At 35.7% G+C, this 72,089-nt stretch overlaps 4 protein-coding genes across 4 annotated transcripts; 3 read left to right on the forward strand and 1 right to left on the reverse strand.

Annotated features, from left to right (window-relative positions):
* Window positions 1–4,654: 4,654 nt before the first annotated feature.
* LOC146133085 (uncharacterized) lies at window positions 4,655–13,481 on the forward strand. Its single transcript, XM_083397304.1, has 11 exons — window positions 4,655–4,789; window positions 4,912–5,019; window positions 5,144–5,262; window positions 5,677–5,697; window positions 5,899–6,067; window positions 8,904–9,083; window positions 9,392–9,531; window positions 9,730–9,913; window positions 10,176–10,385; window positions 11,782–11,996; window positions 12,214–13,481. Exons 1-11 carry the CDS (start codon window positions 4,736–4,738, stop codon window positions 12,536–12,538), a joined length of 1,725 nt encoding a protein of 574 aa, XP_083253430.1. The 5' UTR covers window positions 4,655–4,735; the 3' UTR covers window positions 12,539–13,481.
* A 4,507-nt stretch (window positions 13,482–17,988) lies between these two features.
* LOC146133086 (uncharacterized) lies at window positions 17,989–20,034 on the forward strand. Its single transcript, XM_083396604.1, has one exon. The coding sequence runs from the start codon at window positions 18,128–18,130 to the stop codon at window positions 19,613–19,615; it is 1,488 nt and encodes a 495-aa protein (XP_083252730.1). The 5' UTR covers window positions 17,989–18,127; the 3' UTR covers window positions 19,616–20,034.
* Window positions 20,035–20,044: 10 nt separating this feature from the next.
* On the forward strand, window positions 20,045–21,935 carry LOC146133087 (phosphatidylserine decarboxylase proenzyme, mitochondrial-like). Its single transcript, XM_083396605.1, has one exon. It carries the CDS (start codon window positions 20,045–20,047, stop codon window positions 21,449–21,451), a length of 1,407 nt encoding a protein of 468 aa, XP_083252731.1. The 3' UTR covers window positions 21,452–21,935.
* LOC146133088 (germinal-center associated nuclear protein-like) lies at window positions 21,538–54,550 on the reverse strand. Its single transcript, XM_083396603.1, has 38 exons — window positions 54,122–54,550; window positions 48,670–48,744; window positions 46,706–46,795; window positions 45,236–45,340; window positions 42,384–42,522; window positions 40,818–40,920; window positions 40,588–40,669; window positions 40,029–40,072; window positions 38,435–38,511; window positions 38,057–38,196; window positions 37,564–37,682; window positions 37,315–37,424; window positions 36,967–37,068; window positions 34,938–35,077; window positions 34,801–34,873; window positions 34,460–34,622; window positions 34,236–34,393; window positions 33,990–34,166; window positions 33,079–33,137; window positions 32,708–32,781; window positions 32,548–32,619; window positions 31,838–31,980; window positions 31,562–31,735; window positions 30,576–30,749; window positions 29,481–29,678; window positions 29,147–29,365; window positions 28,804–28,921; window positions 28,620–28,727; window positions 28,461–28,560; window positions 28,044–28,141; window positions 27,636–27,797; window positions 27,241–27,352; window positions 26,998–27,105; window positions 25,077–25,307; window positions 24,893–25,016; window positions 24,633–24,735; window positions 21,789–21,892; window positions 21,538–21,677 (listed from the first exon to the last, which is right to left on the reverse strand). Exons 1-38 carry the CDS (start codon window positions 54,534–54,536, stop codon window positions 21,587–21,589), a joined length of 4,884 nt encoding a protein of 1,627 aa, XP_083252729.1. The 5' UTR covers window positions 54,537–54,550; the 3' UTR covers window positions 21,538–21,586.
* Between the last annotated feature and the right edge of the window lie 17,539 nt (window positions 54,551–72,089).

Consider the following 72,089-nt stretch of genomic DNA (forward strand, 5'->3'; position numbering starts at 1 on the left):
TTTTTCCTGACACTTGAGGGAGTTTAGTGTTGAAATCTGTGTCAGGGCAAAATTTGCTTATATGTCCGGGATTTGACCGTTCTGTATGAAGTGTATCGCCAATACATTCATAATATGGAAAACAGATAATAATTCTAACTACTAAAATTAGTTCATTTTTTTGTTATGTTTAGTAAATAGCTTTGTATTCACAGGACGTAAGTTGTGCGTGCTATGTTATTTATTTTTTCGTCACACACGACTATGTTTAATACCTTTTAAATCATTTTGCTTTCGCTTTAGAAGAGCTTTTGTGGATTGCGTTCTATTATAGTCTTAGTTAAAAACGTTTAACCAGTAGTATGTTTATTCATTTTTATACTGTAAGTTGAATAATGGCAAAAACCTAAACAAATCAAGATTAGGCCTATAGTTTTATTACCAATTATGAAACTGAATATAAATACCACTTGGACTTACGACTACACCTACTGTTGAAACAAACTGGCTTTAAACAAGGTGTCCGAAACTAAATGTCTTAGCCTGTTTTATTGAAATCGGATTAGCCTGATTGCGCCGTGTGTCCCATCGCATTCTCGAAAATGAAATTTCGGTCAACTTTTTTTATCCATTTTTCGCTGCCCACATGACACAAGTGTTTTTCGTCTTTTTAATATAAAAATACGTCACGTCTTGTAACTTTATGACGTAACTTCTGACATCCCCTGATCTGGAGTCAGTCAACGCAACCCCAGTAAATTTGTTCAGGATTTCGTGTTTCAAAATATGGCAACCCTAGCTTACATAAACTGACGATTCCAGTGATAGGCGAAATTTGAATTTATTTCAGAAATGTCTGATATTCTGTGTTTCACTCGGGTTTTTAAACTTTAAGTTTTATTGACTGTTGAATAAGGGTTATGCCATCAAAAACTTTAGATAAGCTGACAAAAGGTTCTTAGAGAGATAAACCGTATGTTTTGTGTGAAACACAATAGTATGATGTCTACGCTGCAATAGCGATAAATAAAAAAAATGCATAAATTTATAGTTTTAGGTTTAATGCAAATGCAACATATATCCCAAACCGGAATTTATAAATCCGTTTTAAAATAAGTATTAAGTCCAACAGTAGTTGAACCGGGACTTGTGAACTGCTGCGAACCGAAACCGAAAAAAAAAAAACACTTTAAGCTCGAACATAAGGTGAACCGAAAAAGTCAACTGTTCCATTTCTGACTTGCGAGGTATAGTTGACGAAAAAATATTTCAGGCGGAACAATATTTCTGATCAACATTACAGCTTTTCGGACACCATTTAAGTTCCATCTCATGTTGTTGAACCTTGTTTGTTTGTAAACATATCGTTATTTTGCACGAATCATCGATCTATTTTTCTTCTATCCGCATAAGTGATTTTCGGATAATTAATTAGCGGTAAAAGTTAGTCGGAATTGTAATTGGCGTTCCAGTAAAATTAATTTTTAAGGTAACTGTAAAACGATATTTTCTTTTTTACCAGGCCATGTTCCTTTTTTACCATGCCATTCCGTTCATCTCTTCATGCGTTCCGAAAAGAATTTTTTTAACGTTTTAGGAAGAATTGTTTTTTACTTTCACCCCCGCCAAAAATGTTAACTATGGGAATATTAAATTTATAAATTAATGGTTTGATTTTTTTTTTAATTTGCCTTTGTGTTTAAATTTAACCGTCTTCTTTAATTCTTCTTCTTACACATACATTGTATGTAGCCTACGTACATCAGGGGTCGGCAACCCCTGGCACGCGTGCCACTTGTGAAAAGTGCAACCATTACATCACTACCACATTATTACCATTACTATTACATCACTAAGACTAGCGCTAACTAAATGGTTGCACACCAGTGTTCCCTCTAAGGTGCGCAACTGCGCAATTGCGCAGCCACACCTGACAAATTGCGCAGTAAAATTTGCTTTTGCGCACTTAAATCATTCTCAAACTAAAACCAAAAATCTACACTTTTTTGCCACAAAGTTTGAGCATTTCGCATTGGCTATTTTTTCATTGATGTTTGTAGCTAAAAGCAAGTAAAATACTCAAATTCGCATTGACCATTGTGACGTAATAAATTACTTTGTCTAATCGGTTTTATCTTCCGTGCTGTGTATGTTTTTTTATCTCACGTAGAATTAAATGTCTACTCAGGAAAATCGAGAGACCGAACATAGCAGTGGAGTGTTTGACAATAATTAGGGATCATGAAACAGAAATTTATTTCCAGGAAGTAAATTTTTAACACAATTTCCAGTTTTTACAGGTGCAGATAGCTGTGGGGTCAATAAGCTGTGGGGTCAATCAGCTGTGGGGTCAATAATGGCGCCTTCACAAAGTGACAAAATCATCTTGATAAATGCAAATGAGCGGATAGTTTGTGATTTTTGATTGTGCGCGAAAAAACCATCAAGCATTATGTTTGTAAAATTAAACATTTTGTCAATTTAACCCAAATATTAGGATTTTTTTTTCGCGCGATCGCATTGTTTTCCATATCCTTGTTTCATGTCGTCACGCTTTGTCACGTCATCTTTAAAAGTTTCACTCCTCGCCCCCAATACAAAAAAACATTGATCTGCCGCGAGCCCCTGCCAACGCAGCCTTAAAATATTCTTGCGCACCACAAAAATATTCTTGCGCACTTCAAGAAATATTTGTGCAGTAGAAAATTTTCTTAGAGGGAACACTGTTGCACACATTTCCAGGTCGTGTCACAAATAAGTGTCTTAACTGTGTTGTACTTAATATTTTTTTTGTGGGCGTTATGCTTGTTGCTTACCATTAACCGTTCGTATTACGTCACAATGCCTTAAATTTGGCGTAACGTTTACAACGTTAAAGCAGGGCATTCTATACATCAGTGGTTCTTAACCGCCGGTCCGCGTCAACTTTCCTGCCGGTCCCCCAAATATTGTACAAATTTATATCTCAATTGCAAAAAGCAAGATGTTGAAGGCTTGTCTATCAAATAAAAACTTTTTTCCAGTTCCGTAATTTGCAGCATTGTGACGTAACATAGAGTTAATGGCCTACTTTGTCGTACGTCACAATGCTGCAAGTGTTGTGCCCAACTGTTTAAAAGTGGGTTACAACTTGTTTAAGTCTTAAACTTTGAGATAATAACATTTTGGGTTCATTTTAACAAAAACGAAACTGATAGTTAACACTTCTAGGTATCGGCTTAAAGTCGGACACGGGACTCGAGTAAGACCAGGTAAAACTACCCGAGTCCGACGTGTGCGGCATGCGCACTACCAAATTTCGAAACTGATTTAGGCAGCAAACTGTAAATTGTTAAGGTGGAATGGCATATGCTCGTGGAATATTTTCCATGACCCTATGAGTGGATTGCGGAATATCCACCTTATTTTAGTTATGTAAATGGGTGAAATACAGAGGCTGAGTCGGACTCGGGACTCGGAACGCGATGAAATATCATATTCGGCCAGAGTCGGACATGGGTTGTTATAACCAACTCCGCAGCCCTGATTGCCAGTGCGAAACCAAACATAGAAAAATGTTGGGCACGCGAGTTGATGATATTTTGACAGTATTCAAAAACTGGCACACTGCGTACGAAAGGTTGCCGGCCCCTGACGTATATCATTACTTTTTACCTGATTTCGCCACCGATGTTGAAATAATGAAAAACGAGTGTGAACGTTACAAATTTATTTTATACACACATTTTGCTGCCCATTTCTTCGCTGCATTTAACGTACATTAGGTTACCGGTTCGTACGCTTTTTGTAATTGTGGCTTCACCCGCGCGGCCAAGGCTCGTGTCAAGAATTCTCAGCTGATAAAAAAACTTTTGTTTGTCATACCATAATTTCGGGATACATATTGAAACGTTAATCATACCGGTGCCAAGAAAGTCAACGTTTAAACGAGATCAAATGAAAACAACCTTTTTGATTTATTGAGTAACTATTCTTCGTTTTGTAGCGTGTGTAATAAAAGCAAAACGTCATGTTAGTTTGCTTCAAAGTATGTACGGTACCTAGGTCACAATAAAAAAGATAAGAACCAATTCCATAATTTATTTTATTTTGTGTATGCATGAATTATTGTAACTATAAATAAATTTATTGAAGCGTGACGTTTTTATAAGTGGTCTGTAAACAGCAAGAAATACCGACTTCGGTGTTAAGTGGCTTGTTATGTTGTTAACAACGACCATACACATCGATGCTAAAGTATAAAGTAGAAATTTCACAAGGAAAAATTTGTATAAAATAGTAGGGCCTACAATTGACTAGAACTAGACTATTGTAACGTATTGTTTAAATGATTGAAAACACACATCACCGTTTTACAAACTCGGTTAAATGTGTTGATACATTTCGGGTCCTTTGTTACATTGTTTGGAATGTAACTCTATGCTCTCCAAATTTAACTTGTTTCTTACATCGCTAATGTTCAAGTAGCCCAGGGTACTCAACTGTGTTAAGCATTTCTATACAAACTATATTTAGTAGTTGACTTTCATTGTTTGCTGTGTTGACTTTCATTGTTTGCATTAATTTTAAGTAAATACTTGTTAGGTAAAACAAAAATAATAATTGTTGAATTCTATGTGTCAAATGGTGTATATTACAGTTTATTTCTTTATTTTCCATAGAATAATGTCTTTAGGTAGAACAAAAATAGTATTTGTTTAATTCTACATGTTAAATGGTGTATATTACAGTTTATTTCTTTATTTTCCATTGAATAATGTCTTCAAAACTGCCTCAAAGACCTCATACTGCCCAAGGAAATTGTACTCTGGTAAATATAATTATTGAACTGTACTCTGTTAAATATAATTATTGGTTCAAATCAAGATTTATTATGTAATAGAAGTATATTGTGTTTGTATTGTTTAAGTAACTTTAGACATTTTGTTCTAGAAATCATCCTGGAAGGGGGCCCAAAATGTTCATTCATTTAATACAAGAACAAGTTACACAAAGTACAAAAAAATGCATTCTCTGCTCTGTCAACCTAAGAAGTTTGAGGTTACTAATTTTTTGTCCTTTAAACTTTTGTTTTGTGACTAGCTATATTGTAGACTCAGGTCTGCCATGCTTTAATATAAAAATTGAGGTTTGGGTTTTACCACAACAAGATATTTTGTTTCAGAATGTGGAAACTTTTAACTTAAATCCAGGATACAGAGTGTCAAGATCCGCAGGAAAAGTTTTTGTTAAAATAAATCCAAACACTTTTTTTGAGCCACCAAAGCCGGAAACATCTCCAATGTATGTATTTTATATTCTATATAGAATTATACATGCTTCTACTATACTGTTATAATTAGTTATATACAGCGAAAATTTATTGGAAAAATACTAGGAGCTTAAGCAGTTTAACATATTTTAGAATATGAAAATTGCATTGTAATCGGCTGTTTCATTGTCAAATACTGTGTTTATTTTGCAACAACAGAGCTTATCATAACAGCGATTCTTTGAAATAATGGATGTTTAACACAAAGCCTTTTCATAACATATCATTTTGAGCCTTTATGACATCATAGTATTTATTTTATATTAGACAAAACCCTTGTCATATGAAGACCTAATTATAAACATATATATAAATGCAATTTATTCAACTTTGTTTTTTTGCTCTCTTTAATTAAGTTTCGGGACTAAAATGTGATTTTTTTGCAGAAAATTAAATGCACTTGAAATGTAAGTATGATTTATTATTGTGATGTTTGTATTGTATGTGTAATACAAAAATAACATAAAATTGTTTTTAGGCAGTAAATTTTTGCTGTCTTCTCTTTATGTAACCGTTAAGTTGAGGTTAAAAACCTTATAAAAAGAGACTTTAAAAATATATGTATTAGTTGAAAGAGACCTTTAAAAATATTTTTTATTGTAACATAGGGAATCTTTGCTCAAAAACTTACAAGATCAAGTTGTAACTTTATCAACATACCACCAAGAAGAGCAGTTACGCCATGATGGTACAAGAAAAAGAGCAAAGCTCGACCTTGAGAATTTAGAGAAAACTCTTACCATCAAACATGATGAAGATATTGCAAAATTGCATGAGGTATGGTGTCTACTTCTAATTTTTTGTTGTATTTTTTTCAGTATTTGTTTAGTATTATATATAGAAATGGAAATATATAATATATCACAAGTGATTAAAACAAAAGTTTGCTTTAAAGTGCAATTAATGTTGTGTAAATGATGAGTTCAGCTTTTACATCAATCAGCAGGTTGTTAACCTTTTATCCATTTTTAACTATAATGTTTGAAACAAGAACTTTAATTGCATGCCAATAACTAGTGCGCCTGCACCATGGAAGGTTGTCAGGTTCACCACAGGCAAAAAAATCTATTTGTTACCTTTTTTACATTCTTGTTCGGCTTAGCTCTTAAAAAAAAAATACAGCACTTATATGTAACTATGATCTCTATTTTGTAAGTACTTGCAAGCAATTCAAGAGAAATATCGGTATATACCTAAAAATGTATACTCATTTCACTCCAAACCACATTTTTAGAGGTCTACAGGTAAGCCCATGACAAAAAAGGTTAAGAATAACTGCATTTGGGTGATTATTTTTTGACCAAAAAAACAGTTTGAGAAAACTTTGACTTATAATAGGACTACTTTGATTTAAGAATGGATTATTGTAAGACTGTATTAATGTCCATTCATCATCCATTACTGTTGTTAAGAAACATTTTTGGTTGTTTACCTGATGACCTACAAATGAAATCATTTTTTACAGGTACAGGTACATGCATTACTCTATTAACAACTTTCCCATATAAATCTGAGTTTTATTGTGGTACTCAGTTAATATATGTTTAGCATAACAAAATGATAACTGATATTAAAATATTGTTTTAATAAAAACAAGGCGCTGGCTATCCTAGAAAATTGCGGAGTAAACAATTGAGTTGAAACAGGGTGGTCCAAATCTAGGACTGCGGGCCACATAGGGACATCATTTTTCGTGGCCCGCGTAAAGCACTGTTGGATTATTGCAAGGCATACCTTTAGGGGTTTGATCAAAAAAATATAAGTGACCGACGAACAGCAAGCATGTTCCAGTTGTTTGGTTATGATTACATTTTCCGGTTACACCATTGAATGAACCAGTTTACTATGGCTCATCAAGTTCGGATCCAGGGGGTGACGGGAACGGCTAAATTTTGGTGTGTGTTAGATCGGTATGAAAGTCGCAGTACGTCCTATATGGAACTTTTTTAAATGGGTGTTTTGTTTTTCTTCTTTTTAATATGAACATAACATAAAAAGTGCGTATATTGCGCTTCTGGAAAGTAGCGTTTTTACACTGTGTCTAAAGACTCTTTCCATAATACAATTTCAGCAAAATTGCTCAACTTAAAAAACATTCTACGCTTATAAAATGCAGTATTCTAAATTAAAAGTTTTGTCAAATACGCAATTTTTTCGCGCTTTGCGTGCACCATTTTGCCAGTCTCTTCATCACTCGATTCCATTTTCGCACAAGTTCAAAGAGAGCAGCAAGTTTCCGGAGCATATATGTTTTTTGACGTTACTTTTAAACAAATTATGTCCCGACCAAACGAAAATCATTTGATCCGTCCCTGGCACGCATGTGGCACATTATGTGGCCCGCGATGCTGTCAACCTTGGACCACAATGAGTTGAAACATAGGGGGTAAAGGAGAGAAATAACATAGTCCAAAATATTATTTGAAATAGGAATTGGACTAATTGCAAATCACCGCCGGTAGACACATATACAACTATTGTCGGATCCAGCCCGCCGATGTAATTCATCCGGCCCGCCGCCTCTTTGACAAATTAGACACGAGTCCATTTCACATACTTTTTGACTATTTTAACTTATTTTAACAAGTGCACAAAATTTTCCGAATTTTTGCGCGAATCATTTTTTGTACGTCCGGTTTGTTTACGTTTTGACTCCGATGCCCTGCTGATTCACTGTTGTTCTAACATTAAAATAACACAATTCTTAGTTATCATTTTGTGCGGTTTATCATTCTTGTGCAACATTAATAAAGAAAACACATGAGTGACAACCTTTATAAGACCAATAAAGGGATTTTTGTAAACATTTTTTTTACTTTGAAGTATTTTTAAAAAGAGTTTAACTAAATTTGCTCTTTTTACTAAGTAAAAAAAATTCGCCTTACTAATCATCATTGACCTGGCTGCTAATATTTAAAAGAGCGGAAACAAAGTATGCTTCTTCATGGGGTTGTAAACTTTTCCAGCTGAAGATTATTGCATGTGTATCGTTTGTTCTACTTTGTTCATTTTTAAATACAGTTCGCCTATAGCCCTAGTAAATTAGGTCTTATTACAGCGATAAAACAAAGAGACCACTAGCACCGGAAAAGCTAAAAAAAATACTATCTTCTACGTAAACATAGGTTTCATTTTTTGAAACACTACTTTCATGTTTGATAACAAGAAATTTGATTCACGCCCTGTCGTAGGAAAAATAATTGTTGTTTTATGACATACTATTGTACTACAACAACTATGAAATCTCCCCCCCCCCCCCCGAATTAATGTTTTTACCATAAACTTGGGGTTACTATATTTTTGGAGCTTAAGACCAGAACGTTTTCAAGCATCACCATATCCAGCATTTGGTTTAGTATTAAAACCTTACACGAACGAAACTGCTAAAAAAAACTGAAACATATCGGTTGACTAAAGGGGACGACGGAACAAAGCCCTGTAAACCGGCAATGTCCCAGTCTATTAATACAGTTTTTGTTACTGAATGTGGCGTGCGACTTCTGGGCTTCACCCACTCGATCAAGGTGTTGCGAATCAACGTCACGAGCAATACTTTAAGGTCTAAAACATGTATTAAACCCGATAATTCCGAACCGATTCTTTTGGGAAACAGAAACACGATCTCGAGAAAGTTGAAATTGTTGATCGACATCATAGTAAGATGGCAGAGTTACACGAAGAGGCGAGACAAAGGTACGACAAACTTACCAGCGAATATCGTCTTCTACAAGCATCATTTAAAAACTACCGATCAACCTTACAAGAAGAACTTAATGGCCAATGGAAGATAAAGGTTAGCATTGCAGTTATATCCTGACCAAAAAGGCAAAAAGTTACTGGGACAATTATACTGGGACGCTTGTTCCTTGGGTGGAGGGGTTTCATAAAAAACAAGCGCTATTATTGTTAGAAAACTGCCGCAGCACACCATACCGATCCCTGATACGAGTTGGGGGTTACTCTTTCACCACCTTCTAATATCTGCACTCGGTACGCTGTATTCATGACGGCTATCAACGCTGAGTTACGACGTTTTAATCTTGCCTAACTGAAGCACACCACTTTAAACATCTAGGTATTTCTTTAATCATGTATCAATAGATGGAAGAGATGGAATGGGAGAAGCGTCGAGCAGTGGAGAACGCGATCGATGAGTGTAAGCAAACAATGGAGGAGAAAGCAGAAAATGAAAGAAAAGAGTTGCGCAAAGAATTTCGCCTGAGTATGAACGATATGCTAAGGTACCTTAGAGATAAAATAAACGCATTAAATAAAGTTTTTATTTTGTCAATTCGACTTTTTATATGGAAGCCTTTTTATATTAATTTTTTTTTTATATTGAAGAATGTATGCTTTAGGTTAGGCGACCCACTCTACAACTAACACTCATCCAAGCCTTTCTGTCTGCAATGCTTAAATTTTATCGTATTTTTATTCAGGGAACATAGACAAGAACTCGATATGGTAACAAAAAAGCTTACCGGTGGAGATATTAACATCGAAGAATTAAAGAAAAGGTCATTTCTTCTAGATGACGTACAGCAAGAGTTGGAAGATGTTAAAGGTCAACTTGAACATGAGAAAACTCTAGTAAAAAAAGTCAAGGTGGAATTAGCTGACTGCGTAAGTTTTTCGTTTAACATTTCGTTTTGTAATTATTTTCCCACATAAGGTCATGTCAGTTACACCTGAACATACGTAACTGTACTAATATATCTGCTTTTACCGATATTTTTTTACCTCTGCTTCAAGATAAAGTTTTTTTTTCCCAAACACCAGCTTAAAGGGATGTCATCAGCGAAACATCCACTTTTTTACAAAGTACAATAATGTAGTATTGTGTGGTGCTTAGTCACTGCTTATGTTCCACAAATTTGTCATGCAGCGTTCCAAGCTTTCCATCTTGGAAGCTCGGTTCGAGGAGCGCGTTTCGTCTGTAGAGGACAAACATCGCGCTAAGATCGAAATGCTGATGCTCGAAAAGGCTGATGCGAAACTAAAGATAGCGCGGAGTTGTGACAATTTGCAGAGTGAGAGGATAGCGCGCGAAATCGCCGAGGAGGAAAGGCGTCAGATGGCTATTCGTGCACTTGGCGTGAGTACTAACGTGTTAATTAAACAGAACAATTCTGCTAATTCTCGAAAACATTGGTTTTAATCTCTGATTCGTAAACTTAAAGTCGGTCACTGAAGAGTTCTTGGGTTATGGCAGTTGTTTTATTTGTTAAGTATTGTAAACACAAAATAACATATTCTGCCATTTTAAAGGTTCGTTAATTAGCTTTTCAAAACCATCTTTATTGAGTTAGTTACTAGCTGTTAATGAATTTACGACCACTTTATATGATGTCTTTATTTTTTTTAATATGACAATGTATGACTTTGTTTTTTGAGCATCGAATCTATGCTAATCTACGCAATTAACAACTCGCGTGTAAATTTTGACATTTATTTTGGATATTCGAACAACAAAATATTGAAACACTTATTTTACTAAAGAATTCAAATGTCGCATCTAATCTAAAAGCATTTTGAAGTACAATTTCATGTTATTTTAAACATGTTCTATGACTATATATATTTGAACAATTTAAAAGATTTGTATGGGCTGACCACATCGTGTGTTGCAAACTTTTGTCCAGATGACGTCACACTCACAATTCATATTGACATCACAGAACGTCCGCTATTACAGAAAAACAATAAAATGTTTTTTAATGATTTGTAAGCATGATAACTTTCACCGTTTCCCTGATCCCAAAATATTATTTTTTTATATTCACTGGAGCTGCTTGAACTACATCTACGAAGATAATAGGATTTAATCCTTGCATATTAAAGTAAAAACAAACTGTCATATTTTGTGACCTAAAACAGAAAACATGGCGTTTTATGACATTATAACTTCTTAAATAGAGCTCCAAACAACTTGTTTTTTTGACTGTTACTGACCCTATAGTAGCAGAGAATTAAAGCGAAAGATTGGGAAACTATTAAATTTAAATTCCAAATTTTGTTAAAAATATAAAGTCCAGAACATTTGACAGTGTGGACCTATTTTCCGTTTTAACGTTTTTGTTTTTAAATCGGTTGAATCCTTTTTTAACTAAATTTAATCTCATAAGTTATAGCTGAAACGTTTGAAAACAGAAAACGGGCCGATTAATATTCTGACTTTTTTTATTTTTAATAAAAATGCTGTCAAACCAGTATATTGTGTTCTAAAATTCAATATTGCTTTGAAGAATAGTTATTTTGCAAGTAGTTTTAATTAAAGTTGTTTAAACAATGAAAACAAAATGATGAATTGAATAAATGCGTAATTGTAACATTACGTATACGCCCAACTTTGTGGACCCCTGGGCTAAACCATGTTAACAGTGTTTACTTTTTCTTCTAAAGAGTTAAAATCCGGTTTACTTCTTTGGGTCGATTTTACGCAAACCGACACGTGATTTATCATTTAGAAAACTGTTTTGTTGTTATATTAGGAACTGATTAAAGAAAGCAAGGAAAGGCTAATCACAAACGGAGAGCAGTCAACCGAAGTTTTACCAGTTTTTGAAAGTTCTAACTTGGAAAGTGGCATCGAACCGGAGTGGCAAGATGAGACTAAAATACCTGATTGTGGCCCAATTGAATTGAAAAAAAATGTAGTATCAAACAAAAACAACGAAAACCATTACATTAAACGAAAACCAGCTAGGTTTGTACAAATTTAATTTCGATTCGATCTATAGTTTCCTTTAAAGAGAGTGTTTTTTTGTATATCACTATGTATTTAGTATTTACAGTTAATTCTATAAAGTAAGAAATGTTGTAGGCCTATAACAATATGCTTCACATTTTTAAAACTTTATTTTAAAATGTCATTATCGTTTTACCTCTATTAAGGATGTAAAACAGTGTGTCACCCTTTCTAGTGTATCAACCTCATATTCCGAAATTCGCCATCCTCACAACTTCTCGGTTCCGCCAACAGGGAAACAAGTTATGTCCAAAGAAAACCAAGAAAATTCACAGGGAAGGGCGATTTCAGCGACAACAACAAAAGTTGCAACTAAACGAAAAAAAATCGTTCTTGCGGAAAATGAGCGAGATCTGCCTTTGGAAACTGATGTGGCTCAGATTATTGCCACGCAGGACAGTGCATCTAGCAATAAATATACAGAAGAGACCACTGTAAACGATATGTACCAGTCCCCGACTGAACCGAAGAGGTCTATGTCGCCTGATGTTATGTATTGACAGATTATTTCGATTGTCTGTCAATAAATTGCTAACCAGAGATTTCACGCTGTAAGTGAATGGCGACCAACACTGTTTATCGATATAACGGATAATCAAGAATAACTTTTACTTCACCGTTACATTAAAGACAAATTCACTTTTCACAAACAATTACCACAATGGAAACCACAATGATTGTTTTAGGACAGCGGTTCTCAACCAGTGGGCCATGGTGGGCCATAAGAAACATTTGAGGTGGGCCACAGACTAATTTAAAAAGCTACATTTAGTTTTATTTGTGCCATTATATTTAATTTTACAGGAATAATGGCTTGGGGAAGAATTAAAAAGGAATGTAACTTTATTGTTCAGTCGCAAGTATCTCACTAATGCACGGTTGAATGAATAATCTGTTTTGAAATATGTTCCGCTGTGTTTTTTTGTAAACCTATTTTACAGTTTTTTTCTTTCAAAAAAAATTATTGGGCCACAGATTTTTTTTGCAACGTAAATGGGCCACGAAAGAAAAAAGGTTGAGAACCACTATTTTAGGATCTATGTGGTTAAATGCTTTTTCCACCACCAAAAAGCCCAAAAATGGGTTTTGTCATAGATTGAACATTATTTGTGTATCAACTTGTCTCTTTACTAACTACGTTATAATTTATTTTAATAGTTTTTTTTACTTCGTTGGTCTTTACTTCGAGCAAGTTAGGCGTATACGAAAAACGTTTATACAATTTAAGTTTTACCTTTCGTTTGCACACAGTCTGTTTTTCGATTTACCTTTAATGCATCGAATGTAAAACGGAAGAAGTATGATCATGTACAAGCGCATTTAGGGTACCTATTATTCAAATTACCTCGACATTTTGTTTATTGTTAAAAAAAATTACTTGAATGTATCTTTCAAAATGTGCAATGAATTTATATATAAGACATGTATATATTGAGCTATAAAGATGACCTTATATGGTTTAATAATTTAAATAAAGTTTGTTCTTATAATAATTTATGCTTCCATAAATTCAAAAAAACAATGAAAGCAATCGGCGTAAAAGTGGAATACACATCGTTTAAAAACGCTTTATAAACGGTACATTTTTTTCATGTTGCATGTTTAATTTTTAACAGCACACGAGAGGCGAAGCGAAAAAAAACTTTCACTGAATTCGAAGTCCTTGACTCCTTGCAGTGGGTAGTAACCATGTTTGCTCACTTGACTAGAATTGTAAGCCGGTTCGTAACTTTATGAGCTGAGCCCCTGGTGCACACTCCTCTTTAGGCTCCCGACGTTTTTAACTAACTGTTTTTTTTTTCTTACCGAAACACACAAAAGAAAAATGCGATTAATGGTTATATTGGTGCAGGGGTGGGCAATCTTTTTAACACAAGGGCCAGTTAGGGAATGCAATGCTCAGGAGGGTCGCACATCAAATTAACACTATTCATATTTTCAGCTTTTAATAGAAAAACACAAGTACATGCGGATATGAAATATCATAGCAGAAACACATGTGCTTGTGAATTCGGAAATAACTTTTCCTGCAATTTTAATGACGCCTTTCTCGTACGGACCGGCTCAGTAAAATTTAACTAACAGCCTTAATTCAACCAGCAGTTAGACATGAAATCTTAGTCAATATGCGTGGCAAAAGTCTGTTACACCTTGACCGTACCAGACAAGTGTAAATGTTGCATAACAATTCTTTATCATAACAATGTGACACAAGTAAATTTTTGTGAATGAGGATTGTTTTGTAATAGATGCTTCCCATTCGAGTTAAACTGCATTAGTGTAGCGGTCTAGCCTATGGGTTACATCGCACTTCAAACAGGAAACTAAACGAGCAAAAGGTCCAACATGGTGCAAACTTAAATAGCGTTTGTAGCAAGTGGGTAGATTAGTGAGTCTCAATTAAATGTCCTCTTGCCCCGATCAATCTCCTACTTCTACAATGGGTGTTGCTGTAGTCTGATTACAAATCCACACAGTTTTTGTTGGCTGGTGTTGAGCAAGCCAGCATGGAAGCCAGCAAGCAACAACCGCTCAGTAAATTGGCTGGACACGAACTGATTATATTGATATAACGCGCTGCTTATACAAGGTGAAAAATGCGACATTTTACAGCGACCTACTTCTCAAAAGGTGCGGATGTTTTACCAGGCGATTACTCATATCGTTTGTTTACAGTATATGTCGAAACAGCACATCTATCGTGTGAACTGTGCGGTGGCTGTTTCAAAGGTGAAAAACGGAAGCTTTGGTAAGCGATGTCGCTAAAAGGTTTTTTTTTATAGATTATTCGTGACAAGGCCAATAGAACGCTAAAAGTTGTGCATGTACAATAAATATTCCACTACACGTGATTATACATTAATGACACTACAGAATACTCGCACGCAAAATGAATTGCCGTCGTGAATATAACACGGCGGCTGCTTTTCGCAATATACCCGAAAGAATGCTAATTTTTTTTTTTAACACAATTGACTTTTGTTAAAAAGTGCTTCATACGATTTGAGCGAAATGAACACGAACAAGGCAATGAGTCACACGAGTTATAGCTTTTAGCAACACGTTCAAGAACAAGATGTTTTCTTCTGTCGATAAGCCAACAAACGACAGGTAATTGCTGGTGTCTCTTTGTTTCGTTCACGTCCTTCCGTCATACATGGTGAAAAACGTGAAACTGTGAAAACAAAAGAAAGGAGGGGCAGTTATTTGTTCGGAATTAAATTCTATTGATTTTTAACATTGAGCAACATCTTCTTATAAATTTGCAAAAAAATTTAGTTTGCACAATTCGTTCAATGTGAGTTTTAAAAACAAACGACGCATCACAAGAAAATACGTTTTGAAATTGCTGCTTACTCACTATTGCTTTCAACAAAAGGCAGGAAATGGGGTGTTCCTAAAGGCGTGATTTCAAAGCTAATGTTTCGCGTGTGGATAAATCATTATGCTTGATACGAGGTATTTATACTCGTCTTGCGAAACGCGGCACAAAATTATTTCGTGCACAACAAAATTGAATCGTGATTCACAAGTTTAACACGTTCATTTAAAACTATTGAGCTCCAAGCACAAAATCAAACTCTTTTAAAATATATGAAAAAGATCCTGCGATCGGCGTTTCAATTTAGAGTTAGACTATAGATATAGACTATACATAATTTGCGAAATTCGACACATAATGGTTTAACAAAAAGTCACATAAAAACAATTTACAGACCTTTCGGTCTTCTACTTATTTATTTTTAAATATTTTCAAAAGTATAATAGCTTTTCACCTGATAAACTAGGCAGAATCAGTTATTGTGAAATCCATACTTCCGACCGGTGGTTTCTTCAGCTTTGCTGATGCTATGCATCGTCTTTTGACGATATCAATTCTTCCAAAAGCTGGGTCCTTGTAGGTTCCAAACACGACAGTTTTCAGGCGGTCGTTTCGTCATCTTTTCTTGTAGATATGCATGAAATTTGAGTTCTTCCTCATCTCGGGTGGCGCCATTTTGTAGCAAGTGGGTAGATTAATGAGTCTCAATTAAATGTCCTCTTGCCCCGATCAATCTCCTACTTCTACAATGGGTGTTGCTGTAGTCTGATTACAAATCCACACAGTTTTTGTTGGCATAGCAAAAAATAGCTGGAAGAATGGTGAAGGGCCGCACAAAAAATGGAAAAGGGCCGCACGTTGCCCACCCCTGGATTAATGGCTTACCCAATTAAGAGTTGTGTCTTGACAATTAACCGGTAAGCCACAGACCCATAAAACTCATGTACTTGTACTTGAGACTTTAGTTGGAGGCGTTTTGCTGTTCCTTTAACACATTTTATATGATATTTTCTATAAACCTAAATTTTAAACTCTTCTTTCGATTACAGCAGTGGTACCGTACTCATACTGTTACATGCAGGCTGGCAGGCAAACATTGAAGATGTGCAGTCGAGCCACCATTAGTTAACTGAAAGTAGTTTACTTTTGGTTTAATAAGGGTGCGATATAATTGTGTTGGATTGTTATGTAGTTATTAGGGTGATTATTTATTTACTTGGCCAAAAAAGTTTGTCAAAATTTACACGTTAGGTCAAAATGCAAAAAAAAAAAAATAATAAGCTTTTTTAAATTGTCGTTCAGTTTAAATTTTTATGAAAATATAGTTTTGAACTAGGTTTAAAATATAGGCTATAGCACATACGTTACCATGCAGAATTAACCACGCAGGCCTGGTTTATTGCATTGGGTTCAGCTCGAACTTTGTTTTTGCTTCCGATAGTTGTGTATTCCAGATTTCGACAAATGTATTGAACATTATTTTCTGTGTCGTTTTCTATTGTGATTCGCATTTATTCCATTTGCTTTTTGATAATATAGGCTACTAGGCCGTTATTGTTGTTTATTGCTATTCTTTTTAAACTGTTTACTCAGCAATAAGAAAACGAGTCTTGTTTTTCTTGGGCGTAGCATAGTGATCCCGTTTCGTATCCTATCTACCGTAAACAGATTATAGGCTATCATTCTTTAACAAACAAATAAATAGGCTACATTGACTTATTTGATTCGTGTAAGAATTTGAGTAAAAATTTGTAAATTCATATTGTTTAGTGGACCGCTTTATAGTTTAGTGCGTCGAAGAAAATAAATTTGACTCGAGACAATGTTTACGACGCTGTAGATTGACAGCAGGGCGGAATACTGCATTGGGTCAACATTTGAATCTTCTTGGGCAAAAGGAATCATGAAAGTGAGATAGGCTCGCCAGCTGTTCAACACCGCGATCATAAAGGCAATAAGCCAAAACTTTTTCTTCGCTAAACACCACTTGGCCGTCTTCAGCATATCAAGCATACCGGCGTTTTTGTCGTTTTCTAATTCATCGCTTTTTAAGTGGATTGGTTTGTACAAAACTGACGCAACAGCGCAGTTGAGAGTAAGACCCCCCAAAAGTAATAAGGCCCCTCTCCAACGGTACAAATCGCTTAAGTATTGTAACAGGGGAGCCAGTGATAAAGTCCCCGGAGATGTTCCGATCTGGGACAGACCAAGGGCGACTATAGTCTCTTTTTGTTGAAGTATCTCACTATGATTACGAAGTGAACCGTTCCAAAGATTGAGAGCACAGCCTAAATTAAAAAAATCAATTTCTTTCACATATTGATGCAAGGTAGTCGAGTTCTACAATTATGATTAAAGGTGGGGGTTTGCACTTTAAACTTCAATTAACATCAGTTAATAGCATTCTACCTACCCGGGATTATTCCGATTAAGATGTAGACCATAATTGGTGTTGGTGAGAAAGCTGCCAGGCTAAAATTTTGAACGGTAAAGCCCAGGTTAATATGTCTAAGTTTTTTTATGTAAGATAAATAAACACTTATTAAAGGCAAAAACATTTCTATAAATGACGTTAAAAAGCATACTTTATGCCAACTACGATAGGGGGCGCTCTTCCTCCAAGAAATGGGTACTTTACCCGCACTTTAGGTGAAATTAAAATAAGGATTACCCAGCGATTTGTATAAAAAAACAATTAACTATAAATTTTTAGGGTTTGTGATTACGTGTAAAATGTAAAAAATATTATATATATATATCCCCTACAATGGCGAAGGCAGTGGTAGTTCCTACACAATATGAGTTGTTTTTGGGACCTACGTCTTCAAAAATCATCAATGCTTTTACAAGTTTTGCATCGCGCCATGAAAATATTTCAACGGCCATATCTACCTTGTTGGAAAGAGAAAAAAATCTTAAAGTAAGGTACATGTTTGAAACAGACCTTGATCAGACAGAATGGACTCTTCCTCTAAGCAAAGATGACTTGTCTGACAACATTGACAGTGTTATACAAACTCTTGATGATTTTGCAATTAGAAGTAGACTAGATTCCAGAGCTGCTGCTATCGAGGAGTTACTGTTTTCAAGGGATCTCCAGAATGCTAACAAATTATCTAAAGAAAAGGTTATTATAAATTGCACCTCTTACAACATGTTACGGAGCAGAAGAAAAATAAATAAAAAATCAGTCAACCACATAGCAAAGAAGACAACCATTGAGGTTGTTGATTCTGCGTGGAGAGAATATGAGACAACAAAACTAAAAATGTATCAATGTGTCAAATGCAATGCCATCTCGGCAACCAAAGAATTATATATGGAACACATAAATCAACATAAGGAAACTTCACCTCCATGTTTTTATTGTGGCAACTACTTTCCTTCTATGAGCAAATATGAACAACATATTGGTAACCTCACAAATGAACCAATATATTCTTGTGTTAAAAGTGATTGTTCTTGCAAATTTGTGTCTTGGTGTAGAATTGCATGTCATGAACGCCTACATGAAGGAAAGCCTGAATTTGTGTGTAATGTGTGTAACGGTGGATTTTCTACTGCTCGTAAATGTTTTATTCATGTAAAACATGAACACCTCCATGATTTTCCTTATAAATGCAACGAGTGCTCAAAAGGGTTCTCAAACAAAAGTTTGTTAGCAGCCCATAACAAAGTTCATGCTGCACCAAAAATATTTAAATGTCCAAAGTGTCCAAGGACCTTTACTTCCAAGCCTGGACTTCGCTATCATAGTATGATGCACACAAAGCTCAGACCTCACAAATGTCAAATATGTGAAAAAAGTTTTAAAAACAAGTCAGATATGAAAAATCATGAGAGAATTCACAGTGGTGAAAGACCATATACTTGTGAAGTGTGTGGAAAAAGTTTTGTGGAAAACCCTGCCCTGCGAAAACACAGGGTTGTGCACACAGGGGAGAAAAACTATATATGTTCAAAGTGTGGCAAGCAGTTTGGCTACAAATCCTCTTTAACTTCACATGCTCAAAAATGTGGCATAGAAACAAGTATAAGAAATGTAGATGTTGTAGAAACTATCAACTCTGTACAGGATTTGTTTGATTATCCCCTTTTAACAAGTAAGGAACCTTCAACGAGTCGTAACTTGTATGTTAACTTTGACCCAATTCAAGTAAGCAATGTGATTGATCAAGATGTTTTGAATTTGTTTGATGATAGATTTGCAAGGGGTGACAAATCTGTGTTTTCTCCTTTGGGTCTGAACCTGTAACTTGTGCTTGTGATTTTACCATATGTTTAAATGTGTTGCTTATCCCAACAAATGTAGAAAAGAACAAGTGAACACAATGTATATATTTTTTATAGATTTTTAGAAAATACTTTTTATATGTTTCTATTGGAAATAATATTAACTCCATATATATAGAAGTATTTTGTATTTGTAAAGTTCATTAATGTAACATTTTTATTGTCTTCTGTACGTATCCATCGTATTACCAGTAAAATTGTGTCACTATGGTATAACGTCTTGGAATATAAGTGTACCCAACCGTCGTCTCACATCAGGTTGGTGCGCATTATATAGGAACACTGATTAAACCTTTCACAAAATGTATTACATTTAAAAATAATTTGGAATTTTTTTGAGTGTCAAACAGTTTCATATGTTGTTTGTTTTCTCCAGTTTAGGGCTAGTTGCATGCATTTTTTTAGCAAGTTTTCAAGGGTGTGTCCTCTGTACGGAATGCCAAATGGCATTTTTTATAGAGGTTCACATGCCAAAACATGGCAACCATTAATCTCTGTTTGTTGGAGACCAAATCCTGTTCCCAATGTTCCCCCAGTAAAAAATCAACAGGTTCGATATCTGATGAGGTCACTTATCCAAATCCCAGGAACTGGAATAAACATGCCTGGACAAGGATTGAAAAAGGTTGACAAAACATCTTTGCAAGAAGATAAGAATGATGTTGTTCTTCAATTTATTAAAAGAATGGAAAAAGAACAAGAGGAGGGGAGAAAAAAGTTGCCTTTGTTGCCGGATTACAACCTTTGGTTGAGGTTGATCAAAAAAATTGCATTTTTTTGTTTTTTATACATTCTCTTTGGAAAGGACATTTCAGAACTAATTGTTGCTGTAAATGAAGAACCACTTATTGACAGCAACATGACATCAACAGCAGTACAATCGTTTTCTGTTATGGTATATACATCTTTGCCATTTAGGATTATTTCACGTGCTTATGGAAGACTAAGTGATATACAACTGTACAGTTTTCTACGTCCATTAGTGTTTGGTGGTTATGCGAAAGCGTTTAACGTTAACATGGATGAAGCATTGGTAAAAGATTGGAAGATTTATAAAAGTTTGAGTCAATTTTTTTCAAGGCCACTTGACCTTGCGTTTCGGCCAGTGGATATTAACAAAGCACTTGTTAGTCCTTGTGATGGTACAATTTTAACATGTGGTGAAGTACAGAATGGAAAAGTAGAACAGGTTAAAGGCATTACATATTCAATTCAAAAGTTTCTGGGGCCATTATTTGAAACCCAAACTGGTGATAAACAAGGATTAGAAAAACACACCAAAGTATCCCTGAAAGAGTTTCAACATAGTATCATGAAGGACCCTAAAAATAATGCATTGTTTTATTGTGTAATATACCTTGCACCTGGCGACTACCATAGGTTTCACTCTCCAGTTGAATGGACCATGAAATATCGTCGTCACTTTCCTGGTGACCTGCTAAGTGTCAATCCCAAAATTGCTACTTTGGTGAAAGACCTGTTTATTCTTAACGAACGTGTAGTTTTGCAAGGCACCTGGAAACATGGATTCCTTTCTGTGTCTCCAGTAGGGGCAACCAATGTGGGAAGCATTAAAATATATGAAGACATTTTATTGAAAACGAATAGAGTCAGGCGAAAAAGTGGCTCATTCTTTGATACTAAGTTCTCAAGTGATGGGTATAATCTTGAAAAGGGGGAGCTGCTTGGCGAGTTTAACCTTGGCTCAACAATAGTCCTTATATTTGAAGCACCAAAAGACACTAAGTTAAACCTAAAATCTGGCCAAAGTATTAAGTTCGGGCATGGTATAGCTTAATTTGTTTGTAATACTGGACCTGTGTATGTTTGTTGTTTGTTTTAGCGACACACAATCAATTTGCATAAAATCAAATCAAAACAACTTTTTTGTATGTTTTTATTGCAGTTTAAACAAAAAAATGTGTCACTCAGTTTATGAAAATAGTGTGGAGAGGGTGGCAGCATCAAATGTAAAAGGTAAATTGCAATCTTCATTGATGACATCTTTTAAGTGACTTTCAAATCTGAAAAAACAAACACCAGTTTTTACTTACACAACATGAATTTACCTTATACCTATATTCCTAGCCTAAAAAATCATTACAACAAACACTTCTGATATGTAACATTCACACCTTTCACTTTCTTTTCTTTCACTTGACATCAAATTTTTGAATTTTGCAGCATCATCAACAACGCTTGTGACATTATCACATGTTTCCCAGTTTTGTGTTTTAGTCTGTCAATGAAAAAAAACGCTCAAAAGTCATAGACACAATATAGTCTCCGTGTTTAATTTCTTCATGTCACAGTCATTCAGCTGTGTAATTCAATTCCCTTATGATAAACATTGGCCATCTTTAACCAAATAACCATCATATCTGAACACTTTTTATGCCCAACCTCCTAAACAAAAATGAACAAAGTAGTAAATTCTATGAAGTACAATTGCGTGTATATTTAATAAATGTTGTATTCTAAGTTCAGTTGAGTACTGCGAACAACTTGCAGAATACAGATGCGTTTCTGACGAAAACCAGACTGACTGACAATGAAACCAAAAGTGTAAAGCACGACAACACCGAATTATTAAACCGTTTTATTTTCAAATTCGATGTAAATTTAGAATATATTCCTTGTTTTGTTTCGGCAATATTGGTAAGCATAATTAACCTAGGGCAAGAGTTTAAACTTAGTTATGCATACAACTGAGTAGACAATTGTGGGGCCTGCCAACAAAATCTAACGACCTGTGGAACACAAATCAGGTGTTTTTCGGGTTAATTTAAAACTCTTGAAAATGCTTAGTTAGCATGTCAAAAAGGCAAACGGCTATAAAAAATGACAAACAAATACCAAACGCTTGGTTATTAAAAAAAAATTGTTTAGCCTAGTTGACATTTCAGTTACAAAAAAATTTAAATTAACAGACCTAGCATTTTATCGAAACAGAAAATGGTATAATTGCAAATCACTGCCAAAAAAGACATAACACATACTGCTCAATCCATTTCTCCAAATCCGAGATACACTACTATCTAAAGCAAAAACGAATTTAAGCTGAACCTAATGCAATAAATCAGACTTGCGTGGTTAATTCTGCCGGCTCGAAAGTGTAGTGGGGTGTAATTTGAAAAGAAAATTGGTTAAAAATTTGACTTAAAACGGTTTTGACAAAAAAGTCAAAAATAATCGCTTTAGTCATAAGAGTGTTAAATTGAGACATTCAATTGTATTCTAATAGTGCTAAATTCTTCACGAGGGTTACGAGTTACGACACATATTTGAATGATTACAAACTTCTAATTAGGAACAAATAAAAACAAGCTTTTTATAAATCTGTGGTGGCAGTGGCCATTTTTACATGTTTAATTAATCGTTTTAAGTAATTAACGAATAACAAAAACATGCGCCCCTTTATTATTTCTTGTCTAATTATCAAAATTGTCATAACGCATCCTTACCAAAAACATCCTGTTGTATATTTATCAAAATTGTAATAATATATCTATTTATCAAAGAGCTTTATGTGTCTAAACTCGAAAATGTAATGTTGACAAATTGCTACAGTGTGCGTTTTTAGTGAAAACTTTCGGTAAATTGCCAGTGCCTTGCGAAACAGTTCGGCCACTTGTTCACAGATGACAAATAGCAAAAAATTGACACATATCCTTCCTCATATTGTACTAGAATGTTCGACCTTAAAATCGCCGCTTTGAGAATTGGCACATTAGCCGCATCTCAAAACAATGATTCGAAATTGTGTTTACAGTTAGAGAAGCCGCTTTCGTGTGCTAATATGGACAGATTCTAACTTCCTTGTAGGAGATAAGTTGAGAAAGAAAGGCGATAAGCCAACACCCGTGTGACGGAATTACTATTAGATAATGTAACAATTTGCCGTGTCATTGCTGCGTCATAATCTTTTTCTCGCACAGAAAATTTCTCTTCTAAGTTTTGTGTATAAAAAGGATTGCTTACAAAAATAAAATGTCCAGTAATCAGGATCAATTTACAAGTTGTTCGGCTGTTGAACCAATCCAGTCTTGTCTAGTCAATACAGTGAGCTTGCCGGCATCAGCCGGTTTGCCCATAATAGCCAACACAAACTGTGTGGATTTGTAATCAGACAACAGCAATATTTATTGAAGCAATAGCGAGGTTGATTGCCGAGGCAAATTAGTTTAATGAGACTTGCAATCAAACACGCATGCTTCAAATCGAAGAGATTAAAGATGGGCAAGTTTGGTAGACAATCCAAGTTTAGTTTCATCCAAGCAGCACCGAGGTATCCTGTCACAAAACAGTAAACCAGACTGCCACTAAGATTCTGTAAAACTCACTAAAGTGTAGTGGTGTAAGTAAACCACCTGAAGACGAGTAGCTTTATATGTTCAACTTAATAACATCGCAACCAGCACGCATTCCCAGCAGAGCGGCAAGGGCAAATGTGAACGCAAACAACGCATTTGCAAGCGAAAATAACTGCAACCATCGGGAAAAAATAGCCTAAAATTTATGGCACATATAAATGGTGAATTTAAATTATATATATATATATTTTTTTTTAATTTGATCTAAGTTTTACATATCTCCACATTACGACACTGCTATAAACTGCTTTTTGTACTACGTCATTAAAACTTGCAAAACTCACTGTTTATACAGATTCAGAGTCGTGACCCCTTTCCATTAGCACTAAACATTCCGTGGCCCCCATGATCACGAATTAGAAAAACACTTTAAATAACATCATAAGAGAGGTCCCTAAAGACATAACGAAAACCAAAAAAAAATAGTTTAACAAGCTTAAAATGTTGCGATTCTCCTACTAACCAGACCACTGTATGAAAGTATGTTAAACTTTGACATCAACAATAATAACAATATAATTCAATAATTTTCACGATAATATATGTGTAAAAAACTATAATTTGCTTTGTCGCGTTTAGGTATAGCATTGAAATCTATGCACATACCAATAAAAGCTGTTCTCTGTTAACAATTTTAGCAAGGTTGCTAGCTGCGCCGTAAACCTGGGAGTGAACCGTTTCGTTTAAATCAACATCGGGTTTCTGAACTCTGAGAAAATAAATTTGTAAAATTAATGCGATTGATAAACTATATTCTGATACATATAATCAAAAGTAATACTCAATTTTGTAAGGAAAATAATATTCTGCGCAGAAACAACAGCACAACTTTTCCTATAAAATGGCATAAAGCCTAAATCACAAACCTTTGCAAAGCACCAGCCTCTTGAGACAACGCCTCAAACTCAACTTCGGCGAACTTTGAGCGATATTGGGTCGGCATTTTTATACTATCCATCTTTGATTTGTCGAACGCAACGACAATGTTTCCTGTGAGAAATATTAACATCAAAATCAAGGCCACCAATACCAGATGCCATTAACGCGTACCATTAGGCGTGCCGTAGAAAACCGTTTCGAACAGCGAACTTGCCACAGCGTCCACGATTCTTTGCCAAGGAAGTTGTTCCGCTGCAGTTAACTGCCAATTATTAACGCTGGTGTAATTCTCTCGAAAGAAAGCCTTAATATTCGCGCTAATTGCAGATACCAAAGCTTGGTTGTCGGGACAAACTCGTTGACAATAAGCAAGGAGTTGATTTAGTATCGCATCGGGGTCGACTAAAAGTTAGAAATATGTTTTGATTAAATGAAATAAGCACTATTTAATATTTTTCTACATAGCACAAGACGAAATCCACGAAATACTAGAAAACCTAATCAAGTAGCAGTCATTACCTTTTAAAATGTTAAACATGTCTTATATCAAGAATCAAGACTGCATCGATATTACGACAGTAAATGCTACAACACAAGTGAAATAATAAAAAAGCTACTTTTTAAAGCATAAGTTAGTTCGCCAAGAACAGGGGTGTACAACCATTAGAACCGACTGGCCAAATGAGTATCCGAAGTAGAACACGGGCAAAACTTCATCAACTTTGGGTGAAACAGGGGTTATGCAGAATTAAATATATATATGGGGAAAAATATGGCTGTGGGTTCACTTGAAACACGTTTTAATTAATTATTGACCAGGACTGCCGAATCGTATTCAGACTTGGAACTCGACTAAGGTGTTATATGTACGCACGACATGGTAATCGTAAAAAAATAAAAATTTACGCAGGAACCAACTTGAAACGCCGTGTTTTGTCATCTGGGTAAAGATTGGGGTATATTTTGTAAATTAATTTAAACAGACACTTTTTAAAACTTACTAAAAAAATAAGCTAAAATTGCGGATAATATTTGCCGTTAACCGGTAAGTGCGCGAAAATCCCTTTACTTTAAACGTCATTTCACCAATAGATTGTCGACCTCGCCACCGCTGCAACCATTTGTGGATTAATTTTAAACCATGCGGCGACACCACCTATGAGTGTTTAAGCGCACTTAAGTCACTGTTTTCGAATAACTTGACTTGACTTAAGTCTTTTTAGCAATTGATGTGACTTGGCCTTAAGTCATTGAGTCAAATGACTTGGGTTGAAATTAGGTGTTTTGATTTAACATTTTTCAATAAAAGTACCTATTTATCTCAAGATTTGCACGTGAAACGATGAAATCTTTCTTATGTTAAATATATATATATATATATATATAACATATATGAAAGATGAATTGCTCAATATATAATGGCATTTATCAAGATGATTTGGGCAAACAAGTTTTGTGGCCTTTTGTTGGTGACTATATTGTAGGACACCAAAATAAAATATTTTTTGTGAAGCAACACACAAGTTTTTTAAATCACTTGAAAAGTGGTTTTGAATGGATTACTTATGCAACCACTCTATTCAGATTAACCTAAACTGCAGTGGTAGCACACAAAAGTTCACGCTCATTGTGTTTATCACCACTACTGATCGATGCGAAGGTTTTATAAACCCCACATTTAGTTAAACATGTTTACCCACCTATGCTATAAATGGCAATTTTTGAAGTCATAATTTTGAAACCTAACTTGATCAACTGTTAAAAAAAGTTTGCTGCTTATAAAGGAAAACAAAACTCGTGCAAATGGTGTCATAAAAATGTAAAATTTGAAATATTGTAAACCAATTTTAAAGTGAGCTACCGTCACATATTCATGAACATAAAAAGCTGACCGTGTGCAATTTTAATGGGCTGTGAAACTACTATTTGTGTCGCGAATTTTTAAATGAAGGATACCACGATCAAAATATTTAACTTTTTTGGCAGCAGGTTGTACATCCCTGGCCTAAAAGACTTAACTTAAAAACGGATTTTTAAATGTGAAATCTTTAAATCACTTGAAATATTGAGCAAAGTTTCCGTCAACTATTACCAGTATCAATCGGCATGAACATGGGTGGTAGCTGTATGCTTGTCAGTAGCAAAGCGATTTTTCTAAATGTATCTTCGGTGTTCCATTCACAAGGCAGGAAAGTATTATCTTAAAATAATAGGATTTTTAAAATGCCATATATTTGACAAACAATGTTTGCGATTTAAAAATTGTTATACGATCAACAAGTTTCAATATTAAACTAGATTAAAATACGGTTGTACGGAGTACAACTATACAAACCGTGGGTAAATTCCTGCGCAGGCCACGAAATATCCTGAAGGTAGTGTTTGGTGATTACATCGCTTACGGACGAAATTACATTGTTGTAAATTTCTATTATCGAGCAAGGATTCTAGTGAAAAAATAATATAAAAAAGTTTTATTGATTTTACTTAGTTGGTCATACAGTTATGGCGTTAATTGGTATGAGATCCGCGGTCTTTACGTCTAAAATATTGAAGTATGGGACATTGGGATATCTCTAAACACTTGTAGATCAATGATTTAATATTTAAAAAAATGCGTTCAACCTTTTTCTTTAAACCCCATTATTATAAGGTAGATTTAACGCTGATCAAAATTCAGTATTTTTAAGGTAAATCATTTCGCACAAAAAACATAACACATTTATGTACCAAAGGTGAAGCGCCGATGTTTTGTCGCATTGCTTGGTGGCGATACAGAGGTGTGATGTAGTTGTATGAAATTTGTTCCTCCAGTAATTCCCGTAAATTACAGGCGACAAGGGGAATGTTGTTGGGTGCATTTCTAGCGAGCCATTCCAACCCACTTGAAATCTGAGAGCAAAACAAATCGCATTTAAAAGACAAGTTTTAACGCACCAGTCTCAGCGAATGTTGGCTTGTCATGAACGTTATTCTATTTAAGCAAACAAAATACAAATTGTACAATGGACATGTTATTGGCTGAACATGGTGTTGATATAACTTAACAGACGAAGAAAGCAAAACACATTGGTTGTAACCTTGGTATATCATCTGTATAACATAACAGGCAAATATAAGTTACGAAAATACACACACCTTGGTGCTATTATTAACGAAGTTGTACGGGTCTTCTAACCAAACGAAGTGGAAGTTGGAAATCAAAGACAACGATTGCAGCTCATCAAGACACAACTCTAAACAATATCATCGAAATATTAAAACACAAAATGTGTCGATAGACATATTATCGGAAGTTTGCATGGTTTGTAAAAATAAAATTTTTAGTTCATGTTATTTCTAGACTCTCTCCCCTCTCTGAGCCCGTCTAGCTCAGTTGTAGATCGACGGTTCCGGTATGGCCGGAGGTCGTGAGTTCGAACCTCACTGCAGGCTAGTGGTTTTTGCCTACCTTGCCTGCATCGTAGATCGACTAATTCGGTTAGTCTGTCGAAGGCTTTCGTTATACTATACAGTAGTAAGAAATAGTTTACAATCGGTTATTGGAAATCATACCAGAAGACAAGCTTTCCTGAAACGAAGGTCCAACAAACACAATTAGTAAAGGAAGTGGTGGCACCGTTGGCTTGGATTCGAGGATTGTCTTCAGTTTTGTCTTAACATAAAACAACGAATGAAATACATGCAACGAAATATATCAAGTTGCCCGTTTACCTTTGCCTTGAGCATTTCCTTCCAATGTGGCGGCTTGCTGTTGCTAGAAATAAGAAACATCAAACCCTCGGTGCCATACAATTCAGAGCGCACAAATTTACGGAAAACCTGGTAAAAAATGTTTTAAGTTTTAAATAAAATTTAAATGACCTGTACCAAAAAACGATATTCAAACTATCCATACTCTACAGCAGACATCAACCCGGTGATGATGTTTGTTTTCAATTGTGAAAATTTTTGAGGTCACGTTAGAATGGTCTTTGTCACATCCTAGTTTTTTTATCAGCCACTGCGAACATATGCTGTAAAAGAAAGAAACGTTAGCTAAATAGCTAAATGCATACAGCGACTTAGAAGACTGTAGAAAAAAAATTCTAAGTCATACAACCGGTTTATTATAGCTATCCATTTTATATTTAAAAAAATTATTTTATATTTATTTCACGTGGTGTGTTGGCATTTTATTTAATTGGGATCTCAATACAGCAAAAGGCGATGCTTAACGCCAAAACTTGTTAACAAATTACCCATTAAAGTTTGCATCATCACAGCAAGCGAATCCGAATTTCCACCGATGCACTAGAGGGGCTGATGTCGAATCCGGGATGTTACGTGAAAAAATGCAATTGTTAAAGTAAATGCCACAAGTAGGAAACTGAACGTTTAGCGCTAAAAGATTTTGGTCTACTTCTGTCCTGGCGGCTGAAGAGAGATTAACCTGGCTTCGATGATGTGATTCCACCAGCCTAAAAAAACGATTTAAGTAAAACGCAAAAAACATTGGAAATTCACCATCAACAAAATCTTCTCTCATTTTCGGCATAACAAAGAAATCTACGATATGGGGCGTTTTACGCTTACATGCCAATCGGTTCGAGTGACAGCATGGAACGTTGCGATTTGTCCAGAGGGAAGCTGAGATGGCTGTGAGAGAGCGTTTCAGCACCTTCCGGAAGAAGGTCCCTCACTTGCTCCCGAAAGTTGCGCATCGTTGGAGTGCTCGGGAAGTTTTGCTCTGCTACACGACGTTTGCGTAAAACCACGAGAGATTTTCTCCATCTTTTGTTCATTAAAATATCAAGTTTAAAAAACGTAACCAGAAGTCCTGCATATCAGTATTTATAATCACGAATTTCACAAACTTCTGCAGTGGTTCTTAACCCCTTGGTCGCGACTTTAGTATTCGCGAAGCTTTCAAAAATAGGTCGCAACTGGGTCCTGTCTACAACAGTAAAAGTGGATATATATTTTTTGGTATCTTTAAGATACGCATAGGCTTCCAATATTACTATATCCCCAAGATTTAAAGTGTGTAATAATGTTGCTTGCGCTGAATAGGTATAATTAAAGTAAACTAAAGGAAAACCAACCACAAAAATGTGGCCTCCTTTCAGTAAGACGTCCGTTTTTGTTTTTTTTTGACGATGAACACCATCTTGATAACTGCTATAAAACCGAGCAATATATAAATCTTTGTTGTGTGCTCAAAGCGTCACATAAAGGCAATATTTCCGAACTTCGCGCTAACACTTCAGTTCAATCTCTTATTGTATTCAGACTCGATTTCAGTTGCATATTGACGTACGAGATTGAGTGTTGCTGTCTCATGAAACCACGTTGTGACGTAACTTCACTTTTAAACATGTTCAATAGTTCATACAACCCAAACACAATTTTTCCGGATTCGCCCGATAAAGTGCACATTAAAATGATTATATAAGATGTAGTGGTGCATTTCGTTTTGCTGTTGTTTTTGTTTTTTATTTGTTCTGTGTTTGCGTTTTGAGCAAAATTACAGGAATTCTTCGATTTAAGCGGGGAAGCTTCGAAGTTATATTATTACCACCAATCGCCATCGCTCCGACAGATATGTTGTGTCGCGAAACAAAAAAAAAAATTACGAACCACTGTTTGTTAGTTATCTTACACAAAAACAATAATTTTTTAGCGATATACCTTTTAAGATATATAACAGCACGTCTAATTTCCAGTTGATTTGCAATTAAAAAGAGTTGGTGATTTCGTGCTTCGTTAACAACAGAGGTTGAAGTAACTTTGATTTCATTTTCCACAAAATCCTTAAGAATTTTACTTGTCAGTAATTCTGACAGTTTTGTTATCTTTTCTTCCCTGAATTTAAAATAAAAATCAAGAATATATTATGACAAAGGGCACACAACAAACAAGCTTTTATAGAGAACAAATTCTGCATTTTAATCATAAAAAACGTGAGGAAAACCATTGAAAATTCCCCATGAACCACTATACGTTAAAATTGAGAACGTATAATAAAAAGGGGCGGTATTCAATATAAATAAGCACCATCATGTAAACCTAAACAAGATAAGCAATATAAGTTTACTACAATTAACATTGTACTTAAAAACGAATGTCAAAGTATACCTAATTGCATCTAGTTTTCGGCAAAATTTATCGCCCTCAAACAAATCAGCCTAGGCAAATAAGCATTCCCCTAGGGCCGAAAACAATTTTGTTAATTATATGGTTTAAACTAAGTTGTAAACGAGTTTGTAAAATTGTATCTTTATGGTTTTACCTCTCAATCTTAAAACATCATTTTGTTGCTCACAATATGTTTGATAAACAGCAAAAAATGACACTTCGTTCTCATTAACAGTGTTCTGGTTTGTAGGAGTTTGCAAAAAATAGCAGTTGTTTATTGCACAATATTAAAATAAGCACTGCAAAATTGCATGCTCTTCGCCTAACTAGTATATTCTAATGTTTAACATTTGAAAATTTAAAATCGCCAATATAACTCACTCACTGCTGATAGTCAAGCCTAAGTTGCTGATTAGTTCTGTTAATAATAATACAATCAAATAGGGGTCCTGTTAATAATAATACAATCTAATATTTAGGGGAAAATTTTTAGATTAAAAACTTTAGTTGCCCAGTTTGTGCGTTAACCAATGACAAACCTGTACTCCTGTTTTGCTATTTGTTCAACAAGAGCAAGAATCACTTGACTCTGCAAGTTGCTAAAAACATGTACACTCATGTGATCAATATTTTTTTGTCTTTCTGCCTCCCTCTCTTTTTGAAGTTTCTCCATTAATGCATCTTGAGCTTTTTTTCGTGCAAGTTGCTCTTCCCTTTTAAAATTATAGAGTATGTTCGAATTGACACAACATTTAAGACATAACATTATAACATTTTTTGGCATAAAAAAATAGCATAGCATGTTGTAAAAATACCTTGCCATTCTGTTTTCCTTTTCTGTTTTTTCTTCAAGAAATTGGGTTTGTGCAATATTTTTAATTTGTTCACTAAGTTCATGATTCAGAATGTCATCAGCCACCTTCACTGTCGCAGTTACTTGAATTGTCGCTGTTATGAACTTAAAATAAATGTGGTTGTAGACACTTAAAGTTCTTGAAAAGTGTATTTATAGAGTAAGCCAAGCTTTCCTTCAAATGTGTGGCTGTTACAACAGATGTTTTATAACATTGGATATATGGACCTAAATTACATTTCCATTGGTAAAGATTAAAATATATAAATACTAGTCAAAGATTTGTTAGATGAATGGGATTCTGTGTTAATCTGGTTTGATGTAAGGCCCAAAGCAACTAAGTGCCTTAAGGTACAAAATACGAAGCAATCAAAAAATTAAATTAAGCAAATAGTAAGAAAAAGTAGGTAAAATCTCAAATCCGTTTGTTTAATTGATATTTTTTATGCAATATACTAGTTCGACAAGTTTGAAAGCCACTATTATAGGCTGGGGATAATAACCATCTAGACTAGCATCTATCCCCACTCTAGGTATTCTCCCCTGTAATATAACTATATTGCCTTAGCGTATGGTAACGTTGACAAAAAAGGCTTGCTGATTGTACTTACAGAAAAAAACTTGTATACATAAAACATATAGTACATATTCCTAATTCTAATTTTGACTCACTTCTTTACAAATCTCCGGAATCATTTGATCTATGACTTCTCTGATAACTTGAACAGTGGTTAATCGGATTGACTGTAAATAAACAAAAACACATCTTAAAATCACAAATTGAACCAGCCAATGCAGCAATTGTTATTACAGAAAATTAGATGAAACATACATTGCTAGAAATTCCCTTATTTTTCAATAATTCAGACATAGTGGCTTCTGACGAACTTGGAAGAGCTTGCACTTCTAAATAAGAGTTCTGCAGTTAGTCACCATAGCTTAGTTGTGATGTTTTAAATATCAACTCTAGACTAAAAAACTTTGGTCTTGTACGTTGTAATGATATACACCATTTTTTAATTCAATATAAACTTAGAAAAATCGAAAACAGGTGGATGTTTGTTTAATACATTTTGGTACCTAAAATATTACGAATCAACAGAAAATGTAATAAAAACCTAAATATCATTTTACAAAACATATAAATAAAAAATAACAAAAGTGTTTTGTTTTGAATTAGCGAAATAACCAAAGACAACACACCTCTACCAGTGTCTGCTTCAGATTGCAAAGTAAGAAGTGCATAATGTGGTCCACTATACCTGAATAAATAAATTTCAGTCTGTATTATATTTTTCAGAGATCAGAAAGTATGTATGAATTATTGAATAAAATTACAATTTTGGACTCGGGACTCAGACTCACTAAAGTACAATTGAAAAGTAAAATTCATCTCGGTAAATGCCAATATTTCGACCAATTAAACAATTTTGTTTGTACAAATTATTTCATGACATACCTGGACGAAATGCGGCTCTGAAAGTCACATTCGGTTGCGCATTTAGCATGAGCTGAACTTTATAAACAAATGTCTATGCCAGATGCCCTGTTTATAAATGCACAAACAGAGATTCCCAAATTTGCTTAGCCTGCTACCCCATTTGAGAAAACCAATTCCTATGTGACCACTTGGTCATGTTGTAAATCTCATGCATTTTTGTGAACAGCGTATGTACTGAGTACAGCGAATACCCAATAAAAAAACAATTTTATTTAAAAAATGTAAAAAAAAAAAAGTTAACGGAAAGATTATTTCCTAAACCGTGTTTAAAAACATTTTAAATAAAAACAAAAACATCAGCTGCAGTAAACATTTCCAGGTTACTATAATTTGTTAAAAAAAATTTCATATTGTTAGCTTTTTAATTAATGCTTCAATTTTGTTGTCGGTTCAGTAAAGAATATGATATAGATATGTTAGCAAATACACAAAAAAGAACATTATGATTACCCACCCCAAATATAGAATGTAAATAATTACTTTAAAATATACTTTAATTTGGCATTCTGAATTTGTTATTCCAGATTTAAAACTTATTATTTTAAAATATCTTTGAATTCTAATTTGAACATCCCTACACTCATTTGTACTTTAAAGTCACTCACAAAATTACCTTCCTAATTCATCAAAACTTGAGGTTGGTTTGTGAATTGTTGCTATAGGGTTGCGATTATGGGCAACAATTTCACCCAAACTTTTTCCTTGTTTTTTCAATGACACTTCTATTGAACACTGGGTTGTGTTGCCACTTTCTGAATCATATTTTTCAGTCCGACAAAGCTTTAGACATCTATCCAAATGTATTATAAATATAAAGTTAAAATTCACCACTATTTATATAAATAAACATATTACACACCCTTCTTCCAATGTTATCATGTGTTCAGAGCAAAATAGTTGTAATTCTTTAATATCATTAAAATGTAGCCAACGAAGCACATCAACAATTGGAATATAAGCCTTTGCTTTAGAGCTACTGTAAGCTCTAGCCATAGTAAGACAGGCTTGTCGGCGAACCTACAGAAATAGTAAAATTCTAATAATGTGATACATATTATAGAAAAATATATTTAATATAAGGACCTGTTCAAAGTATCTGTGCATGATTACAGCCTGAAGGTATGAGGCTTGTTGGAGGGCTTTGAAGAACTGTGAGTAGTTGTTGCTGTGAACAGCCGAAAATGCATTTACCGCCAATTTCACATTACTAGAAGTCCGTACACTAGTTGACATTGTTTGCAACTCTCTGTAATAAATATGGTCACAGGTTTGTGTATCAGAAGACAACAACAATAAAACTATTGCCTTGAATTGAATAGCTTATTAGGGCAAGCACAATTTCGTTAATACAAAGATAATTCATTTGTACCTGATACTATAGTTAAAAGGTTAGGTATTTTACCATATAAAATAAGATGTTTCACCTGAGAACATCAGCGCTTTTGTTGATGTTGAGCAAAATATGATAACCTAAAAATTCAGATTCGTTTTCCAAATCTATACAATACAACATAAGGATTACAATTTTGTAAAGACTGCATTAACATATCAATCTTCTTACGGCAAGAGTGTTTAAACCGGATATCATTATACATATCCAAAACTGTCTTCATTGCCTTTTCCAAATTTTCATTGTTGATTTTAGGATCAAACGACATTCTGTCCATTTCACATAGTTCATGCCCACAGCAGATGTGGAATCTTTAAATAGCAAAGGCAATTTTTGCATTCACACATGTCTATCAAACATGGACTTAAGGCCACCTTGTGTGCATTGCAAGTATTTTCTTGAATGTAGTGCGCTATAATGCAACACTATCAAAATTTCTTTTTTTACAAATTTATCTATTGTAAAATCTGACATGAGTCACAGTTTAAACATAAGGTTCACAAAATACTAGTAATGAGTAGATATGTAATGTTCTGTTTGATACCCGTTTCTTAAGTAAACTTATTATGTTAACAGTTGCTATTATGTTAAGGCCAGCCCTCTGCATCGTCAACATTTTTTTACTACATATTGTTGTGTGACAATTAGACCTCACTTTATAAACACAGAAAATGGTTGCAGTTAATTGTTTGGTGAGTTTAAATGTGTCCATGGTGATTAAGATGTGTGCATATGTGTAACATTTGGCGTCCCCACAAATTAATTCGTAACTTTAAAAAAAACTAATAACTACGTTATGCATAATAATAAATGTTTAGGCAAAGTTGGTATGCATAATCTCACAAGCCATCACTACAGTGTGTGTCTGTATCATACAGCTTTTTCCCCATTGACATCACATTTCAAAGTAGTGAACAAAGTGAACATTAAAAAAGAATTTAATTATTTTGTGTGTTTGAGCAATAAGGGCACATATAATGTCAATGAGCTGTAAAACAACAACTATAATGGTTCTTAACTGCTTATACTATTTTAAACTTATACTTGTTTTCATTTTTCTATATCAAACAAAAAACAAATACATAACCATTAAGTTAAAATTATTTCAATGAAGTCTGCCTAATTTGCTATTGTGACAGTCTTTTTTGCCTCTTACTACTATTTTACCTTGTCGACTTATCACCACCATGAAAATGCAGGTCATGTGACCTAATTTTTTTGCCAACTTAAACTATATAAATTCATAACGATTTTCTCTCTTCAATAAAATCTTATTTTGCTTCTTGGTATGTTTCACTTCACATTTATATAAGAAATACATCTCATTGTGTTTCTTGTGTACATCATGCCATTATACTGAGGTGTTTGTAGAAACTTTTTATGTAAAAATGCATCATGTATTTTCTAAGTTTAATTTCTTGATTGATTTAAACAAGATTAATGCATTTTTCGGTTGCTTGTGTTATGATGGGACTTGCTTTTCTAGCATCCTTATATTTAAAATATTTCATTCCACTACCCAATTAGAAATCTTGATCGGTGTATTGCAATAAGGTAGGGGAGCACCATGAAAATCTGTCAAGAACAATATGCCCTTGATACAAAAAAGGTTGTGAAAGACTGGTATATCACGCCCCTGCGTGTATCCAATATGTGAAGTTTTGCATGGCAATATGTCTTTGTATCACAAACATTATCAGAAAAATTACATATGATAGAATATGTTGATTCTATGCTATCGTTCTGCATTATAAATATCCTTTTATAAAACACAAACAATAAGCATCCTGAAATATGTTCGTGGAATCTTAGCCATGACCTAAGCAATTTTTAGTTTTAAAACCATTGTTAGATGACAATATGCTTATATTAATTTGTTTATGATTAATAATGGTAGATATATGTATTGCATATATATATATATATATATATAACATTTGTAGAAACAAAATACTTTTAATAAAGTTGTATATGTGAGTTCATTTTGTCTAACTCGAGAAAAACTTGTCCAATTTAAATGGTTCTATTTTTCAGATTTTTTTAATGTTTTTTTAAAGACTCATATTAAATTATGTAATGACCAAAACCTTAGGCAAAACAAGCTTAATGCATCCACTATGGAAGATAATAAATGTGAGGTGGCTTCATAAGCAAAAATAGTATCATCCCTAGTGTACACTTCAGGGTTCAGCACTATCACCTTGCACATTCTTCCGCAACTTGAACAGCTATAGGGTCAATAGCTTGTTGGATTGATATTTCTTTTCTTATTGCCCTTGTACGATTCCACAAGTAATCATACCTAAAAATAGGGCAACAAGTTAAAATTAATGTTACAATTTGCAGGTATTTTTGCTCTTGCCAATATTGCTATTTTTAGTTTTACTGGCCTTTTTCCAAAACTTTCACTTAGATATATATATAGAAACCACAGGGCAACATTCTGCCTTGACATGCAGTTTGAATCAAATTGAATTGTATTTGTTTACGCAATATAGACACCAGATTTGGACGAAATGTTTTGTTCAATAATCTACTTAAAACAAACCATTCTGCAATTCTTTCATGGTCAATCGTGTTCATGACATGTGTGAGAAGGTAGTCCATTGTAATTCGAAGAACAGGCGAAGGTCGCAGCTCATGGGTTAGGGCTTCTTCCTGAGAAGTTTAACAATAATCAAATATATATATATTTATTTGTTAAACTGTTGTAAAAGTAGTTTACTTCCAGGGTAAAAGGCCAAGACAATCAAATTCATGTTACTTTTTAAAAAACGTTTAATCACATTTTCCTAACCTGATCAGCCGAAGAACGACTATACTCTTTTACACATCGCTTGTGATCGATTTGTCTCTCACCATCAGTCTCGTACCCAGATAGAAGGTTTCTATGAAGGCGCAAATACCTTTCTTTTTCTAAAACAAAATGGTAAAAATTTCACTTTATTCGCAAAGGAGAATTTTTAAATGAACAATATTAGGTGAATACTTTTACATCATTTTTGGAATTGTAGGCCATACAGTTGTTAGGTTAATGGACATCCTAAAATTTGTTTGCCAAAATTATGTTAAGAACTGCTTTCTTTTTTGACCAATGGGTATTTTTTGACCTCTGCATAGATATAAAAGTGCTCTATAAAAAAAATTAAGTGAGAAATTTAGTTTTGAATAGTAGTTCAAATGGTCCACACAATAAAAAAATAGGAATCAAACAACTGCCTTACCGAATATTCATACACAGAACTTTCCTATCTTACAACAAATTTTAAGTCAGTGCATACAATACATACCTGGACACATGTCAGGACAAGTTCCTATAAAAACAGTTGCCTTGGATAAATCTGACTGTTTGGTCATCCTTGAACGCAACATTTTGTCAATTTTTTCTAGCAGATGTAATTTTTCACCATCAGTTCTGGCCACTATAGTCCTAAAAACCATAAAAAAGAACAAAATTAGTTTAAACATGTTATAAAACACTACTACTATTGCTACTATGGTTGTCAGTCAATCCTTTGAACTAAGGAGGTACAGAAGTATACAGATAAAAGGGTATGAAAAAAAAAAAGATTTTGTCAACCAAAGGAAATGTGTGTACACTATTTATTAAGATAACACATAAGATAATTAACTTTATGTCATGAAATTACCAAAACTTTAAAACTTGCCTGTTAATCAGAGGTTTTGTATTTAATGATCCGCCAGTTTTAGAAAATGATTCTTTTGGAAACACATTGTCTTCACTCTATTTTTTTGGAAAAAATAATTATATGTGATACAGTTTTTTCGAAGTTAATAGCGACCCATATATACATGATACATACTATTTATATATATATATATATATCCGGACGCCTATTTAGAAGTTGTTTTGCTGTGGAAAAGACAAAAGAAAAAATCACTTGATATAAAGTGGTTTATATGGATCAATTGAAGTGGATAAAATACCACATGTAACATGGTTATTGGTTAGAACACTCTTTAAAAACACATTGCAAACTTATCATGTAGCAAGATGGCTAACTCTCTATAACTCTCTGTTACCCTTTTTTTCCAAAACTTAGTTAGCATGGTATTATTGGTTGCTACATGCAGTTATGAACGATTCTGGTCTTTTTGAGCAAATTACATGGCTTGGAGAGTATGCTTTAAAGCCCATGTTGAATTTTTAGCTTTGTTAACAAAAATGTGTTACCGAGTGATTCCATGTGTCTATCTATGCATGAAAACAAACTTGTAATTTGCTGTTTAAGAACTATTGTATGGATATTTGCACTTTAGTAGAAGGCATAATAAATAAGTAGAGCACAAGTTGTTATTTGGCATGACAAAATTTCAAGTGCCATATTTTTGTTTGTTAATGTCAAGTTTTATTTCGCTGTCCATCGTGACAAAGCTGTTTAATAACAGCCAGGAAAAAATATCTCAAGTTTTGTTTTAAAGTTGGCGAAAGGTGTGCTTGTAATTTAGCATACTTCTGCACTGCTGGTAATGCAATTCAGAGTGTACCAAATCCAATCCCATATATTTTGCTTTGGTTTAGGTTTACAACTAAATTTAAAGATTACACACTCAACGGGTTTGCAGCTGGTGTCTGGCAGGCAATAGCGGGTTGTTGATGACGCCAATGTTTGCTTTGCATTTGAGATTTGATTTTACTTGATGTTAATTGACTGCACTGATTAGGTTTTTTTCTATTTTACAATGCCATTACGTCAATATTCTATAACATCATCAGTCAATTAGCATCAGACGGCAGATGGGGGAATTTTGTTAGTTGAAATTTCGATACCCAACCCCTTATGGATTCGAATACACTCTTGAGTAGCACAACAAAAAATTACAAAATCCATCGTTTGGCTTCCACCCTTCACAGGATACAAGAAATATACAAAGTAAAAATAACTACAAAGGATGCTGGTATGACAATCTAAAGACAAATTAGCATTTTTTACATTTTACCCAGCTATAATGGGCGTAACAAAGCATAACTTATTTCACCACAAATCGCCAAATGCCTTCATGGTGTTATAATAGGTGCTGTTTCAAAGTGATCAATCACATTAAAAATTATAAAATTGCTTTGTCAGTTGCTCATTTTGTTTAAGAGGTTTTACTGAATCGTTAAGATTGAACATATTATCTTCGAACATCCCAAATCGAGGTATATGATGGCTTATTTACTTTACTATATGTGTTTGTGAATGGTATTATGGTATTTGTATTAAGTAATGACAACACCAATCACTATACAAGATTTACCTGCAGTTCAAATGAATTGTCTTCTTGTCGTGTATATTTCCCATCTAAAAATTTATAATAGAATATAATTAAATAACATAAATAATATTGCAAGTATAGTGATGAACAAGGCTACAGTATTACATTTTAGAAGCCTTTATGGTTGTTTGCCATTTCTTTGCATTTTCAACCTATTGCTAGAAATAGAGATGTCAGGTACCAGACATTATTCTGACAGCTATACCTGATTTTTTGGACAAAAAGTATTACAATCCGGTTGAATACCAAATGACATTACTATGCTGAATCAAGCAAATAAAATAAAATTGAAACAGGCAAATATAATTTGTCTAGGTTACTACGCAAAAATATACTTTTGCGAAGTTCAGTTACTTGCAGTTGTTAAATATTTTTTTAATAAAGTTACATTTTCATGTTTAAAACCTGCATTGCATCACAAATCATTGCTAAAATTCCTACTTTATAGTCACAAATATTATAAAAATGGTTCTGTAACAGGATTTATTGTGCAGCATCAGCACAAGCATATACTTTTAAAACAGTGATTACTACACAGTACCCTCTTTTGTTTTCTTTTCTGTGGATTGACCCCGAACTTTTCTGAAGTAAATGCATATCTCATTGGACAGTCCGAATATTTTCTGCAAAAATATACATAAAAGCCATACACGCACCAAAAATATATGACTATTTTCTTATATTTGTAAAAGTATTTAATAAAAATAAATTATACAATAGTAGTAACTAATCGAAACTTGCAGTTTTACAAATAAACTTGTTTTGACTTACCTTTCCTTTCTGTTTGGCAGTGAGAGCTTCTTCAGGAGATGAAAATGTAATATGAGCAGAAGCATTAGCAGGATGAGAAAACACACGTTTTAGTTTTCCAAACCTAAAATATATAGTTTTGACCATGATCCACACATTTTTATGTATATCACTAAGGAGTTTAGTTTTATTAATTACAACGAAATTAGGTCCATATCAGAAAAGAAAAAAATAACCAAGGTAAGTCAAGAGCACTATGCCAGAATGTGACCCATGAATTACTACACAAGCATAAATAATAAATAAACTTTGGACTTATTGGTCTGTTTAGAGCAGTGTGTTTTATACTTTCATACAAAAATAGCTAATAGTTATTTACAACTTGTAAAACAATTGTAGGAAACTGCTTCAGATACTGACAAAATCAGATAGCCACCAAGTTAAAAAAAAAGTGACCAAAAAGGTCTATTTGACCTTTTGGTGTTAAAAAAATGCCCAAATTGGTTTTATTTGAGCTACATACGGATAATAAAGTGCCCATTTAATAAGTTTCATTTAAACTACGGACTAAAAATGCCCAAATGAGTTGTATTGTAGCTTCAGGCATAAAAAAGTGCCCAAATAAGTTTTATTTGAGGTAAATACTGACAAAAAGTGCCTAAATGAGTTTTACGAGTTACAGGCAATAAAAGAGTACCCAAAGAGTTTTATTTAAACTATGTACGGAAAAAAGTGGCCTAATTAGTTTTATTTGAGGTACGTTGAGTTGTAAAGACGTAGGTCACTGTTTTCAACTGACTTGACTTCAGTCATTGAATCAAATGACCATCTTAAGTTTTCACCTAAAATATTCAGATTGCTACATATTGTTTTTGTTATTTTTTAGTTGAACAATTCGTTGAATATTGGCCCAAAGTAGACCTTGAGTAATCCATCGCACATTTTGTCAGAGGCAAGAATTACTTTTGGAACTTAATACCTTCAAGGAAATTGCAAAATCTCTGCACCTGGCATGACATCTTAGTCACTTGCCCAATAACATTTAATTAACACTTAATGATGATTAGGTAATTAGTCGCCTAAAAAAAGCTGACACCGCACAACTTGGATACATTTAAAACAAGCACAGTAGTTCTTTCGCCACCACTACATGCCCTAATCCAAACTTGCCATTCATGTATGTAAAATTAGGCACAACTTTGTAGAACAAATAAAATATAGCGGTTCCAATTAGCCAGTATAAACTGCAAAATTGGATTTTAATCCAATTTGGATTGAATCTAAGGATCCGATATTCTACTTTAAACTTTCCTACTTTGAAACCAGGTCTATTCCATCTTTGATTAAGCATTTTTGTTAAGTCTCTAAATATTGAAAACTGTCTGGTTCGTTGGTGTGCAGAACTCCATCTTGGAATTGTAAGTTGTGACCCCCCAAAAAATAGGAACCTCTGACTTAATTAGTCACAGCTGTTTAAGTGAGCCCAATTGTCAAACAATATAATCAAACTTTTACATTGGTTTTAAATATCAAATTTTAAACTTTGTTTTAGAATGCATCTTAAAAACAACATGAATTATGTAAAACCTTGAAAAATGTTTGCGAAGCTCTGCCTTGTTGTTGAACTGTTCTGGAATCTTAGTTAAAGTCAGTGAACTTGATATGCTGCCCGACATTTCCGGCGGAGAAAGCATACTGGTAGAAGACTTTCTTCTTGGTAAAGCAACTTAAGAAATATAAACCGCATAAGATGGAATATCATGCTATTCAACATGTTGAGATCGTCTAAAACAGTGGTTTTTAACCATCGATTTGTCAAAAAGTTGGCTTATTTTGCACAGTTTACAAACTATGTGTTTTCGCCAAATTTAATGACATAAATACCACGTGGTTCATGGTCACTAAAGGTGCGAGTGGTTCATGGTCACTAAAGTTATAAATTTAAAGTCATGCCAACTTACAATGACATTCATGCCTAACCTACAATAGCTTACACAGGGTTGTGATTTTGCACGCACATGTTGCCAGGGCGTGTACAATTTGCTCCCGATGAGTGCTGATTAAATAGCAAATACTGAATGTCATATATTGCGCACATTTTTAATGATTCACTCTTGTAAAAAAAGCAAGCATATAGAATATGGTAAAAAAATATTTTAAATAGTTTGCAAATGGTGCTGCCATTTTGGCAATTGACACTCACTTGACTGGTGAGTACAAATATGAATGCAATATCAACCTTGTTACAGATAAAGTATATAAATATATACTTTAGTGTTTTCATACTTTCTTTCATTAAATTTAATTGACTGTTTTGTGTTATGTATTTGACAAACTGATTTTAATATTCTAAGGTTTCTAATTCACATGATCAAATTTACAGAAAGCTTTTTCATAGCATAGCCAGGTTTAACTGCGTAAAAGCAAAAAAATTATGCACCATGCAATAATTTCTAATTTAGTATGTGAACCATGCCTAAGATTATGTTCATTACAAAAGTGCTGTGAGTAGTTTATGTTTAGATACGAATCGAAACCATTGCGGACGCCCTTGGAAAATAGAAACGACCCACTATAGGGCGTTGAGCCGCACAGAACCTCTAGTGCAGGGGTCGGCAACCTTTTTCTAGTCGCGGGCCAAAACGAAACTTCAAAAGGTCTCTGCGGGCCGCACAAATTGATAACTAAGAATGGTGTTATTAAAATGTTAGAAAAAATGCGAATCAGGCGGGCCTCGTATGTTTTTTGCACTTAAAAACGTGTTTAGTTACATTTACAGAGGCATTAAAGTTATAGCGCAAAGAGAGTGCGAAGTGTGATAAAACTACTTTTGAGGGAACGCGATAACATTTAAAGTTAATCTAGCTGAGTGTTTGCTGTTTTAAGTCAAGGCGCATCTGGCGAGCGGAGCGATCGCGATTTTTTTTGGTGTACCGATATTTCTTGTCAGCCTTCACGGCGCAACGGTAAAGAATCGCTGATCTAGTTGAAAAGGCAGCATCAAACGTAAACAAACCGGACGTATAATGAACATTCGCCCTAAGCGCAAAAATTTTTCGCAATTACGTAGTTAAAATAGTCAAATAGTATTTAAAATAGACTCGTGTCTAATTTGTCAAAGAGGCGGCGGGCCGGATGAATTACATTCGCGGGCCGTAGGTTGCCCACCCCTGCTCAAGTGCATGTGGTTGTTAACTGTGCGAAAATTATTTTGTCATTTTCTTGCTTTTGAACCAGTAACTATAGTGTTAGGCGAAATTTGGCGTTTTGTTTGTGGTGCGAAGCAACCTGCGATGAAACATCCTGCAAGCACATAAAACAGAATACGAAAAAAATAGAACGCGAGGAATTGTCAGTGTTATTTTTTTCACTAAAGTTTGTAAAAAATATTTCGGCTAAAAATCATTGTTTTAAGCGTAAACTGCTTTATGGGTCGTTCATTTGTTCATACATGCATAAAACTAAACGACCAGACTTTTATAAAAACTAATGTTTACGCCAGGTTGGAAAGTACCCGCTCGGCCGCGCTCATAGCCGCGCATTTTATGTAAAATCAACGTAAAATGCGGTCAGTCACGAAAAATCGCTCAAACGCGCAAAACTTTCGTCGCGCTAACGGTTTTCAGTATAGTACTCCATTTTCAGTTAAGCAAATTTTACAGATAACTTTATTACAGCCAAGCTGCAAAATTGTCTCTCCCGCGCAAAATCTAAAGTTTCCAATCTCTGATGTTTACGTATAGAAAAGACAGGGTAACGATAACCCAAGAAATGACCGCGCTAGGACGGAAATTTGCAGACGGCGTGCCAACCAATTTGGCGAGTGTTATTTCGTCCGGGCGAGTGCTGATTAATAGCCGCTCGCCAAACTGGCGAGTGTAAATTTTTGCTTAGGAACAACCCTGATATTGCATACTTGTGTACCTACAGCTGAGAATTAGCAATTAGTCTACATTATTATGTTGTTGCGATATAGCGGTCAACCAAGCTAAAACTTAAATGACTGTCTGTAAATATTGTATATGGTAATTATGTTTAGATACGAATCAAAATCATTGCGGCCGCCTTAAAAACTTGAAATGACCCAGTGTTGCTAACTTTGTGAATGAATGGTTTAGTTGTAATTTTGTAAATTTACAATTTTTTTTCATTAAATGGAGTTCAACCATTCACTATATTGTTGGAGAAATGTGGAGTTTTGTTTGTGGTGCTGATTGATGGCCGCTCGCTTGGCTGGCGAGTATAAATTTTTGCTTAGGAACAACCTATAAATAAAGGCTACTAAAAGTGAGAAGTGGTGGGTAATCATGAGGTGAGCCGCAATGCAAAATTAATATACAGTGTTTTAATAAAACATATTATGTTAGCAAGATAGAAGCAGTTGTATATCCTCGCAGATGAGGAGACATACACAGCTAAAACAACAGTAAATAGCTCACCCTTTGTCTTTGGTGAAATGCTTTTCTGCAAAATGGATGTGTCTGCCTTTGATGTTAACTGGAATTTTGAGAGATTGCTAGCTTGAAGAGCCTGGCCAAATAAACCTAAAAAGCAGCAAATAAGAAGTGTTGTACATTTAATGATATGTACCGGTATATGTAAAAGTATTTTACTTTCATCAATAAAAATTAAACTGGTAAACAGTGCTCTATTTTAGCGACAAAGCGACTGGCATCATGCTGCATGTTTTATTGTCACTGGGGAAATAAGCCCCGCATGTGACTTAGCTTTGAGAAAGAGGGTTCTTTTGAAACATAACTCATTGCTTTTACAAAACAACATATTTTATCGCAGCAAATTTAAATGTGAAATCTGGAGGCAGTGTACACCTCTCTGTTAGCACCTGTTTCTCATGTTGCTTCAATCAAAAATATCAACACCAGGCCTGCACAACTTTTATTTAGTTTAAATTGGCAAAACTTGCGATTTCAAAGGTGTGGTATGAGGCACTTAAAAGAGTTTTGCATATTGCTCAAAACAACAGATTTAAAGTCTGTTTTAACTGAGATTGCACAGACCAAGACATTGTAAAAATAGTAAAAAAAATGCATTTACAAAATAAAGTTGACAAAACGATAGTAAACCAAAGGCGTTAAATAATTTCAAGAGTATGATTATATCTGCTTTTCAAACATGTTAGCTGGCTCAAATTTAATAACACGGCCGTACACATTATTTACATAAAGTGTATTTATTAAATATATTTTTCAAATATTTCCAAAATAACTCATGGTATTTGAATTTATTGTCGCAGTAATACATAAAAAGGCCATTGAAAGTTTCACCCATCATATAACGCCAGGAAGCATTGCGAGAAGCATCATTTATAAAGCACATTCGGAAACGGTGTCGTCAAATTGGAACATAAGCACAAAAAGCTCAAAAATGTTAGTTAAAGGTTAAGCTTTTAGGCTTCAAGCGCCAGTTTGTCATTGTCTTTTGGAATGGGATTTTTGTTTTGAGACGGCAAAATTGAAAATAAATGTATAAAACATACATTTTTATTGCAAAATGATTCTAAACCTAATTTTGCGCCCTACTCCTTTCGCATCTAAGCCATAAGTTAAGGCGGGAAATTTTCGGCACATATTTGTTTTTGTTTGCAGAAACAATTTAAGGAAACATGCAATGTGTATACCAAACCACTAAACAAAGTGAAATTTATACTAATATGGCCTACTAATACTTCCAAGCCCTGAAAAAAATACCCCCGACAAAATATACAATAACTGCAACCCCGTCTAGTTTTATTTTTTTACCTATTCTATTATAGTTATGATGTCTTATCGTTTGATCATACAGCCATAATGTTTGTCTGACTCTGTAATATTAAGCATGGAAAGAAATACTAAATGCACAACTTTTCTAATTTATATAAACATTTATTTTAATCGAGAATTTGTACTAACTTTTTCCCTGACTCAGATGAGCAACCCTTTTCATAGGATTGTTGGATTGCATGTCAGTGTTGTCCTGCCATACTACGGAGTCCTCGTCAACTAAAACATGAAATAGGAAGGGGACAATAATTTAAATAACCTCTTTAACACTATAGCATTTTATTTCATTATGAAAAGTATTTGTTGATGGAAAAGCATATAAAACACTAGACTAAATAATTAGCATTAGTTACAGAACAGGCTGGCAGAATCTTGCCAGACATCTGGTGACAAGCATTTTGACAAGCATAACAAATAAAGAGACTAATTTTATGTGTGGGAGAAATTAATTTCAATTTGTGACGCCTCTTGTGCTTTCCCACACATATTGCTTTGTCTCTCCCTTGCAACGAAAACATTCGTCCAATGGACAAACCAAGCCAAAAATAATTACAGATTATTTTTAAGAGTTAATAGAAACAAAAGTTCCAAAATAGTTATTATTTGTTTGCGTTTAGCAACAACTTTGGCAGGACTTGCAAGCTAGGTGAATTCCATGACGTCAAAGTAAGGACAAAATAAGAGCAGTGATTTAGGTTCTGTTGCGTCAATGATGGCAACAGGTGTAGGGTAATAAAAATATAAGGACCAAACAAAAGGTTTCCCGCATATCCTATTTGGGCCAATTTTTATTTATTTAATAATTTGGGCACTTTGCTCACCGATTTTCAGCTCTTGCACAAAATTTTGGGCACCTGCGCACATGGTAAAAAATTAGAGGCAACAGTGCTCCCAGGGGAGTATAAATGTTAAAACACCAACTAAAGATATAATTTTAAGGTAGAAATATAATATGCACTAATCCCAATTTAAACCAAATAAAGCACATTTTAGTTTTGTATTGACTTATTTATAGGCATATTTGCAGGTGCTGTTTTAGTCTTAGGGGGGAATTGAGTTTAAATATCAGTTATAGGGGTCTACTAGATGACATGGGTTGAGAACCACTTCTAACTTTATCAGTAGCCTTTATTTAATACAATTGTTTCTACTATCATTAAAACTGAAGAACATGCAGTATTTGATGTAGACCTAATCTTATATTTTTTCTGAGACTATAATCGGGTTTAATCTTGCATTTCAACAGCCATCGAACACTTGTGCACCCATCATTGTTAAGCAAGATGTGTGTTTTTGCGGAACATTTAAAGGAAATTTATTAGCCTAAAAGGTGTCACACCATGGCATGATACAGCATCTAAACTCAATTTTCGCGCAACAAAGGCCAACATTCACTTGCATATTTGCACATTCACCCTGGAAGAGCAGGTGTTTAGAAGTTAAGTTCCTTTATGACGAAAGGTCTTGACATAAATTCTGACGTCAGCCCCTTTAATCTAAAGGGTTTTGCAGCCCAACAGAATTTTTGAAGTGGCAATGCAGCCCATTCTGCTAAAAGGTTGGTCATCCCTATGCCATGGGGTTACTCAAGATCTACTTTAGGCTAATATGAAAAAGGTTATGCCACAGTGTAACACGTAAAGGTAATGCATTACTGGCAGCAGAAAATTGCTGTTCTTGACAGAATTTGTGAAGAGTTTATTGTGATTAGCTACACTTAATATATGGGGAAAAAGGGATTTTGAAAACAAGCTGGTATTTGTATTGTGTTTTTCTTTTTTATGTGGCAATTCAACACAATTTCCTGGAAAAAGGCTTCAAATGACCATTGTTTAGAATGTTAATGATTTGTAGTTCGATTTTTTATAAAAGAAAGTTAGAAAATTGATTTGCGATTATTTGTTGTTTTATCACTAAAGGTTATAAATGATTCCCGCCCCTCAATAAAAAAAAAACTAATAAAAATACACAACGGTTTAATATTCTGGATTCAGTATTCTACATTAGCAACTTAATATTTTAGAATCCCTTTGTATTTTACTTTAAGCATTCCTATTATCGAGTAAGACAAAAAACAAATTAATTAAATATACCTGCATTTTCAAATGAACGTTTCCTTCCAGTTTTGCCAAGGCTTTGGGAAAGTTGGGTTGGTTGTTGTGGATTTTCTAAAAAGCAGAAATATGCATAATTACAAGTAAGAAAATATGCAGTTAAATGATTTTATAACACTTTTAACACCCAAATCATTTTTCACCAATGATTAAGCTTGTCTTTACAATACTTTGAACTACATATTAATCCTTGTAATCGACCAAAACAGATAGTCTATTAAAACACAAAGGATGAATTAATAATATCTCTGAACATCATAACCCTCAAATCCTAATTGGGGCGATTGTGACATTTCCGGAAGTCTTTCGCTCTAAAAATGTGTCTGTATCAGTATTATGGGAACATAATTTAGCTAGACAGAAATTAACCAGCTTGCCATGTTTTTGGTGAGTTTCATTCCATTCAGACAAATGCTAAATGGCTGACACTTTTTTTTGTACATTTGCAGAAAATGTTGGGCACTTGCGCCCATAAAAGCTGTTTTTTTTTACTAAAATTCGATCTTTAGTACTCTTCTGAAGCCCACATGATCACAATTTTTTTTTTTCAAGTTTCTAAAAAGTGCCTAAATTAGTTTATCCCAGCTACGTATGACCAAAAAAGTTGCGGCGATTAATTTTTAATAGTTCTCGTGTATAAGCTCATTTAAATCATATGTGTCCTATGTGCATCTTTTACAACCGCTTGGGGCTTAGTTTGTCGGAACAAGGAGGTAAAGTTGACAGGAATATGTGCAGAAAAACTAAACCAAGACTGTGAGATTTTATTTTTTACCGAAACGGCCCACTGAACACTACGGTATTTTAAAATATCACATACTTGTGTAACTACAGCTGAGAATTAGCAATTAAGGCCCGTTTACACAACAGCTGGGCTTAGCTGGGCTTAGCTGGGCTTAAAAGTCGTTTCAAAACATAACGTTTTTCTATAGATGCATTGGGCTTCAGTTTAGCAAAGCGTGAAAAGCTTGAAATAACAGAATTTATATGCAATTTAACAGTTAGACCATTCTTTAAGGGAATCTGCTTCAGGTAAAAGATGCCGTTGTTACACAAATATTAGAAATTAGCGTGAACAGCTAAGAGCGAGAAACATTTATATATACTAACTCAACTGTAAGCGAGAAAAAAAGGGAAGAAGGCGTGCCTTAGCGTTGTCGTTTGTTGAATACACCCTTGCTAATCAGCCAACCTGAACGAATAACGAAAGGCAAAAGATAAAAAAACGTCCTTTGTTGATGGTCGACCAAACAAAAAAGAACATGGCTCTCATTAACTGCAGTTTTGGGCACTTAGCGCGAAGCTTTAGTTTTAGGGACTTTCTTTATTGTCCAAATTTGTAGATAAATTCAAGTTTAAAGTCTCTGTATTTAGCATTGTATGTTTTGCGTTATTAGAAAATGCTTGAAAAAAAAAAATAACAGCCCTGTTTCATTTATAATTTTTGCCAAATTAGATAAAAAAAAGTTGTTTATCCTTCCTGTGATATTTATCTTACACCTTTTCTCTTGGACAACAGATTAACATGTGTGTTTTTCCACATGCACGAATCTATATTACTTTTTCAGTATTACCATACTGGGTAATGCTGTTTGATAAACGCAACATAATATTTTTCCCTTAGTGCAAACACTTTATGTGTTGTTTAATGCAACGTTTTTTGCTATGGAATCAAATACACAACATTCTGATAAAAGGCAATGTGTCTTGTTAGTGTCCTTCAATAAATTTTTAATTTAAACCAAAAGTTAATTTAAACCAAATAAAATGCAACATTTCGCTAAGGTGTTATTTGGGATTTTCATAGTGACTTACTTTATATTTGACAAATACCAAATTGATTTTGTTATGATACCTTGTTAATATCTGATGGAGAACAAGTAAAACAACAATTATAAAACAGAGCTTGCTAAAAAAGCGTAAAACTGCCTTCTATGCAGTGGCATATCCAGGGGGGTTTGTGGGTTAGGGGGTTCGGCACCCCCCCCTTTTCGTAAGTGACATTATCGTTTGTTGTTCGTTTTTGTCAGGGTTAAACCCACCGTCTGAAGCTGCATGTTTTTTTCAGTGTAATTGGGTCACACGTCTTGCTAATGCGAAACCAAAATCAAATCAAATCAAATGCAAAATGCCTTTTTCGTTTCTTGTTTGGTCGATCGTAAAAGCATCTCTTCGACAAACTATACACGAGTCCATTTTAAATACTTTTTGACTATTTTAACTACGTAAGACGTAAGTGCGAAAAATGTTTGCGCTTCGCGCAAATGTTCTTTCTACGTCCGTTTTTTACGAACTAGATCAGCGCTTCGCTACCGTTGCGCCGTGGAAGGCTGCCAAGTGCGTAGCAGACAAACGGAAAAAATATTAGACATATATTTTTCAACATTTTTTTTATTTAAGGCAATGTAATAAAAACTTGCAAGAACTTTAAAAGAAATGCCGTTATTCCCCCCCAAAAAAATCACGCCCAAAATCAATCACATAGATTTCACGGTCTTGTTTTCGTTTTTCTCCTGAAGTTAACGATTGCATAATAATCAGCTGGCAGGAGTGTCGCGACGTAAGTGTGCGTTTTGCGTCTAAAAGTTCGCTTTTGCTGGAGGTTAATTGGCTGTTTCTGATATTACATATGACTAGGGATGTTCAAAGTAGAATATTGAATCTTTGGATTCGAATCCAGATGGATGATAACGTTCGTCTAATAATTAAGTGTCAATCAAGCGATATTGGGCGAGCGACTAACATGTAATGTCAGGAGCGGAGTTCGCAATTTCCCTAAATGCGTTAAGTTGCAAAAGTAACACGTGCTGGCCATCGAGAAAATGCGTTATAGGTAGGGATGTTCAAAGTAGAATCCCAAGGTATTCTAGAATAATAGGTTTCGAATCTAGAATAACGAATCCAGAATAGCGAATCCTAGTATAATTTTTATTAAATTATTTAACCTTGGTTTTGTTTGGGGAAGGGATTAATCTCAATCTACACTACAGGGCCAACAATAACAGCAATAAATCGTCCAAACAATTTTCTAACATGTGTACATTATAATAAAAAAATCTTCCATATGTTTAACATTCTTAACAACAGTCATTTGAAGCAGTTCTGTAAACTGTAATATGTCAACTGTCCAGGTTGTTGCCAAAACTTATATTTTTGCCAATAGTGAGTACAATGAAACACTGCACACAGAAGTCTTAAGCAATTCGGTCCTGTTTTTTAAAGCATTGTTGGGTCTTAGGGCTTATTTTTTTGCTAACATGATTTGTTATGCAGTCAAATAATGTACTGCAGAGAATACAAAGTTACTATTGACTTAAAGAATTCTTGACAATTACACTGCGCATAACTGCATAACCTCGCTGAATATTGGCCTAAAGTTCAGCCAGTGATGGCTTGGATGGGAGCTGGGGTATGCAGTACACGGATCCGCTCTTGCACATAGTCGGCGACCTTAAGTAACCCTATAGCGCATTTTGTGGACAACGTAATGTTACTTTTGCAACTTAACGCATTTAGGGAAATTGCGAACTCCACACCAGACATTACTCGTTAGTCGCTCGCCCAATAACGCTTGATTGACACTTCATTATTAGACGAACGTTATCGCGAGACGCGGTAATTGGTCGCCCGAAAAAACGCTGACGCTGCACTACCAGGTTACATTTAAAGCAAGCACTGTTAATTGGTCGCCCAGCGACAGGCCAACTTACCACACGCGTTTGTGCAATTAGGCGCAACAATCCGCGGTAAAACATTAAATTATATCGGTTCCAATTACCCGAAATAAACGGCAGAATTGGATTCGAATCCCATCTGGATTCGAATCCAAGGATTCGATATTCTACTTTGAGCATCCCTAGTTATAGGGTTACTTAAGGTCAACTTTAGGCCAATATTCAGCGAGGTTATGCAGTTATGCACAGCGTAAATTGTCAAGTATTCGTAACTTTGTATTCTTTGCAGTACATTATTTGACTGCATAACAGATCCATTTGTCAAAAAAGAAGCACTAAGACCAACAATGCTTTTAAAAACTGTACCGAATTGCTAAAGAGTTCTGTGTGCAGTGTTTCATTGTACTCACTATTGGCAAAAATATAAGTTTTGGCAACAACCTGGACAGTGGACATGTATTACAGTTTACACAACTGCTTCAAATGACAGTTGTTAAGAATGTAAAACATTTTTATTATAATGTACACATGTTAGCAAATTGTTTGGGCGATTTATTGCTGTGATTGTAGGCCCTGTAGGGTAGAAAAAGATTAATCCATTCCCCAAACAAAATCGAGGTTAAATAATTTAATAAAAATATACTAGGATTCGCTATTCTGGATTCGTTATTCTAGATTCGAAACCTTTTATTCTAGAATACCTTGGTATTCTACTTTGAACATCCCTACATATGACGTCATTACAATCGCTATTTTATGATGTCATATCTCTCACTATTTTATGACGTCATTAACGTCAGACAAAAAATGGGGAATTCCCTAAGTTATAAATTCGGGCCCCCCTGCTTCTTTGGATATAAAGCCTGTGTGGGATCTGCATTTAATATACTGGTGTGGTATAAATTATTATCAGTTATTGATGTGACAGTGAAAAATGATTAAATTTTTTGTCTTCGCCAACTAAAATTATTATAAAATTTTCTGTATACGGAAACCAAATGGCTTTTTCAAACAAAATTATTGCATTAATGTGCGATAAACCACTTTTTACATTGTATTTTAAAGCCTAAAAAGTTAGGGACTTTTTGAAGATAACACTTTTAGGCTGCACAATGCAAAATTATAATATTACCATAAACAGCAATATTGTGTGTTGTGTTCTATATGGATCGACTAAATGATCAGCCTTAATTTATGTCCTTATCTAAAATGATTATATTTTTTGTGTTTGGCAACAACTTTTATAGAATTTACAATTAAGATGATTTCAGATATGTCAAAAAAATGCTCTGTTGAATCGCAATTAAGCAGTGATGAGGTGAACTGTAGCGTTTGCTTTGGAATCTATCACAAGATATTAACAAACTAAAAGAAGTGAAGACTAAAATTAAAGGTCTTCCGCGGAGCCTATTTGGCCACTTTAGCATTAAATAATTTTTGCCATTTGCGCACTCAATCTAGGCTGTTGTGCAAAATGTTGGGCATCAGAGCCCGTGGTAAAACATTTTAGGAAACACTGCTAATATCAACACCCCCCCCCCCCCCCCCCAATTTTTACACTTTTTATATGCACAGCTGAAATTTATTTGTACTATTTTTAAATAACTTTTAGTGACTTAATTACTTAATATATAAACAACTAATTAGGATTTCAGTCCTTCTAATTAGGATTTCAATCCTTTACATATCTCTCCTCTACAGCAATAAAAGGTTTTGATAAGTTATTGTATGTATGATAAGAAAAACATTTAACAAACCTTCAGCATTAAAAACCCTATCATTCCTGCTTTTTCTAGTCACAATTTGTTCTGTTGATGGCATTGGTTGAAATACACCAGGATATTGAACATTAGATGGAGAATCTATATGTTTATTGATGGCCTGATTTGTATCAGTTCGGAGTAAATCCACTTTAGTTGTACCAAATATATTTCCCGATGACTCAGATGTTTTTTGCATAAAACCTGGAACAACTTTACTCGCAATGTTTACATCTCTTCTTCCTATTTGATTAGAAATCGAAGGACCAAATGGGTTTGCTGACTGTTTTTCAATTTTTGACTGAAACTGAGAATTTTGCGTCTTGGCAAAAAGGCTTCCTTGCAAAGGTTTACCAAATCCTGCATTGTGTTTTGCAGGATTTTGATTATTAAACACTCCTTTATCTGACATTTACCATAAATACAAAAAATCTAATAAAGAAAAAAAAGAATTTAAATCGTTTAAATACGTTTTTAAACTATTTTTTAAAGGTATTTTTACATTGGTTAGCAACCTAGTGCAACTTTTTATCAGAAAAATGTTGCGGTGTTCAATAGTAAGTTAGCTAAAGTCTATGAAGAATTCCAGAAAAAAACATATAGATCCGTTAGAAATTAATGCAGTTTTCATCGAAAAGGTCTGCGACAGTTCAAACGGCAAGGAACAGAGCTTATAGTTTTGCTGTAGTAAATCCTCAATTTTTGGAATTCCCCTATTATGATATTATTGAAATTGCAGTGCGCCTAAATCAGGGAGGCAAGGTAAAATACCCTGGCTACACCTCCTAACCACTTTAGAAACACATATTGTTCTCCAAAACTCGTGCGAAAATATGGAGGTAAAATTAAGTTTAATTGCGCGTATATCGCAAAAAAGTCTATTTCTTTAAATTGGCAAAACTACATTTAAAATGATATGTGACGCATATGGCACATAAAAGGATACCAATATTGCTCGAAATAACGGCATTTATAGTATAAATCAACAGAAATTTGACCGTACAGTTTTGAGTCACACGACACAAGATATTAACGAATATCGCTCTTGGGCTGGTAGATTTAAGTATATAACTTGTAGGTAGTTAAAAAGTCTTACATTTGATTTCTCACGTAACGTCGAAGTTCAAGTAATTTAGGAAACGCGTTGTTCTAGGACAAACCTTGGCAACATACGACCCGCGGTCCGGATCCGGAGTGTTTGGTTGTTCTATCCAGGGAGTCGAACCAAAGATTATTCTCTACATTTATCGACCCACATTTTGAGATTTAACGCAAATTATATTGTATCTGAACCGGAACTTTATGAACCGGTTTTGAAATAGCGATGGTTGAACCGGAGCTGAACCGGAACTTTTAAATTCCTCCGAACCGAAACCGGAACTGAACCGGATTCCGAAAAAATCCTTGAACCCGAACCGAAGCTGAACAGGAAAAGTCAAACGGTTCGACTGCCTGGTTCTATCGTATGAACGTTTGGTTGTATCGTATGCACTAGTGGTTCTTTAATTAAAATTTCACTTGTTAAACCAAAGCAAACGTAAAAATTTTCGCGCATATCGCGATAAGGAGTAACTTGTTGTTTTCATGTTGCGTTACTACTGATATTGTATAATCGACAAATATTAACTTGCTAATTTTTCTTGTGATAATTATTGTTAATATTAAAGAGGGTCGCAAGCACAGAATAATTATAAAAGAGGGGTGCACTAGAAAAAAGGTTAAAAAAGCCCTGAAATACAATCTTTCCAGGGACTGATCCAGTCTTCACCCAACCAAACTGTAATTTAAACCTGTTTTGTAGACTCAAGCTTCGCGCGAATCTTTTTTTCTTTGTCGTATATTCCACGCATTTTTTGGTATTATACAGACAAAATGCGTCCTCTGCATTGTGGCAAAAAGTATTAGCCTTTCGAATATTTATAAATTATTGATTTTTGCACTTCGGTCGAAAGTATATAATACGTCTTTACAATATGAATGAAAATTAGAATGCCGGCCGCTATAATATCCTGATTCACATTTTTTCAATCTTTTAGTTTTTGCCATGTTTTGTGTTTGTACCGATTTATACCGTCTTGGCAACATGGCCATTGTACTGCAAGTAATACATCGATAACTTAATTGTACCCAAGTAATACATCAGCAAGCTTCAATAAGCAAAAAAAAAACATTCTAAGTTTAATTGTGGAATTATGCAACTCACACAAAGTTTATCGCGTTAAACGCCAAAAAATGCCCCTATTTGGATTTAGTTGGCATGTCGTTCTTTAGACGTGTATTTAATGCAAAAAATATTACCCTTATACTATCTCTACAGCTGAAATACCCGCAATCACGTAAAAAGTTTGCACCAAACGCATAAAAGGGATACATTACGTCAATCTTGTTAGTGTTACTCATAGTCATGATACAAGTTCACACAGCGTTAGGCTGTCCACACAATAAATTAGTAAAATACTACACAGCTGCTTAAAACCAAAAACACTTCCATGCCATAAAGTAAACATGCTATAAAAGAAAACAAATTTTGCGTTTACATACTGTAGTTATAGTTGGCAAAAAATGTAGTTTGACAGGCACTCTCAGGGTCACATTTGGCACGTGGGCCTGAACCTCGCTGAGAGCATATAGCATTTTTTAGCCACACCAAATTTAAAATGCAGTGCAATGAATGTACGGCTATCACGCTGCCCACAATTACATGATAACACTAAACTGACTTGCGACTCACCAAAAATGGATCCTGCGGCCCACAGTTTGCCGACCACTGGAATACGATATTGGTTGCGCTAAACCTAAAACTGTAGATGAATAAATACTGAGCATAATGGGATGGTTTTTGTCATTATGGGGAGCGCGGACCGACCCAGATGAAGTCGCAAAAGTAGGTCCCGCTAAATCGTCGCTTTCTAATATATGTTTTTATCTTGCCTCTTTTTCTATCACATTCGTTTTGGTTTGTCCTTATATGCGCCTTCCTCATTTAATGCAACCGCATTCTATGCTTTAGAGCCAATTATCACCTACGTAAAATTTTCCGGTCTATATGGTGCAGTCGGCACCAGCACCAATACGAAACCGACTTCTACACTACTTCTTCTTCTTCTTCTTTCGTGTTGGTTATCTGGGCAGTGGCTTGTGAGCCACTGCGTGGTAAAGGGTTTCGCGGCCAATATTGCTGCCCAACCACCGGGACAGGAAAAGTTTGGACATTCTTCCACGATGTGGTTTGCCGTTTGTGTGGCTCCGCACTCACATAGTGGGGAAGAGGCAAGGCCCCATTGAAACATAGAGGAGGAAAAACGGCCGACTCCTGTTAATAAGCGGTCGCGTCTCACATTCGCTGTTCTCGACAGCTCTGGGGCGTGGTAGCGAGCCGCGGAGATGGATGCGTGCAGCTTTGTCTTGTTTGTTGACCATTCTTCTTCCCAGGTTTCCTCCTTCCATTCTGACGCAGTTTTGCCATCAAGGATTGCTTTCTTGAATGACTGTGCTGCGGTTACAAAGGAGTGTCGTGACTTCAGTCGCGTTGCCTGCGCACAGCCTGAGATTTTGCTGTGCAGTAGGTGGTCAGGCCACAAGAGTGCCTTGCGAGATTGATCAAAGGTTGCTCCCTCTCGCCTTATGTTAGTTGGCACAATCCCTGCTAGCACTGGGAGGTTGTTTACTGGGGTCGCTGTTAGACAGCCAGTGATGGTCCGCAAGCAGTTATTTATTGGCACGTCCAGTAGTTTGGTGTGTGCACTCCTGGACCATGCGGCCGCACAGTATTCTGCTGGCGCGTATACAAGCGCGAGTGCAGTAGATCGCAAAACATTGCTGCTGGAACCCCATGTTGTGCCAGCGAGTCTTCTAATTAGATCTGCTCGGGATGAGACCTTGTTCCTCAAACCCTCCAGGTGTTTTCGATACGTGAGGGAACGGTCCAGTTTGACTCCAAGGTAGGTTGGGCACGGGTCAAAGGGAAGGTTGGAGCCGTTACATAGGATGCGTATCTCCCTAGAGGCTTCCCTGTTGTTTAAGTGGAAGGCGGAGGCGACAGACTTTGTTTCGCTCAGCACCAGTCTCCATTTTTCAAGGTATGTTGAGAGTGTGCCGACATCCTTGATGAGAGTACTTTCGACAGTTTCCCAACTCCGGCTTGACGTAAGTATTGCGATGTCATCTGCGTATGAGTATTTGCGGGCAGTGGTTTGGGGAAGGTCATACATGTATATGTTGAAGAGCATCGGTGCAAACACAAAACCCTGTGGGACCCCATTTCTTAGCCGTCTTAAACGACTTTGTTGGCCGTCGCTGGTACGGAGAATGAAACTCCTGTTAGATACCAGTTCCATGATAAACTGCACCATGCGTTTGTCAGGGACGGTTTTCAGGAGCTTGTAGGTTAGGCCCTGGTGCCATATGGTGTCATAGGCAGCTGTCAGGTCTAAGAATGCAGCGCCTGTTTTGTTGTTGGCTTGGTAACCGTCTTCAATATCTTGCGTCAGGAGGGTGACTTGGTCTGATGTGCACCTACCACGTCTGAAGCCTGCTTGCTCTGATGGTAATTGGGGATAAACGACAGGTTCTAATCGTGAGTGTATGATTCGCTCAAGGCTCTTGAAAGGGATGCTTAGCAGGGATATTGGGCGGTAGCTCTTCGCATCGTCGATTGGCTTGTTTGGCTTGGGTATAGCTATCACAAGGGCTCTTCTTCATATCCTTGGAATTTTTAGCCGGTTCATGCACGACGAGAGGAACTTTGCAAGCCAATGGATTGCAGAGTCCCCCATGTGTATGAGGAATTCTGGATGGAGGCGATCGGGGCCAGGTGCTTTGCCGGACTTTAGCTTCCGAAGGGCGTTGCGGACTTATTCGGGTGTAAACTAGCTAGAGAGGTTTGCGTCTGCAGTCGGTGATCTCCAAAGCTCTGATAGTTTCTTTACCAGACTTGTCTTGGATTGCCGATGGATTTTGGCATTGCGACCATTTTTCACTAGACGCGAAGCTATAGCGTTTGCTGTGACAGGACACTTGCCCGGAGCAGCCTTGCCACGGCCCGTGAGTCGATTAATGGTGAGCCACGCCTTTCGGCTAGAGTGTGTGAAGTCGATGGACTCTACTGTCTCGATCCAGCGAGCTTGGCGCTTTCGGTCTAGGTGGTTTACCAGTTCATCGGCTGCTGATTTGGTTTCTTCCAAATTGCTGGAGCGTTTAAACTGGCTAAACAGGTCCTGGCAGTCCTGGTCCCAGCATGGGACGTAGTTATTGCGGAATCCCCGCGGGATTGCCTGTTTTGCCGCGCGTGTCAGCATTCCTGCGAAAGCGTAATAGGCCTTATTTTGGTCTTGCGCGTCTGGGCTTGGCCAGGTTTTTGCCATGTGGTGTGTTGCCTTGTTGTAGAGCAACCAACGTGCCTTTCGGAAATTCCACCGTCTCACAGGTTTGCTTGGGGTGGGTTTTAAATGACCGGCCATTGATGTTATTGAAACTCTGTGCTGTGACCGAGGGAACCGACTGATGACGTGTCGTTCGGGAAGGGCTTGTCCAGAAGGCACTCTCGCAAAAGCAAGGTCTGGATTGCTTCCAGTGCTCCAGCGTCCCGAGGTAAAACTGTCGGGGTCTTTTGGGTCATACAAAAGCGACAGGTTGTTAGTTGATGCCCAGTTGGAAAGGGTTTCTCCATCGCGATTGCTGGTCTGGTACCCCCAGTCCGTGTGGTGACAATTGAAGTCACCTACATTCAGGCAAGGGGCAGGGAGTATGGGCTGCGAATTTATCTTGAATGCTACAGGTGGCGGCTTGTAGACGTTAACGTGAGCGGTTCCTTGTACTTCAACAGCATGCCATTCAATGTCTCTTTCTTTAGGGCATCTTGCTTTGATGGTGTAGTTAAAGCAATGTTTAACAAATGTGGCAATTCCATGTTTCCGGCTAGTGGTATAATCCGCAAGGCGATATTGCTGAATCTTTAGCCTAGCATCTGTGTCGCAGTGGGTTTCTTGGAGAAGAATCAAGACTGCATCATGTTCTTCCGCCAGTCTTGTGATTACTTCCAGCTTAGCGTTGGTAAGGCCCTCTACATTTAACTGGAGAACCTACATCCTCTCATCTTTGACGATTGTCCGCCCTGAAAAGGGCGCAGTGTGGGATTCGTGGATGTGGTTCGACGTTGAAGCACTTGACGTTTTCATATCTTCGCATAAGTAGCAAGTTTCGTTTCTCAGGGCTGTTTCTCAGATTAGCTCTGATAGGCTCTGATACTTACGGGGACGACCACGTGAAGGTACTTGCTTTCATCCCCAACACTACTGACGCCACACATCAAACTTTTGTATGTTTTATTTTCGCCACGTCTATTTATATTATTTGGTAAATTCCGATATTCCTTTACAGAAAACCGGCTCCGTTTCTGTACTGTTATTGCCTTGTACTGTGCGATAATTGTAAGTCACTATCGTCAACAAATTTGTAAACATTTAAATAAACCAGTGCGGAGTATTTGCAAAACTTGATTTCTACAAGTTTTTAAAGTAGGCCAACCCAGTATACGCACTACGTCTCCAACAGCTGGTGAGGTTGTCTCCGTTGCACGTACAGCGCACGAAATCCCGTCTCCGCCCTACAGTCATCTCGCTATTACCAGATGTCAATGTCCAATATACCTTTATCTCGATGTATTACAACGGTTGTTTCCTCAAGACAGAATATTACTCGACAGCGGTAGAGCCGAAAAAGGTTGGACTTGCAGGGTTTACTAGAATACAAGACAAGGAGCGTCTCACGTCGCAAAAGCAAGCCGCCGAGAAACAACCAACATCCTCTGAAGTGGTTCAACGTCAGGCCGAGACGCTGAGAGGAAGGTTCAACGTAAAAGAGAGGCACTGGAGCGTGAGTTCGAAGAAAGTTTACGCGGGACTCATCGTCATCGTCAACACGAGTTTTTGGAGCTGCAAGCTGCCTGCGACGAAGAGGAGTCAAATGAGTCTTGCCGATGCCCCACGTCTAACAATTTCACGTCTTTCCGCTACCGCTGGAATTACTACGTCAGGACTCAGGACGGTCATCAGTTACTATTTTTTCTACTGCCATCCACACACTAAATTCCCTCAACGTGACCAAAGGCTCAACAAGATTTCACCCTATCGTCGACACCTTTCGTTAAACTCCCCCGATTGAACCACGACAGATTAAAGCCCCATGGAGAGCTTGTACAATACAGGATCACGCCCACGCCCACGTGATCCCACACATATTTATTGTGGAGAAAGGGCGAACTCTTTCTACCGAAATCTATGGTTAAGAAATTCGACTATTCGAGCTTCATCAATCAATACACTATTCATATTGACTCTACAAGATTTATACAACCGCAACGGGCAGCAACACTTATTAGCTTGGCGTTGCAAAAGTTTGTCAAAGAACAACGCAAGCTATAGCTGATAATGACCCTGAAAGAGAAATTTGCCCTTCTTCTAACCAACGTTATCAATACGCCCCTTGGAAAGAAGTGACGATATCTTCTTTCCCAAAGTTCTACTCATCGGTCAAAGTCACGTCAAACGACGCAAAGCTAACTCAACAATACGTTGAATAAATTAAGTTTATTACTCTATAAAGGATACGCAGAAGAAGTGCCCTCTGATTAAAATGGTATAAAAGAATCGTACCTGGTATTTACCGCGACATCCAGTCATCAATCAACGGAAGCCGGGCAAGTTCGAGTCTTTAACTGCGCTTCAAGATCAATGATCTGCAAAAAAAGGGTCCGAAATTGGTTAAATCTCTTGCAGGTGGGCTGATGCAATCGTGGTGGACATAGCGGCAATGTTCGACCGAGTTTTGGTGGCCAGGAGGAGATATGTCCAAAACGCTCTCGCCACATTGCATAACAGTCCATATTTTCGACAACAGATTTTCTCCCAGCTGTGCAACATTCTGCTTGCGCGAAACCGCCTAACAATTCGACAAATTCTTTCAGCCTGGAGAAGCGCAAACAGTCTTGAAAGGTTTCTAATAGACGACTGCCGTGCAAATAGAAATGACCCGACTATAGGAATTCAACTGGTAAAAGATTTACGAAAGCTACTTGCTAAAGGCGTCTTTAATTTGACCAAATGGTTGTCAGCTAGTGATGAAGTCACGGAATCCGTTTCAGTTGATGAAACAGCAAACGCCGTGCAGGAAGTCAAACTAGGCAAAGCCATTCAGCAGCGCGTATTATAGGCCTAATATATGGACGTGAAAGCAGGTGAGTTCCAGTTCGTGAACAAACAAACAAACACGCCGTGTCATGTTGTCCATAACTAACTACTTTGACCCGTAGCATGGCTGATTTACAGAGAGCTCTGCCAAAAGAAAATGGGTTGGAACAATAAAAGACTGTGACAAACAGCGATGGAAGACATGGTGCCACACCACAGCTTACGCCACATTCATAACGTAAGGGTTCCGCGTTGCAATGAACCATCGAATAGCCATACGTGAACAGGAACTCAACTTCACTTTCTGATGACGGTTTCAAATCTGCACGTGGCTCAGTCTGCTTCTTACAAAAACCTAACGAACAAGATGACGTACAATGGTCACTAGTAATGGTAAAGTCTTGTTATGCGCAGCAAAACACCTATTCCTGTTAAGGAGTTAAATAATTTCCACAACTTTCGTGCCTCATATACCTAGTAATCATACACCACACACATCAAAACATAGTCGGTCACTGGCGTCAATCACGCGCTGAATGCTATTTGTCAGTATTATTGGACATAGGAGTAGCCAGGGGGGCTAGAGGAAAAATAATGTATTCCGATTAAATCCGATAAACTACTTTCCGATTTAGATGTTCTCGCAAATTAACCCAAACGGAAAAATAAATGTAGTTTTTTTGTCTGATTTAAATGTTGTTTACTTCATTTGTTCTATTTTGATACGAACTCGAACTGTTTTTTAAAACATTGTGGCCGAATCGGAAGTCAACCGAAAATTGTGAAAAAACCTAAGACATAACTAAACCCGTACCCGAACAGGTGAAAAGCAGTTCAATCAAGCATGAAGGTATGATTTGTATACCATTTTTATAGGTTGGATATGTTTGAGAAATAATTAAAATATTGTTTGTATTGACTTATTTAGAGGTTTATTTGCAGGTGCTGTTTTTTTAGGGGAAGTTTAAATATCGGTTATAAGGGTTCAACGGGATGAAAAAGGTTAAGAATCAATGACACTAAGGTAATCTTTATAGGTCGTTGCGGTACGTTAAAATTTCTTAGTACTCACGAGGGCTAAGATTCCAAAACTTTTATTTTCGAGAGTGCGATGATGCCGATGAAACGGTTGACGCACGATCGCCTAAAACGACTGTGTAAAAATGGGTTAACACTTGCGGGAGAGACAGAATTGATATTCAAAAATAAAATTGCCTTTACGGAGTTAAAATAGGTAAAAAAATACAGTTTGGGGCATGCTCCCCAATTCTTAACTATAGAACTAAATGCCAAGCGTGAAAAAACTTTCAGACAGCATACAACAAATTTACGTCAGAACATACTACGTTACAAGTCACAAAGCTACATCTAAACGCGACGTCATATAAAGTAACCTTAAACATGCACAGAGTCCGATTATTTTGTTAAATTTTTAAGTTGCAGATGTTCTACTTCAATGGAAAATCTGTATAAAATAGTTCTAATCGATTTGGGCAAAGCGAAAAAAACGCCTTGATAACGTTTAATGTGGAATTTTAGCCCCTCTCCCTTAAATCCGCCCCTGACGGTTATAACGTACCATAAAGTAGCATGCTGTTTCTGCCTACCCTCCTGAATCCCAAGGTGATGAGTAATAAGAAAACAGTATAATTTAATAGTGCAACCCGCAAAATTTCAATAGAAACCGAATAATTCGAACACGTTTGCAGTTGATTTTATTTAACCTGTCAATGATACACGCATATCCTATCTAAACCATGTTTCACGGGCAGCTAACAATGATGCTGCTGCCCGCAGAGTCTGGGTTTGACCAGCCTGATAAAGATTATTTTGATGCCGCTTTGTCAGTAATAGTAATAATGTTGTATTGTTTATCAAAGTAAATCCCACCGGTGAACTTTCAACAATCATAGTGGTTTCACCTTACGTTGGTTTCGCGCCTACTTGATACTGGCTATTCGCACGATCAATATTCTTTCACGTAAAGAAGGAAGGTAGGCTAATCGAAAAACCTTCGGACACCTTAGCTTGACTGCTATTTCATTTTGTGGACAGTAGAATAGCGTATTATGTTGAGGAACATAAGGTTTAAGTGCAGAAGTATATTAACAACATATTTGTAATACAGACAAAGTCTATTGCAGTTTATAAATGAAGTGAACATGTAACGACCAATTGTTAGATATGTCAACAATATAGCAGAACAGGTCTGGGAGCAATTGTTCTCACATGCTCGCCTTCAAGTGCAGTGGAGTCGATCTAGTTCAGTCGATTACAAAATGTAGAAAAAACAATAGTAAACTTTTTTTGTCAACACTGACATGTGAGAGATTAGGCATGTTCGAAAATCAAATCTGAAGTAAACAATTATATATATTTTTTTCAATTTTCTCCTGTTTCTATCGGGCCATTCCACCTGTTTAGTTTATATAATATTTTTTATTCGTTCCGAAAATATCATTTAGGGGTTTCCTTAGCTAAACGATAGTTTTAAAAATTAAGGTTGCTTGTGACAATTACGAATAGTAAGAAAATGAGGCAAATATTTTAGCTGAATAAAGACCTCAAAATAAAATATAAGGCTTAGTTAAAATACTGGCCCGAAAAACATAGCGACTTCACATGAGTTAGGATGCCGTGGCAGACTGAATAGCACTGCCGTAGAAGCAACATTTTTTTGAGCCACAACATTTTATGTGTTTTCTATTTTAAAAACATTTAACTAAAATATTGAGTTCATTGTTAGCAAGTGAAATCCCACGAAATAGTGTATTTTTTGCAGTATTTACCTCTGTTTTCTTTTCTTGACAGTCAATAAGTTTAAGATACAAAATGAAAACTTTGGTGTTTTCTATATTTTTATGCAAAGTTTATTTTGCCGCTTCCAATATTACCTATAATTCGTTGTGTGTCGGAAAATGTTCTTGTGGCACGTTTACTCATCCCATTGGCCTAGCCAGCGACAAAGTGAACGAATGGGTTGTACCTTATCCAAGTCTTCCTACAGATAATCCAAGGCAAACAGATACATTAATCAAATGGATAGAAGTTCTAAAGCCGTCTGTGGCACTAACGTTTCCAGCAAGGGTGGTGTTTTGCACGGGTTTAAATTTGAAACGCATGCCAAAGGTAAGAGATAAAACAAGGGAAGACGCAAACATTACAGTTAAAGAATTGTTTTATTGTATATATAAACGTGTAATTAAGGAACAAAAATATGTGTTTATGTTTGTTTTTGTATTGTTGTCTTTTTTACCATTTTAGTCTGACCGATATTGGTATATTTGTGTGTATTGTTTTTGGTTCTATAGAAACAAGGCCACCAAAAAACACCACCGATTGCTTTCAATGGGACAGTTTCTAATATCACTTTCGTTCCGCAAATAAGTGCCTTGTTTTTGCGACAAGGACATCTCGAAGAAGTTAGATATGAAGATTTGATAAACTTTCAAAATAAATTGGAATTTGTGGATTTATCTCACAATCGTATATCCTATCTGTCCAACAAGTTGTTTGTCGATTTACCACACCTTCAGGTATAGTTTTTAATTTGTAACTGGCCGCGGAACTAAGAAGTTATGGATGTCACGGGTGCCTAAAATATTTTATATTTTACGATATAGGTTGCTGTATCTATTTGTTTGTGAGGACGTATCAATATTTTATGAGACAGACGCGTTACTTCGTTAGCTAAGACGTTCCTCTTTTATAAGCGTCTGCAAATAAAAGCTATTAACAATTTTGTGAAATATTTAGACATATTATGATAAAACATAAATTATTTCGATTAATCTCAGCCTAAAGCATTTTTATCTAAAAATTCGACGTCAGTACTATTTTTTGAAGCTAAATTTGCCAGTATCTTTTCCAAAGGAAATCGATTTGCGTTTTAACCGACTCCGAACACTGGGTGAGACAAGTTTTTTGGCAATGGATGTTTCAGTTCCGAGTACCGATAGTTCATTTCAGCCGTTCCGCCCAGTCGTGCGTCTACGTGGAAACCAAATCCAGTGTTCGTGCTCGCTGGCTCGACTTATCGTGCTTCACGTGATAATTCCGTTGTACGACAGCACAAGCTGCGTCATGAACCAGTCGAAAAAGGTAAGGTTATCTTATGCCAAGACTTATTGATTGAAAAACTTATTCCTATGTGATTATATCGGCTTTGTAAACGTTTTGGGGTCATTTACTCCTCCGAAATCGATAGCGCACTGGTTTAACGCTAATAGGTTACATTAGCTGATTAAGTCTTATTTTTTTGGAAAACTGGAGTAGGTTCATTACAACGATGTATCTTAATGGATGTTACAAGTAAATAAAAAAACAAAATTGTTTTTTTTAATTTGACAGGGCCATCGAGATAGTTTGTTTCACTATGATCTTGCTGATCGGAAGTCCTTGATGAAAATTTCGAAACAACTGTGCGATTTTTCTGTAAGTCGTTTTACGGTATTACATTTAAAATAGTCGCATGAGTAATGTTTGGCAATGTCTATATAAAACTAAAATCGATAGAGAAAATAGCAGTTATAATGCTACTTACGGGGTTCCGCGTGATTGACACGAAGAAACGCGATCGAATGCATTTCGAATTGAATCGATTTTACTTCACTGTGTAATTGAAAAATCAACGGCAATGATAACTGTATCACAATAGCCTTCCCGTTTGAAAAACAACAGCATGGCTAGGTATGACAGTACAACTTGCAGCAATGTCAGTATTTATTTTCAGGAAATTATAATTGATTGCGTTACAATATCAAACCTTTGCAAAATCATACTTGATGTACAATCACAAAACAGTATTTTTTAAGTTCATGCTAAACCATAAAAATCTTTGTTCAAGTACCGGTAAAACAATTATTCTTTAAGCGATTTATGTAGTTACGTATTTTGTTAACTTGACTTCCCTATGAGTAACTAAAACAATCACGCATTTCTTCTTACCACGCATATTTTTTATGTATTTGACTTCTGCTGAATTTTTCGAATTGTGTATGGCACCCCCATGTTTGAACGCATAGCTTGGCTGTGATTGAAAGTTTTTGAAGCTTGGTAAAATATATTTTTCTAGTTTTATTTTAGGTCTTTAGGGATTAGGTTCTTAGGGATAAAAATCTTTAAATTGTGTTTAGTTATCTGTGGTAACAAATGTGAAATAACAACAAACAATCACATTGCAGTAAACGTCATATTTTATTTACATATTAGAAAGCTGCAGAGTTGGAACAACTTTCAACTGAACCCAAGATCGTTTCTGCTGAATTCCATAGCGAAAATGCTGACACCAAACAAATACCTCACGATGTTCACCGCGACCTTAACAAGTGGGTGATGCGCTCCCTTTCGCCATCACAAAAGCACCATATAGCGGACGCAAAGCTAAATATAAGTATTCCACATGGCGGCGCAGGAGAGTCCTATGAGGGCCATGCTGACGAAGTGCATCGACTTTACAAACGTAACGGAGAGGTGGACATTCCACTTCTCGTAACAATGGCGATTTGGTTTTTAATGATATACTTTAGCGTAGCTAGGTTTGTCCGTGTCAACGCGCTGGAGCGTGAACAGCACATTTCCTACCTGATTAAACTTCACAAACAACAAGACAATCCATTGAACAAACGGAATGAAAGATAAAAATACTTGGTTCTATTTTAACCAAAATATAACGAGACATCTGCACGGTGAAAAGCCAACCTTGAGCGTTGTACTTTAATAACTTGAGTTTTAGTTGGAGCCATTCCAGTAATAATTTAAAAAATTAGCTTGATAATGAATTGCAAAGCCAAGAAGGTCGAGTAGATCGACATCATCTTAATTATAATAAAAAATATATCTTTTGAACTCTAGCAGGCAACATGGATCTGTAACTTCAAATCAGTATATAATCGCACTGAACATATGTCGTAAATTCCTTGACATTTACCACTGGTGTTTGTATAAAACGCTATATGTTGTACCGATACGACAAATTAATTTAACTGTGCTTTGCTATATGATTTAAACTTTTTCTAGTACAAAAGTCAACTAGATTAACAATTTTACTAAAACATAGTGTTTGTATTTTTGCCAATAAACCCAGAACAATGATAGCCTATTCCCTCAAACCAAGATGGAAAATTAGGCCTGTATATCTAGGTGAAAGAGGCCTAAACATCAAACTCATTGTTACAGAAGTTTTTCAGTCCCCGGAAAAAGACCGTGTCTAAGACGACATAATGACGTCATCAGTATTGCTTGTTGGCTACAAAAATTAAAATGCTCATTGAAACTCAAAATAGATCTCATATTAAATAATATAGTGAGCGTAACAAAAATACTTTTGGATCAAATAGATAGATACAGGGTATGACGCCACTTAGGCATCATGTACCATAACTTGCTATAAATACCCCAAATGTGAAATACAACGCAGGCACTTAGGAGTGACCACATACCGGAACATTAATTAAGTAAATCGATAATATTCACAATTGTTTAGGACTGACTAAATGAACGATTGTACGCTGTTTAAAACATCCAGTGGACGTTTAAAGTCTGTTATGAGTTAAGCGGATTTGAAAGGGCATTATTACTAGACCTTTTTACGTTTATACGACCTACGCCGACCTTGCACAAACGATATACTAGGTACAGAAAACATTTGCAAGACACTGTTATTTTTGTCCATGCGTGGATAGGATATGCCTTGACAAACGTTGTCCAAGATGAAATGACACAGACTGATAAATATACCATATGTCAAATTTCACACTGTGAAATTTAGAAGTCGTAAAATATTGATTGACTTTCATTTGCATCACTAAAACGTGTAACGTTATATACTGACGCCATACATTTTATTGTGGCGACTCTTTTGCACAGACTCCGTGTAACCGGGGTGGCCAAATTAATATGACGCTTAAGTCGCCACCCTGCAGATAGTGATGCGTATATACAATTGTCTTTTTTTACATCTGTGACCGCTTCGAATCGCTGCAGTATCATAATTTTGGTGTCCATGTGTGACCTCCCAAGTGTCTGCAAACTTTACAGTTTACCTCAGTTAAAGCAATTTTTGTATACTATAGATAAGGTGTGGCCAAATTATGTTTGATTTCGATCGACTGAAATAATTTTTTAAGACTCGATCACGAATCCACGATCGACCAGTCGGTAATAATTAGTCACAGCAACAAACGTCACAATGCACCTTTTTTCTGCGACTCTTGTATTGTAAATAAAATTATATTTCAACTTAATAGTGATTGGTAATTTCAATTCGAGTTTATTTTGCACTTTGAAACAAAAATACACAATAAGAATGTTTCTCCATTTACTTATTATTCGTAAAAAATAACCGCTTTTAGCCCACATTCCCGGCCAGCGATGATGTTTAATTTGCTAATAGTCGTAATATACGCTTAACCAGGCTTACTCCGATATAACAATTATATTGATCATTGTTATGAAATTATGTTATGCATGTGTGTGACAGTTACTGTAATTATGTGTCCCATATTTTTCCACATAACGAATCCGTGACGTAAATGGTATGATAAAATAATTTGATACTAGGCAGTCTACGGCCTAACCCCAACTATAACTACACTATACTTGTGCTGCTTGACTTTATTCAAGTTCATAGGCTGTTTTTGTTCTATTCATATGAACATTGCTTGAAGAACAATCTATATTTATCAATCCGACACATGATCGACGCGATCAACGTGTTGGCCACCGCTGCTGTAGATGAAATACCCGGCGTGTCCCAGGTTAAATAGATTTTCTAATTCAGGGTGGTCTAAAGTTGACAGCATCGCGGGCCATACTATTTTGTAAATATAGTTTCGTGCCACATAAACTAGGCTACAGGCGTGCCAGGGGTGGATCAAATATTTTTGTTTGGTCGGGGTAGAAATGTTTGAAGACGACGCCACTAACTTTCTTCAAAACGCAACGTATAGTAAGACACATAAGCTCAAGTAACCTGCTGCTATCGTCGAGTTTTGGGCCCACCGTGCAAATGAAATCGATTGTAAATTACACAGGAAAATTTGTGCGTGAATTTTGCGAAAGTTTTTAATTAGGAGTATTTTGCAATTTTTTTAAATTAGAAGGGTCATTAGGCACGTATAAAAAAATGTTCAAGGTTTTTTCATCGTCAAATTACAATAACGTTTAGTCATACAGTCAAATTACAATGATCGATTCGGACAAAAATATTATTAACCAAATAAATTTGGCTGAATTTTTAGAGACAGGGCGCTAACCTATAGTCACACAGTAAACTTTAGAATTATGTTTTATCGCTGAATTATCTTAAATTATCAAAAATATTTGTATTTATGTTCAAATTTAAAAAAATACATTTAGACCGGATTTATTCGGGACAATTCGGAACAGTTGATCTAAAGTGCACAGGGAAGGACACCAAGCCATGTCTTCCCCAAACTATATTTTTGTCAACTTGGATAATAAATTATTAACAAATTTTAAAATAAGTTTTGTGGGTGACGTAACAATGAGATTTTATAAACGTCCGCGAATTTTCTTTAACGCCCACAAGGTGGCGCTACTGTCCACATTTAAAAACACTGCTTTAAATTCTGTCATTGACGAAGTTATAAAATAAATATTTGTGTGCTAATTTGTATGCGATTTAGCATAACTTATGCTTTTTTGACTATAAAAATCACCTTTTACTTGTGTCGAGTGAGGGACTATAATTGCTGTTGAAGCAAAGTAGCATTTTTGGTAAAGTGTCATTGCTCATAAAAATGCAAAAATCTGTTTACAAAAGTTTTTTATAAAAATTTAATTTTTTGACTGTCGTTCTGTGGTCCATGTATGTGGGGCAACACACAATAACACCTAAAAAGTAACAATATCCAAAGCAGAAAAATCTATAAAACTATAGTATTAAGACCAACGACATAATATAGCCAAATACGCAGCAATATCCAGTACAGCATAGGATCAAAACGTTGGAATAAGACCTAAATCTGTCGGAATAAGGCCTAAATTCATCGGAATAAGGCCTAAATTCATCGGAAAAAGTCCTAAATGGCCAAAATAACGCCCAAGCCTGTGGGTAGAGGGTATGGGACAATCGGGGGCCATCGGTCTGCCATCGGCCGTTATGGTGACTATGTTTAGACGCCCTAGTCTGACCAGCGCCGTCAGGGCGCCGCCGTTTGGGCACCGGATTTTTGGTCCTGTTTGGTGTTATTGGTGGGTAATGGGTGGGGTTAGAAAATGGATTGGTGTTTAAATTATTAGGGGAGTTAGTGATGTACTTAGGGGTGGGGTTTGGGGTTAGGTAAAGTGTTGTTTAGGCCCGATTCTGACCTTTTAGGTCTTATTCCGACAGATTTAGGACTTATTCCGATTTAGACGGTTATCATACCATTAGGTATTAGTACTATTTTGGACTTATTCCGAAATGTGTTTTATTCTGACGTTGGTGTTGTTCTTATCTCGGTCTTATTGCAGGAGTCCGTCTGTGGCAATCCTGCCTATACCAGAACCATTTGATTAACTATAAGTAGACGTTCTTTTATGATACTTATTGATTGCATATAACGATTGACTTGTTGCGTCTTAATGCCTATATATTCGACGAAGTCGAAGGATATTGGTTGGACCCGACGATACGTACGAGGTGCGCTCGCAACTTATAAAACCAAGTAACTTATCAGAACCACACGTGTTTTCGAGGCAAACTAGAACTTTTTGTCCCGGAGATTTACTTATCTGTCCCTGCCAGTAGACTTCCTAACGGTGGTGATTCCGCA

This window comes from Ascidiella aspersa, chromosome 9 (genome assembly GCF_963924565.1).
Source record: "Ascidiella aspersa chromosome 9, kaAscAspe10.2, whole genome shotgun sequence".
Lineage (NCBI taxonomy): Eukaryota > Metazoa > Chordata > Ascidiacea > Phlebobranchia > Ascidiidae > Ascidiella > Ascidiella aspersa.

Bases quoted from the DNA above. Each gene is read 5' to 3' on its own strand.
- LOC146133085 (XM_083397304.1), top strand. From the start codon at position 4,736: ATGTCTTCAAAACTGCCTCAAAGACCTCATACTGCCCAAGGAAATTGT. The intron at 5,263-5,676 runs GTATGTATTTTA...ATTTTTTTGCAG, and splicing joins AAGCCGGAAACATCTCCAAT to AAAATTAAATGCACTTGAAA. The intron at 11,997-12,213 runs GTTTGTACAAAT...CACCCTTTCTAG, and splicing joins ATTAAACGAAAACCAGCTAG to TGTATCAACCTCATATTCCG.
- LOC146133087 (XM_083396605.1), top strand. From the start codon at position 20,045: ATGCATTTTTTTAGCAAGTTTTCAAGGGTGTGTCCTCTGTACGGAATG.
- LOC146133086 (XM_083396604.1), top strand. From the start codon at position 18,128: ATGGCGAAGGCAGTGGTAGTTCCTACACAATATGAGTTGTTTTTGGGA.
- LOC146133088 (XM_083396603.1), bottom strand. From the start codon at position 54,536: ATGTCAGATAAAGGAGTGTTTAATAATCAAAATCCTGCAAAACACAAT. The intron at 38,512-40,028 runs GTAAATCTTGTA...CCAAAAAAATAG, and splicing joins ACAATTCATTTGAACTGCAG to AGTGAAGACAATGTGTTTCC. The intron at 31,981-32,547 runs GTGAGTCAAAAT...ATTTATTTTAAG, and splicing joins TTCCGGAGATTTGTAAAGAA to TTCATAACAGCGACAATTCA.